A 70,332-nucleotide genomic window follows, 5' to 3' on the forward strand; every position below is an offset into this window, starting at 1 on the left:
AAACTGAAGGAGAACAGATTTAGATTGGACATAAGGAAGAAATTATTTACGGTAAGGATTGCCAAAATATAGAATGGGCTTCCAAGGGAGGTGGTGCTTTCCCCTACCCTGGAGGTATTCCAAGAGGAGATTAGGCAGGCACCTGGCTGGGGTTACTTAACCCCAGCGCTCTATCCTGCCTGAAGCAGGGGGTCGGACCCGATGATCTACCAGGTCCCTTCCAACTCTAGAAATCTATGAAATCTAAGTACTTAACTTCCCTTGAATTTAGTTTCACAACAGCATAGTGAAGAAGAGAAGCATCAAGATCTAATTGTACAGAAAGGAAACTAATGGCCCAAGCATTGGAGGCAGAAGTTTTTAAAAAGTCCGAAGGGGAAAATGCAAAAATCTAGATCTCTTAGTTCAGAGATGATACCTTTTATTAGACCAACTAGGAAATCGCAAAAAAAAAAATCTTTTTTCTGCAAGTTTTTGGTCTCAAATGCCCGTCACCAGGCTCAGGGAAAATTAAAGATGGTAAAAAGTCCCCACAGGTAGGAAATAAACTTCATTTTTGCACAGAGGAAGCTGGAGATGGAAACCTGTCCATCTGGGTCCATGAGAGTGTCTTTGTGAGCTGTTCTGAGTTGTTCTTTGTTGTGCAGATCAGGTAGGATTCTTTCCCTGGAGGTGTCAGATGGCAAGCTGGGAGGTGTAGAAATATTTCTTGTTGTTCAGCAATGAAGTTTAAAATCCAAAATCAGCTAAAATGTGGCATCTGCCATGTTTCAGGGATGTATTTGGTAGCCGAGTTGGTCTGAGACAAAAAGACATGCAAAAATCTAGAACTCCTAGTTCAGAGATGACACCTTAATCTAACTCACAGGAAGCCTGTGGCAGTTAGGAACAAAGCTCTTATCTTCTGACTTCAGTACCATATTCTAGTCATCTCATGACACTGCTTCCCCATTTAATTGGTGAGTTAATTATTGGGTTGCAGAGACCAGGTGAACACATGTAGGAATCCTCAATAACTTACACGTGATCACGTGCAATAATGGAGTGCAATAATGGAGTGAAGAAAGGCTAGTACAACAGTAACAGCATTGCTAACATCTAAGTATTAAATGCCATGTAGTTCCTGTATTACTGGCCCTGGTACAGCATTTGTGCATAAAATTATATCTGGATGAATAATTTTGCAGATTCACTAGGCTATTCATTTCAGAACACCCATTCTTCTCCAGTATGTCTTAGTGTTCTCCCCACTCCCTATGCAGGGAGCATGTCCTTTAAGCAAGGAACAGAAGTAATTTTGCATTGGTGTCAGAAAAATGGAGCAATGTTTATGTGCTTGCCTCTGCTAGGAATGATTACAAAAGTCTGCCAGCCATCTTCCCACAATACTTTGCTCCCTGGCTACTAGCAGGTCTATTTACCTGTGTGGCCACCTCTCCTCCAGGGTCATGGAAAGCAGATGGCACCTCTTTGTTTAAATCCTGGCATACAACCAGACTCTGCCTCTTTGCACATGCACAAGGAATCACCATCTTAGTCGCACTCCTGCAGGTTTCAAATATTAATTCTTGTGCCATTCTTTCTTGTCACACTTACCATTGGACCCATGCAGAATCCTGAACCTTCTCTGATGACAGGGAGAGGCAAAGGTGCAAGGAGCTGTCCAGAAGAGGCAGAAAAATCAGGAGGTTTATAAAGCCATCCCTACAGCCCTGGCTGCACAGGGCTAGCAGTGGGATGTAGCAAGATAAAGATGGGTCAAGGACTGAAACAACACCCCCAGGAGTGCTCCATCTACCTATCCTAACTAAAGAGATTTGGACAGCATTTTGACATGAGAAACCAGCAAAAAACATTATTTCATATCAGATATGGCTTATGAAGCACAGGACCCCAAGGGCCAGTAGGACTGAGGATGCCTTCTGAGAAGATTCACCTGACAGCCAGGAACTGTTTACCTTGCAGGAGTCTGACAGAGAGCTGACACCAACTGACCCCAGACCTAGATCCTAACCTTCATTGTCAACCAGCCTGCTGCCCCTGCGAGTACCAGTGGAGAGGAGGGCAATAGGAAGCATGCCCTCCTTCATGCTAAAAATTGTCAAGATATAAAATTGGCAGTTGTTTTAATTCCAGTGCCACCTCTGTGGGTTGATGTGAATCATTTTGTTGACTGCTGCGCCTTCTGTGTTACAGCCTCACTCCATGGTGCCCAAAATAGTCAGCAAAAATGCCCCTTCTCCTCATACTCTCTCTCATTCTCCTGATCATAACAAACCCCTCTCTCTGCCACATGTCCAACACTGCAATCTTGCTGCAGTTGGCCACTTAGCTGGCTGTCCTTCCCACCTGAGTGGTGTGCCTCATTCTCCGCCCCACCTGCCATATCATATGCACAACTGATGACTGCACTAGGCTCAAAAAATTGCTTAGATCACACTTGTTTATTGAGAACCAAGCCTTGCATGGCTATAGTACTATTTCATATGAGTAGCTGGCCCACAGAGACAAATTCACCTGGCATAAAATCCCTTCTGTGGTGGATGTCATCCATTCAACTTCACCCAAATCCTACGTCATCCATTCTTTTAATTAAAAATCCTTTCTAACTTATTCAAATAAAATTAGGAAAGTAGCTACTGAACATGCTATGCAAAATGCTAGATAGCAGTCTCATCTAAAACATGTCTCATTGATTCTGTTAAATCAAACAATCTGGTTAGTGGTCTCCATAAAATCATAGATTCACTCACAATCTTTTTACTTATTGAAGAGTTAAGAAGGAAAGCCCTTATCTAGCAAAGCCATTAAGCACTTAAGATTTCAATATGACTAGTCACAAGTTTCTATTCTATTCTTCCCTGATTCTTATATTCACCATCATGTCTGAGTAGCTATGTAATGTCAAGAATGTGCACAGATGGAGAGCTCTCCTGGGGTAGCTTCATGCAATAGGAGGCTATTATGACACTCATCAGTAGGTGGCAGGGACCAGATAACAACCTGTTTGCCTTTGGCAATCAGCTACATTTGGATAGATGTAGACAGATGAAACCAAACACAGCTCACATTGCACTGGATTGGGAAAAGTTACCCTCGTATGAGAGTTTACATCATTTATTCGTTCCTCTTTTTCACTGGTGTAGACTGATTGCACTGTTGTAAATGTGTCATCTGTTCAGGCCTTCAGTGTCACAATCTCCTACTCAAATAGCTATTCCCCTTTGAGAAGAGAAATACCCAGTACTGGTACAAGCACTTTGAAACAGAGATAAGCACATCAGCACTGGGGATAAATATTTCAGGAAACAATTGCAATTCTTACTGAAATAATAATTATACTGTTACTAAATATATCTATGGAAGAGGATTAATATGACACTTTTCTTCCTGCTCTGAATACCACTGGTAATCAATCTTTTATCCTACATCTTAAAAAAATGTAGAAAATACCCTAAAAATTAGAGTTTAATATTTAGAGTAAAGATCGTTCAAAGTTCACAACACTTTTTGTAAGGTTGATGTAGCTAGAAACTACAGAATAAGCCCATTAGGCATGCCATAGACAGACATTTACTACTGGGAACTGTCTTTATTGGTCTTCATCTGGAACAATCACAGACAAAATAGGATCTTCATCCACTTTCCCTTCACTTGTCTTCAAGGCCATATGGAGTTTAAGCCAAAAGAGTGGAATCTTTTCCTTCTCCTGGGGCCATGCAAGGTATGTTTTTTTCTTTATCAGCTTTCTCATCCTATGGTAGGGTGATAGATAACCAGCAGGAATGTCTTCCAGGAAAATCAGGACCAGGACATCCTCATGTTCATCAAAGAGGCGAAAGCTGGCTACCTGAATCTCCTTAGAGCACCATTCACTTTCAAGGTAGTGGCGGGTTATGACACAGATAGTTTTCCTGCTCCCATAGATACTATCCACAATGTTGTCCAGGATAGCTCTTCCTGGTTCAAAGTCCCGGTGGTGCAGACACAGCTTCCAGTGGTACTCATCTTCCAGCTTGGGAAGGAGGTCATTGATCACCCATTTCTCATCCTCTGTGTTGTAGGAGACAAATGCATCATAGTCGTATTTCTTATGCTGCCTTTTTCTTTTGTGCCTGTTGTCATAAATATAAGCAAGTAATAGATGGTAGGCATAAATCCCCTGCCACCTCCAGTGATAAAAGAGGCAGACAATCATCAGCAAAATAACTAGGGTTGAATTAGTTATAAACAAGATGAAGTCGAGATTAGCAGTGCAGGAGGAGAAATCAAAGGTCCACAGCTTGTCTCCTTTACTGCTGGGTGGGAAAGCACAAGTGTACTCATACAAATAGATCACCTGGGTTTTTAAGCTATTAAGGGACCAATTGAGGAATGCTTTGTTATTGCAAGAGCAGGTAAAAGGATTGTATCTGAGATCCAGGAAAGTAAGAAATGGCAAAGCTGCAATGTGGTTTGGTTTAATAACATCAAGCTCATTTGTAGCTACTCTGAGCACTGCCAGTTTAGAGAAGTTGGCATGAAGAACAAAATTGAGTGACTGGAGACCTATTTTATTGAGGTGTAATTCTGTCAGGTTTGCTACAGGCTGGAAAAGGTCCAGGTTAATAGGACTGATCGGATTGTTGCTCAAATCCAGTTCTTGGAGCCCAGGGGTGTAACTAAAAGTGTCTGGGTGCAAGGAGCTGATGTCCAAGTTGCCAGCATGGATTGACACTATTGATTCCAGACCTTGCAAGAAGTTAGATGGGAAATTCTGAAGCCCTAGATGACGTTGGCTGTTCAGAGTAAGTTTCTTTAAAGACTTCAGGAGAATGAAGGGAGGGTTGTCAAGTTTTCCAGCTGACTCATAAGAGATGTAATTGTTAAAAAGCTGAAGCTCTACTATTGAGCTTGCCCCTTCGAAAATGCCCTTCTGCAAAGTGTTCCCGGTGATCCTGTTGCTGCCAAGAAGCAATGTTTGCAGGCTGCTCAGCCCTTCAAAGGCTCCTGGTTCTATTGTGCTAATCTGGTTGTCCACCAGATTGAGAAACTGCAGGGAAGTCAGATTCCTAAAAGTGCCTTTCTTGATGGAGTTCATCTTATTTCTTCTGAGGTTTATTTTTTCCAGCTTCCATAAACTATCTGAGAGAGGCTGTGAGATTTCCAAAAGGATGTTCATTCCCAAATTTAACTCCAACAAATTATCCAAATCCTGAAATAATTCTGAATTGATTTTAGTGATCTGGTTTCCAGTTAGATTGAGAAACTGCAGATTCTTCAGACCAGCAAAGTCACTTGGGGTAATTTTCTGAATCTGGTTAAAGCTGAGATCCAAACTTTTTAGTGATGTTATATTTGAAGTCACAATAGGTACTTCACTGAACTTATTGTTTGCCAGGAACAAAAATTCTAAAGCATTCAGGAACTGAAAAGATGTAGACAGTATCACTTGTAACTTGTTGTGTGTCATATCCAAGTACTTCAGCTGAGTGCAGTTTTCAAAGACAGTTGCTCTAATGTTTTTTAATTTATTGCCTTGTAAATTCAGAGCTTTGACATGTTGCTGCCAAAGGCAGACCTCCTCTATAAGATTGTCAGAATCAGTCAAGTTCAAATCATTTAGGTGGATATCCTCTAGCAAAGAGCAGCTCAGCTTTTGGAAAACAGTTGATATGTCTCCTGGTGTCATAAATATTCCTCCTAAATATAAATTCTTTAGCCCTTTCAGGAGACATGGATCTTGTATAAGCCATGTAACATGGTTATGTTTGCCAGAGAAGGATAAGTCCAATGAAACAAGACTGTGCAAAGCATCAGTTGTAACATCAATGAAAGAGATCGGATTATGCGATGCATCCAGTTTGTGAAGCCTCATGGGCACATAAACAATATCTTTGGTTGTAAAATTTGTTATGTTGTTCTCGCTAATTTGCAGGATCTCCAAAGACTTCACCTTAAACATAGCATCCAAAGCTTTCACAAAATGTAACTTATTTGAAGTTAAATCAATTACCTTTAACTTTATCAGGTGGTCAAAAGTCGACAGCTCAATCCTGTCAATGTTGTTTTTCCTGAGTAGCAAGACAGTAAGATTCACTAATCCATCAAATGTAGAGCTGGAAAGACTCCTCAGCTGGTTTGAAGTGAAGTTCAGGAATTCCAGGCTGCCTGTGTGAATGAACGTGCCTTCTTCAATGACATTTATTTGGTTCTGAGAAACATTTAACATTTGCAACAGGCTCATGTTCTTGAAATCATTCTGCCTTAGGCGTGCAATCCTATTCTCACACAGGTCCAAGCTTTTTATGTTGCTAGGAAGATGAGCTGGGACTTGAGACAAGTTTCTCTGATAGCATAGCATTTTCATCCTTCTCCCCAAGTTTCCATGGACTAAGCAGTTCTCAAACGAGTATGGAGCTACTTGAAGATCTTGGCTGAAGAAAAGCAAGACAGGCAGAAGTCCCAACAAAAACATCTCTCAAACTCCTATGTGCTCCTTGTGTTGCTGTAGGAGAAAGACAAAAAAGGAACTAGTGACCTTGTGTAATCAGGATGAGTATTCAAAACAAGAAAAAAATGCTGGCATCGCGAGTTGTTACTGCTTAAACTTCGAGACTTTTGCTTTTAGAAGTGGAGTTAGTTAACTTAAGCCTGAAACATTAAAACATTTGATTGTCTGGTGAAGACTGAAATATCTCAGGTCAAATGTTCAAGTGAAGTGCAGTGGGCATGTGAGCACTGATTTGATTATGGTATTACATGTGAATCTCAGCTTTCATATTTTACATGAGTTTCTATTTCTCATACTGGGACACAACTGAAAAAATTGGGGGGGGGGGGTTGTTTAAAATTTGTGATTTTTAAACCTAGCTCACAGTCTTCCTGCTGTGGCCAATGCCTTGTCCTCTTCCAGAAACATATTTTTCAGCCCAGTTTCCAGGCCCCACAAGCCCAAACTCCCAAGGTAACCACTGTCTACTTTTCCCTCCTCAGCTAGCTCCCAGCCTGCTGTCTTCAGCTAGCACTAATGATTACAGAGCCCTTACCTGGCTAGATGTTGAACTAGGTAGAAACAGTGCCCTAGTAATGCACTGACTAGCCAGTTCTTTGCAGCGCTGTCAGTAGGTAGTATACAATGGAATACATGCTCATTGGGCATGGCAGGCACCCGAGGGGTAGCTGATACCACACAATGTCTCCATTTCTATGGCAATAGATCAAAAAAAGTTGTTTCAATATACCAGGTCACATTCACTGCAGCTGTAAATGAGTGCACTCCATTGACTTGCAGGTAGTTCCACCTAACATATTTGCAAAAGCCCAAAATCTGCCCCACTTTCTTCCCCATTCACTTTATTGTTGTTTTATTCATGACTCCATATACATCAGCAGGCATCTCTCGTTACCAGCACAGGAGGAAAAGATAGTTAGTGGGGAAAATATGCTGCTTTCTGGAGATGAGTCAATGCCTTATTTTATTGCACCATTCTGGTTGCCCTGAGCCACTGCTTACCCAGCATATTTTTATCTCCAAACAGGAAACAGTTCTTGAATGGTGGAGTCTGAAATGCATTTTCCATATTTGCTGCAGTTTAACAAAGAGAAAGAAGTCTGGGGCCTTTTGTTTTGAATGTCTGTGTGTTACTATAGAGGGAAACAAAAGCAGCAAATATGTAAGCAGTTTGTATTCCATACGCAATGGTTCCCTGCAAGTCACAACCAGCTGCTTGTTTCTTCTATGGCCAACAGGAGGATATTATACCATACTGGGCTGCTCTGAAGATCCCTGTTGGTAGGTTAGCAAAAACCACACATGCCCCCATACACCATTGTCATGAAGATATGTGGCCTAGTCTGAGCTGGGCACTTGCCTGTCCCCTTTGAAAACATGTGGATGGATAGAATCCTACAGCACGTCCTCAGTCAGAGCAATCAATGCCTCTCAGCAACAGGACTGATTCCCTGTTCTTCTCCATTGAACTGAGTTTTTCATGCTGTATGAGAGCCAGTGCTTACTAAAATCAAAAGAACACAGGCTGAAAGATGCTTTTTGATTAAGGTTGAGTTTTTCTTCCTCAAAAGTTGTAGCAAGCCTCAGTTCATTAGTGATTATAAAGGGCTGTGGGTGGAAAGAGCTAGATAAGGGGAAAGGGTTATTATTGTGTGTGATGGTTGCCACACAGTCAGGTAAATATAACCATCAAATCAATCTCACTCTTGATGTGCAGAGCCCTGTCTCCTTGTGAACAGCAGTCACAATGCACAAAGCCCTCTTCATAGTTCTAGCATCTAAGTGAGTGGATTAAAGGGATGTGAGCTGCCTTGCTTTGATGTTTTTCAAACCAAGATTTTTTAAGGGTTCCTTTATAGTTGTATTTCCAATGAGTTTTTGTGCTGAACAGTCCCTGTCTGCAGATTTTGCTAGCAAGGTTGACAGCTGCAATGACAATTTGGTGATGTGGACACTTCTCCACTAGTTACTGAACTGAGGCCAACAGTTTCCACTGTGATCAAGGGCAACTGAGAAAATGCTGGATACCTTTTCTCTATTGTTTTTGTATCTGACCCCGCTGCTGCAGAGCAGAAAGCTCTCTTTTTTTTTAGTTTCTTTCTGTAATTATCCTATTTCCTTTGTTGCTACGTGTAGCCACCATGCTGATCGACTCATGATAGATAAAAATGCCAGTATCGGGACATTATGGCTATAATTGTCCAGTTTCTGATCCAAAGCCCAGTAAGGAGTTTGGAATAGATTAAATCAATATATAATCTTGAGATGTGATGACTCCTGTACCAGTCCTCCCAAACCAACTGTCTGCTCTGCTCTCTTGAGATCTCTGTGCATTTTAGTTCCTTCTAAATTCAGAAGATTTCTAGAATTCCTAGCAAATTAAATGAATTCAATTGCTGAGTAGTCTTCCTCCACAGCAAACCACCTGTATCTTGTATACCAATGGAAGGAACAAAAGCACACAGAATTGCTCAGCATCTTCTTCACTGAAACAAGTGATTAACATTACTCTAAAGGGATTCTCACTAGCACAGGATGGTTGCCTGCCATGGAGGAAGAACGGAAAAGCTCAGGAGTCAAAAAAGAAGTAAACACTTGGCATTCATTGGTCTAGAAGGATACACCTGGAAGCAGCTCCTGACATTGCTCTTGACTTGTCAGGTTTCCATCTTCCTTTTGCCTGATGTTGAACTGGCTAAAATGTTGGACTGTGCATTTCCAGGAGTGTACATAATGCATGCAGAGCAAGAGTTCCCTTGCGAAGAGAACTGAATGCAATGTAGGGACACTGACATTTAAAAGTCTAATTTCCACAGGGTCACTTCCTCAACTTGGGACAAATACTGAATACAAGCTGAGCATCTCTCTTAAACAGCTGAGTTGAGGTGCACCTTACATGTAACATGTGGATTCAGAATGTCTCTGAATAGCATTACTGGTGCTTCTCCAAGGTGATTTCAGATGGAAGGTTGTGCCCTTTGATTTGTAAAGGTGGTTTTCCCAAAAGTCAGAGAGGACACTTCACTAATGCCAAACAATTTCAGAGAGTTAAATGCACTTTTTGATTTATTTGTTCAGTGCTTTGAGTATATTACTTTGTGTAAGTGCTGTTAATTACAATTTTAAAATATTATAGTTAATTCTGAAAGCGTTGTTCTCAGAATGACATTTCCCCTATGTCCCTCTTGTGCTCCTCCCAAATAGCATTAAGAAAGATAGGGCTGGATCTTGACTTGGGGTAAATCAGCTTCATTCCATTGCAACTAATGGTGCTACATCTGTTTATATAATCTGATAATCTGGTATATAGTATGAAGTCACTGGCAAGGGCTATGGCTCCTCTCTGTGTAGTCAGTGTGAGTTTCACCTGAATGGAACCAGTATAGAACTGGATATTTGTGTTTTCATATTTTGAATTCAAATTTTCCTCCACTAGTGCATCTGAAAGAAAATGATATGCTTAGATTTTCATGGGTGTGTTTCACTCATGGCTATAAACAGATACAAGGCATTGCCCTATCAGAGACTCCTGCTCCTTTCCTGGTGTAAGCTGATAAAGCAATCATATAGTACCCAGATACTAAGACAAATACCTGGAGGTGCAGGATTGGTAACATACTAATAATAAAAACATCCTAGCCAAAGAATGTGCACACAAGCCCTTAATTTATTCTATGCTTAAGAACAGTTTTGCAAGCAGCTGCTAATTCTCCAGTACATAATGAAATTCATGTTAATGGTGACTAGTTTGTACGATATCTGCCTTTGTGAGATGGTCTCTGTGCTTGAAAAGGGAACAGGAAATAGCAGAGAGAGCAACTCCCTTCTGTTATGGATAAAGCATATTTCAAGGAAAGTAATCAACCAGTACTTTAAACAATGGCAAAATGGAACAGATCTGCCAGGTCACCTTGAGGCACATCCAAGTTCTACAAAGTCTATTGGAGTTTTACTACTGAGTGCAGTCAAAGCAGGACTGGACCCCCCAGTGAGAAATGACCTAACTGCAGAAATTATGTAACCAAAAAAGCCGATGTTTTCCCTATATAAGAAGCCACACAAAGCGGAACGGTATGAAATGCTCATCAGGAAGACCTTACCGTTCCAAGGCCTGCTTTTTTCCAGGCCCTATCTCCAAATTATCTGACCTTCACCTCCCAATAACAGGTTAGTCAAGATGGTGGTGTTGAGAAAAATGTTGACCATCTTATACCACCTGCCAAGACTAATCCAGCTTCATTCAAATACATGGGCTGAATACCATACAAGATGTGGGGGAAAAAATAGCTCTCCTCTTTGGAATTCACAGAAAAAATGCTGATGTCATTTTCAAGTAGCACTTTATGCTGAAAAACAGCTTTTTGCTAGATCCTTCTGACCCATCACATACAAACACAAACCCTTAAATTGGCAATATGGCTAGAGATTCACTTTGGGAACCTCCTTATTTTAGTTATTGATAAGAATAGCTTGAAAGTAGGAGGCAGTTAAGAATTTCAGAGGATTTGCGTGCCTGGAGCATAGTGCCCCAAAGATTACTTACTGAAGTAACAGCAAACTGTTGTGACCTTCACATTAGCTACTGTGACCTTCACAATGGCATAACTGTGTGTCATCTCCCAGTTTCTATGAGGTCTCCCCACAAGTAATCAGCAGGCCAAATCCTAGGAGGTACTGAGCACTGGGAGTTCTCAATCTGTGTGTGCCCCACCAAACTGTGACTGCAAAAATGATGGGCTGTTCTTCATTAGTGCTGGGATGCCCACACAACACTGCAGTGGTGTGCTCCCCAAAACTGACCACAGGGCACTCCTTAAAAGGAAATGGAACATGTCAACCATACTCATTTTCATGTTCACTTTGCAATCCAGTGCAGTGAGAAGTCTGGCATGGTTCAGCCTCCCAATTGCAATGCATTTTAAAAGAGCCACAGAATTCTGCATAGACCCACAGTTTCACTCCTCCGAGCTCCATGCTGTGAATTCCAGGACAGGATTCAATGATCAACTTAGCTGCTGAAAACCTTCTGTTGAATGAAGGAATAAAGTTCACCTGCTCTGATGATTTGGCAGGATCACGCTCTTACCCATATGAGCATCAGAATGTTAGCCTTAGTTGTAGTATAGGGCAATTTGACTGAAGAAGTGAAGCTTCCTCCACATGGATTAATAATCTAGGTTCCTTTTGTAATGATATGGCCATCTCAGTTGGCGATGGCCATGTATAAATGCTATGGACAGAACGGATTACCAGAAAATGTTGCAGGCCGAGAAGAAAGTGATATCAGAGCCTGTGAAGCTTGCACGTTGACCGTGTATCCTATGCTTAGCTGTAGCCAGCATGAGTGTCTCCGTGCTGGGAGCCCTGACATGCCCTGGGAAGGATGTGTCCTGTATCTTGTTAAGAAATGTGGAACATATGAGAATTCATGGATCTGTTTTAATTTTTTGACTAGCAAGAAAGCCAAAGGATGACCCTTTTCAAGGCAGGTAACCTTTTTGCTTTCTGGCAACAGCTGATAAGTTTAGGGTAACTGCCAAAATGGAAAAACAACAACAACAAAAAATGTCTTGGAAAAAAACAGTCCATATTGCATCAGCATCAGTGAAAATGTTGACTGACCAGCTTGTGCCCCAACTGGTTTAGCAGCTTTGTTTTGATGTGCTCCTTTACCCAACCAAGGAGAGCAGAGTTCAGATCCTACAACGAAGGTGAAATCAGAGGCTGGTTTCAGGCAACTATCTTCAGAATAGCAGTCAGCTATGGACTGAGTGTTAAATTCATTTTGGTTCAGAAACATACTGTGCTGCTGAGCTGCCAGGATCAGAAGGATGCTGTAGAGGAGAGATACCAAAGGGGAGGAGCTCCACTAAAGTAAGTGTCTCTGCTTATCTACCCGCACCCTCGACCAGATCCATAAAGCAACTGCTCCGTAGTGTCACTCAGTGACTGATCATGCATGTTGGACTGCTTAGTGGTACCGTGGCAGAGATCCAAGGATGGTGTGGTATTACACAGTGGGTGTGTCATGCAAGGACGGGGTGGTAGAGTACAGGAGGGAATAGCTCTGTGACCCAATATGTTGAATATGTATAAGATGGATCCACAACTGCAGAGCAACACAAAACCAGGCTGAAAGAGGAAAATATAAATTAACATGCAGAGGGTCATGTATATCTTTAAAACTCTTCTTCCCAGCTGCCACTTTTTCTTGGCTGTAAAATCAGACAGGCCTATTAAATTTAATCTTGTTGATTAGAAATTTAAATTCAGGACAAAGTACTGAAAATGGACATCCTGATCATCTTTTCCTCCTAGTTATCTTATTTAGAATAAATGTTTAACCCCTAACAGTCCCCAGAATTTTGGAATTTACAGTAGTTTAGAGAAGTTATTGTCAGCCTATTGTGGGTACATTTACACAAGACATTTACTGTGGAGTTACCTAATTAGAACTGCAGTAAACATCTCTGCATCTACACATGCAGTGCCATTAGGATGGAGCAAACTAAATGATTAGGATGAAGCATGCTGACAGGGCTGGCTGGGGCATGAAGGTGCTTTAGTGTGGGGGCTGCCTGCCAACTAGCCCCACACTGGAGCACCCTCATGCCCCAGCCAGCCCCTCCGCAGCATGTTGAGCTGGGTTGGAGCAGCCCCGGGCTGGCAGGCTGACCTCTTGGGTGCCCTGCCAGCCAGGGCTGCTCCAACTTGGCTCAGCATGCTATGGTTCTGGGCACACATTCAAATGTGGCATCTGGGAGCAACAAACTTTGGCACAATATGTGCCAGAGTTTATTGCTGTACATTAATTGTGCATGTAGATGTGGCCATGACAGGGATTTGCCTGGCAAGGGGTTCCCAGGCCATTTGTGTATTGTGTGGGTATTATCTTCTGTTGCCTCCACAGCCAAAGTGAGACAGTGATGATCCCCAGTAAGACTGGGCATTTGCCCTTCTCTGCTGAATGTACTTGCATAATGAGAAGGACTTTCCTCTTTATGGGTTTGATAATGCTGGCAACTGAGCTTATCACTGTCAAACAATGTAAAATAGCGCCCTTAGTGCGCAAAGCAGGGAGCTGCAGCTAATTTTGTTTCTGTGGAATGTGTGGGGGAGGCATTGACAGCATTTGCACACCCATGTTCATTTCCATTCGTCCTCATGGAGTCATGGGAAACAGCAGTAATAGCTCATGTGGGAAATGGTGCTAGGAGAGAGGTGTTTCCCTGTGTTGTTTTCTGCATCAAGAAAAATGATGGCTTGGGACCACCTGACTAAGCAGCAGCTATGTAGAAAAGGACCTGGGGGTTACAGTGGACAGTAAGCTGGATATGAGTCAGCAGTGTGTCCTTGTTGCCAAGAAGGCTAACTGCATACTGGGTTGCATTAATAGGGATGTTGCTGGAAGATCAGGGAAAATGATTCTTCTCCTCTATTCTACACTGATGAGGCCACATCTGGAGTATTGTGCCCAGTTTTGTGCTCCCCACTACGGAAAGGATGTGAACAAGTTGAAGAGAGTCCAGTGGAGGGCAGTGAAAATGTTTAGGAGGCTGGGGCACATGACTTCTGAGGAGAGGCTGAGGGAACTGGTTTTATTTAGTCTGCAGAAGAGAAGGTGGAGGGGAGATTTGATAGCAGCCTTCAACTACCTGAAGGGGGTTCCAGAGATGATGGAGCTGAACTGTTCTCAGTGGTGGCAGATGACATAACAAGAAGCAACGGTCTCAAGTTGCAGCAAAGGAAGTTTAAACTGGATATTAGGAAAAATTCTCTCACTAGGCAGGTGGCGAGGCACTGGAATGGGTTACCTTGAGAAGTGATGGAATCTCTACCCTTGGAGGTTTTTAAGGCCCGCTTGACAAAGTTGTGGCTGGGGTGATCTAGTTGTGGCTGGTCCTGTTTTGAGCAGGAAGTTGGACTAAATGACCTCCTGAAGTCCCTTTCAACCCTAATTTTCTATGATTCAATGAAAAAGCTCACAAAGCTGACCACAGATTGTCAGTCCAAACAAAGGAACTATGCCTCAAGGCAAAGAGACAGAAGGGACACTGGAGAAGTTGAGGAAAAGGCCCCTACAGCATATAGGCAAGAAGGGAAACATAAACCATTGCAGTAAGCCATAATGAAATCAGATGGGTTTCTGGCCCTGACATCACGGGCTTAAGACATGACATTTCTTCATCCCTCTTGCTGTTGAGACTCATTTTACATCACTATTATTTATGTTATGAGAACAGAGGAGAGAGGCAACACCAGGAAAGCCAAAAAAGAAGGAAGAGGAGTGAGGAAAGTGTCTCTAGTGGGTTATGGAATAGAGAAAATCCCACACAATTTACTGATTCGTTTTGATGCACTGGCTGGGGGAGTAGTTAGCTGATTGCACGATTTCACAATGATTACACACTTAATTTATACAACACAATTTTATTTTAAAACTCTTTGCTACGTATATAACACTGCTTAGCTTTAAGAAACACCACAAACATTAAAAACACAATAATTACATATATCAGAAACAATGCTCCGAATGCACTTCCTTCCCAAACAATGCTATAAGAATTAGTGTTACAAAAACAACTACAATTACAACTAAAAGTTAAATTTGAATCAATACTGTTATTTTTCATAATATACTTACAATCCTAGAATTCCGAGAAGCCAAATACCAAAATATGGTTTCATTCCTCAGTAGTACGATTTAATGGGTTGGCCTCAGTAGTACGGTTCAGGCTTGATTAGGTGATCAATCTAATCCGACCTTATACTTGCGATTCTTCCTTCGTTGTTCTGCAAGTGAAGTCACCTCCAAATTGGGACAGTAAGTTACAGGTTTTTATTGAGTGAGCTGCCGTCATTGGGCTCCTCCTACTCAGTTTATCATACCTCCCAAATTTGGGCTCGGATCTTACTCAACAGAAATTACCTTTGTTGAGCATTTTAAATTATTCTTGGGGAGACTTCCATATCACTGTAAATACTCTTTTCTTAGCAATTTGGTTAAAAGGCCTTAGGCTTTGATGTCTCGGAATTTAGGACATTTGTTTTCTTTGTAAAAAACTTCTAAAGATACAATTTAAATTAAGACTTTAAGTGAAGTCAGGACATTTCGCACGTAGCTCCAAAACAATGAGCTAGATAAGGAGATAAATCCTATCTTCTTCCTGAAACTGGCTAATGGGCAATCTTTACAAACATTCAAACTATTTCATTCAATATGACAGAAAGATCAGGCCCTGTGGGTGCTGTGACACATGTTGCTCCTGCCCTGCTCTGGCTCCTTGGGTATCCTCCCTTTCTTCCCACCTGCCACACCTGGATGGAATTATGTGATTATGAAAAGGGAGGCTGTCCCTTGTCTATAATCAGTCAGTGGATCCCTCCTGAACTCAGCTGATCTCTGTCCTACCCCTCAGACATTAGGTGTGGCTCTCCTGGCCCATCTGTGCTCTGGTGCACCAGTTGCCTTAAGGGCTATTTGTGGCCTCCTTTCACCCATGCCTCACAGATATTACCAATTATCACTTAAGTGGGGCACGTTCCGCCCCCCCCCATACAAGTTCAGGCCTCCTCATATTTCCATGCCTTTGCTGGGACCTGGGCCTTCCCAGCTTCTGCCCCTTTTCTCTAGCTGGGTTCCTTATCCTAGGCCCATTGCACCAGGCCTCATTTATGGACACCAGCCCCTATCTCACTCTTCACAGGCTTCCAGCCCCTGGCCCTGGGCCTCTTGCCATTGTTCTGCCTCGCTCGGGCTCTGGCCTCAGCCCTGGTTTCACTCATCTCAGGCTCTGGGCTCCTGGCCCTGGTTTCACCCCTCTCGGGCTCTGGCCCTAGTCCTCCCAACTTTAGGCCACTGCTGTCACCTTTCCTGTCTCAGACTTCAACCCTCTTGGCTTCTGCCTGCCTATGTTTTGTGTCCCTGACCCTGGCAGGGCTCAAGACCTCACTGTGCCTCTCAGGAATCCCCTGTGGCCTCCTCATTTAGCCACACCTGGCCCATTGGTATAACTTGAACACAAAAGGCAAACAACCACTTAAGAAAACCTTCCCTCCCTGCTTGGGGTTTGTGACAGAGTGGGCCCCGAAGAAGGGTCTGCCTGGTGCTGCTATGAGGCAGAGCCCAAGGCTAGCAGCAGAGGTTTGGCACAGAGGAGCCCCGCAAAGATAGGGCTCCAGACAGACTTATCTGCAGGGTTGCAGCAGACGGACAGAGAGCTGTGAACTCCCCCATGGCAGCGTTTTGTAAGCACTTGTGTCATCCGGCTGGGCGGTTGCCCAGCGGATGACGTAAAAGGGTTGCGATGGGCCTGAAAGTTTAAAGAAAAGACGGACCCGGCAGAAGGTGGGGAGAGCTGGACATGGAGATGCTGGAAGGAGTCTGGTAGGCCAGTGTTTATCCCTGGGAAGTGGCCCCAGGGGGAAAAGCCGGGGCGAAGAAGGGACAGGGAGCCCTAGCTGAGCCAGGGAATCAAGGGGTCTGTAGAGAAGACCCTGAATATGAAGGGAGGCAGGCTCAGTATGCCAGACCAGCCTGTCTGGAGGTAAGGCCAGAAGGAATCATTAGGACTAGGAGGACTTGGGGTGCAGCCTCAGACCAAGAGGCATTGGATGCCTAAAAGTGGTTGAGCGTGAGAAAACGGGCAACCCAGTTTGTCCTTAGGGATACTTATTATTTTGGGATGATTACTTGTTTTGATTGTTTCCTAGGCTGGGCTCCTGACAGGTGATATCCTGCTGATAATATTCAAGCAGTAGAATCCTGACATCACTAATCAAGAGAACCACAAGTACCTGGCAACAGTGCGGCTGGTGTGTGGATGGGGTGTAGGGGAGGCAGAGCCCCAGATCACCGGGACCTCACACCATGATTAACCCCATGGGACACCCCAGATTACATAATTGATTCGTCCTTGTCCTCATTATAACAACTAAGGTGTGGCAGGAGAGCAGGAGGTGTCCCTCCCATGGAAAGGTAGACCCTTCACAGAGGTCTATCTCCGTGACAGGGTTAAACAAATATTTGTCAGCCATCCTCCTACAGGGTTCTCTCCTTGCTGCCTCCAGAGGGTTTAGTACCTGCCAGGGTCTCTCAGGCAGCTCCTCCCTGCTGAGAGCTCCCTCCTCTGTAGAATACCAGTCCCCTCTTCTTCCTCTCTCCCGGTGCTGGCTTTTAAGCTCCTCCAAACATGGCTCCTCTTGGGTCAGGTGACTCTCTCCAGTCCCAGCACAGCCATCCCACTTTAACTGTAATGGACAGCTTATGGCTGCTACTCTGGTTGCCATAGCTGTGCCCTTGCTGCTCAAGTAGGACTCTTGCCCGCCATCCTATGGCTGGGCAGTTAGCCTACAATAGGTGCTCTTAGCCTGTGGGTTCCTGGCTGCCTACTTCCCTGCAGCCATCCCATAATGAGCTGTTTTCTCCCACCTGTGGACCTCCCTGCTTCTCTGTTAAAGTAATGGGAGCCCCTGGCTCCCTTTACATGTCCTCCCTTCTTTTTAAAACTTATTCAGAGAGGGTCAGTTCTTTGTGGCCTTTTAATTTTTTCCCCTAACACTACTGACTCATTTTACCGGTCTTAAATTCCCATTGTCACACAGTTACTGGCTCCCATGAGCTCCTCCTGTCTAGTTCAGGACCAGCCTCCCATCTGTACCCTCTATAACAAGTACAGTCCTTTATTTCTTCCCATATGCTGTTCCCCCTATTTCTGGGTCTCTCCTCTCTCAGTGATAGGCTCCCACTGGATGCATACCCTACTGCAAAATTCCAAAAGTCCCAGGGCAGTTTTGGCACCCCATAGATCTCTGTTTGTCAGTTTCTGTAAGAAACTCTCTTTCTGTCCAGCTTTACTCTCATACGTCTGCCAGACAATAACTGGCCATCAAACATTGTCCTTGCTGAGTGGCTTCACTGGGATGTTTGATGCTAACTGTTTCCATGCCTCAGTTTTTCCCCTTCTTGTTCTTTCAAATCTTGGCATACCTTACAGTTCCTATGATTGCTCACAAACATGGTGGACCTGAGGCTGTCAGCCCTCCAATTTGGCTCACCCTTGGGCAAGATATTCAGAAATGTTCCCACAAGTGGTTCAGGGCATCTCTGGTAGGGGTTCACCCTGCGTCCCTTCACTGGCTCGCTCAGTTGCCCTTTAAACAACAGCTACTTTGAGCCACATTGGAGATTATTAACCAGCAGTCTTTTACTTCTCCAAGTCTTCTTTTCTGTAACCATCCCCACATACTTTTTACCTTTCATGCTGTTGTTGTTACCTTCCTGGGCTGCGGTTGTAGATGTTATCACCATCATCTCATCTGGTCCCAGCTCCTGTTCCAGTAGAGTCTGAGGAAGGCCATTCCCAGTGTCTGGTTTCTTTTCTGTCATTCTTGGGGACTTTCCTGTCCCTGCTTCTAGTTTTCATGTATTACCAGGCCTGATGGATGTTCTGTCTACAGTCTCCTTTGGTAGTTCCTGCTCTGATCTACTTGTCCCCATAATGACCTTCAGGACCTCGTCTGTACCCTGAAGCTCCCCCACACCTGTACGTGCCAGCAAGGTTTGCTCCCCTCTTTCTCTACCTCTAGGATATTTTCCTCTCAAACAGCCTCTTAGCCCCTGTCCTGGGAGCACTATCCTTCTTTTCACCCTTAGCAGGATACCTCCCCAAATCAGAGGCTCATTGTTATTAGTCCATGGGTAACTACATGCCCACTGCCCATAAACCCCACCAGAAAGACAGCCACCCCATGCCATTTCACATGGCATACCTGGTCTTCCTTGGGTTGGCCTGTCCACTTTCTAGTGGGCCTCACTTCTCCCATGATCTGGGTCCTTACTCTTTGATTTCAGCTTGGACTTTCTTTGTGCTCAAATAAATGGACCTCGTTCCTCCTTTGGGACCTTTGTTGTCTTCCTTGGAGTTTCTTTCCCATGTCCCAACCTTACATCTCTCATTTTGGGTGTCTTAGCATGTCGTTTGTGGCAAACACTGTCATTGCTCCTTCTTCTTCTGACCACCATTCTCACTGAGGCTGCAACTGTGTGGCTTCTATGACACTCATGTCCCCATTAGTTACCTCCAGAAGTACTACTCTTGTAGCCAGACCCCCTTGGTGGGCAACCTTCACCACAGTCTTTTTGGCTTTCTGCAACCTTCCTTTTAGGTGTGGTTTTGTTGAAGATCTTCTTTCTTCAGGTCCTGTCTTGGGTCTTGGACTTCTACCTGCTCAGTGTCCCTCCTGCCTCCCTTAGGAGGACTCTGTGTCTCTTCCTGCAGTTGTGGAGCCATGGCTGACCTCACCTTGGCCCCTTCCAACTCTGCCTCTAACTGCAGGATTTGGCTTCTCAAGGCCACCACCTCCATCTCTTTTTGCTTGTGATGGTGGTGTTCAGCATCTGCCTGCTCTAATACTGTATGTCTCTCCTGAGAGGCCTCATGCTGGCTGGCGAGTTTTGCCAGGTCTCTACTCAGTCCTTCTGTCTTTTGATTAACTGCAGCATCTAGCTCAGGAGCAGGCAATTATTTTGGGCGGAGGGCCACTTACCCAGTTTTGGCAAGCTATTGAGGGCCACATGGGTAGCCCCGCCCCCAGTCACCATCTTGGGACCAGTATCTCAGGGTCAGCACCAGTGGGGCCCAGAGCAGGGTACAGGTTGGCAGAGGTCTGTGGAGGCAGGCTGGGCTGCAACAGCAGGGAGAGGGGGGATCTGGCCTGGCTCCATAGAGCCTCTACTGGCCGGGATCCCTGTACTCCTGCCGCCCTGCTCTGGGCCCTGCCGGCACTGGCCCCAGGACACTGGTGTGGGCCCCATGCATCTGCTCACTCCCAGTGACACCAGCCCCATGGTACAGGCTGGGGGCAGTGTGCAGCCCTGACCCCCTGCTCCATGGCAGGGAATGAGCTGGTACTGAGAGCGGGGAAAAAGCAGCCCCTCCTCCGCTCTGTGGCCGGCACTCCTTGCTGCAGCTGATTGCAGCCTGCAAGGAGGAGATGTCCTAAGCAGGCACAGGCAGCCCCACACAGGCTGCAAGTGGCTGCTGCAGCATGGGGTGCTGGCCATGGGGCGGGGGAGGGGCCACTTTTCCCCGTGCTCCTTCCCTGCCCTTACCCACCCCGCTTACCTGAGTTTCTGGCGTGGTGCAGCCACATGGTCGCAGGCCAGAAGCCCCTGCTGGGGCTTCCAGCTGGTGGAGGCGGGGCCGGGCAGGCCCTGCTGTTGTGGCTACCCCTGGGTCATACTCCCCCTGGTTCCTGTCATTTTTGACAGGAACCTAAGACAGATGAACATTAATTTTCTAAATTTTTTACGGACCCCCTGGGCCAGATAGAATGGCCTCATGGGCCGGATCTGGCTCGCGGGCCGTATTTTGCCCAACCCTGATCTAGCTCCTCCAACGTTAGATCAAGACATTCTCTCTCTTGTTTGTGCCTCCCCATCAGCTGGTTGATCTTAGCCCTGCACCTCTGGAGCTCAAGGTCCAATTATCTGTTCAGGTTTTGAACCTCCTTAGTTGACTGGACTTCTGTTTTTGCTGTCTTCAGCTCTTCCTGGGATTCAGATAAAAGTTGCCTCAATACCTCGACTTGCTTTGTGTAGTCCTGCCATTCTGAACTGGCAGTCTCCAAGTGCTGCTTCATCTGTGCTTCTAGAAGAGTGATATATTTCTTTAGTCAGTCTGCGTTTTGCAGCTCTACTCTCAACTTCTCCACAACCACTTCAGAGATTGCACTTAGACTTGGAACTTTTCAAGTTCCTCTTCAGATACTGTTAGTATTGCTTTCCACACCTGCTCCTCCTCTTCCATATTCTTCAGTCGGGCCTAGAGCATTCCTCCTGTCTCAGCAAGAGTAGTTCTGTATTGTTCACATTGTGCTTGTAATCGAGTTTCTTCTGCCTCTGCTAACTTAAGTGCCAAATCATGTAATTCTGTCTCTGCCATCTGCCATCTGCTGCTTCAGCATTTCCAGTGTCTTCCCCTTAAACACTTCTGCAGACACTTGTAAGCCTGCTGTGAGGAGACAGCGACCTCTGGGAAAACAGAAAGCAATGTCTGTTGTCTGAGGGCACTTGTACAGTTGATGATCGGCACCATGTACACATGACAAAAATTTCCTTTGTGTGGCTTAACAGTGTCACACATTAAACGTGCACAAGGTTTGGGGGATTCAAATGAGTTTGCAATATTGCAAACTAAACCACATCCCGCATAGTTTAGTTTGCAACGTTGCTACTTGTAATGCTGCAGCCTTTAATCTGACAGCTTGTACCCCCCACCCCACCCCGCGCGGCCACAGGAGAGGTGGGAAGGCTCTGCCAAAAGAAAGGATTGGGACCCTCACTGCTTCTCCCTTCAGCAGGTGCCTGGTGGCCACAGGTGCCTGCTGAAGGCAGAAGTGGTGAGGAGCCCAATCCTTTTTTTTTCATGGAGCCTGTCTGCCTCTCCTGCAGCTGGGAGATGGGCTGCCAGTGGGCCAAGTGGCCCCTGAGCTGCAGGGAGCCCCGGTACTTTGGCAGGAGGTGGCAGGAGGGAGGCTGGGTGTGTTGGTAGCTGGAGAAGGTGGCAAGAACAGTGCATGGGGTGCTGGAAGCCCGGGTGGGCTCAGGGAAGCTCAGGCTTAGCAGTCTTCTAGCACCCCATGCACCATCCCCACCACCTTCTCCAGCCACCAGCACACTCAGCCACCCTTCTGCCACCTCCCCATACTACCCCAGGGGCAAGACAGCTCATTCCTGGCTGGCCCCAGGCAGTGGGAAGGCATCAGGGACAGTGCATGGGGCACTGGAAGCCCCAGCGGGCTCAGGGAAGAGTTGGATCTGGCTAGGTGCTGCCTCAGAGCTGGGGCAGCACCCGGCCCACTAGCAGCCTGACCAGACAGGCCTGGGAGGCGCCACTGCAATGGAGGGAAGGACCAGGGATCCCCCACAGCTCAGGGACTGCTCGGCCTGCTGGCAGCTTGCCTCTTGGCAGCAGGCAGGCTCTGCCGGAAAAAAAAAGAAAAGGATCAGGCCTCTCACCATAACAGTGACAGAAACCTTTAAATTGAAATGGTGGTTTTCAATTAAAAACTCACTGTTTCAATTTTGGGGCATAGAATAAAACCCTGAAGACTAAATCCTCATCATGTGTACAAGCACCCTGAGACCCTGAATTGCTCCAAGCAGCTGATCTGGTTCTTCCTTTGCTTTGGCAGCAAGAAGCAGTTTTTCTTCACAGGCTCTCTCAGCTGCAGCCAACATTTCCATTGCTTTCTGGTTCTGCTCTCAAACATGGCCTAGTTTAAGTTGGCATAGTTAAGTCGCCTTATTTTAAGTCACTTTATTTTAAATTGGCTTAGTATGTGCGTGTACATAAAGGTCCTTGCTTTCTGTTTTCAGTTGTTCAACTATCTCTTTTAGTTCCATGGCTTCCTTCTTGAACAAGGAGACTAGGTCAACTTTTTCCTAGAGTCTTAACTGAAGCTGGCTCACTTTTGCTCAATCAGCTGTCTCCCTTGCCAGGCCTGCTTCCAGGAGGGCTTCCCTGGATTTGATTATTTCCATGAGCTATGCACTTGCAGCACTGGCCTCCAGCAGTTTTGTTTTCAGTCCATCATGCTCTTCAGATTTACATTTTTCCTCTGTTTCAGAGGAGAGCAGCTTGTCTTGAAGGTCAGCAAGGCTCTACTGCTGCTCTTTTGCCTTTTTTGTGCCAGTCAGTAGGCTCTTGTAGCTGATCTGGATTTTGTATAGCTCTTTAACCAGGGTTTGGGTTTCATAGGTTCATAGTTGTTCGGGTCGAAAGGGACCTCAATAGATCATCAAGTCTGACCCCCTGACCTGGGAAAGAGCGCTGGGGTCATATGACCCCAGCCAGGTATTTGTCCAGTCTCTTCTTAAAGACCCCCAAGGTAAGGGAGAGCACTACCTCCCTTGGAAGCCATTACAGATTCTGGCAACCCTTACCGTAAAGGTCTTCCTGATGTCCAACCTAAATCTGCTCTCTGTCTGTTTGTGACCATTGTTCCTGGTTATTCCAAAGGGTGCCCTGGTAAACAGAGCATCTCCAATTTCTTGCTCCCCCCCAAGCCCCTGATGAATTTGTATACAGCCACAAGATCCTCTCACAGCCTTCTCTTGTGGAGACTGAAGAGATGCAGGGCCCTCAGTCTCTCTTCTTAGGGCCTTACCTACAGGCCCTTAACCATATGAGTGACCCTTCTCTGGATCTTCTCAAGGTTGTCCATATCCTTCTTGAAGTGTGACACCCAGAACTGGACATAGTACTCCAACTGTGGCCTGAACAATGCCGCATAGAGGGGAAATATCACCTACCTGGACCTGTTCATGATGCACCTGCTAATGCATGATAGATGCTAGCTTTACTGATTACTTCATCACATTGATGGCTCATATTCATCTTCGAGTCAACTATGACTCTGAGATCCCTTTCTGCTGCTGTGCTGTTGAGAAGATTATCCCCTAGCCCAGGGGCAGGCAAAATATGGCCCGTGGGCTGGATCTGGCCCACCAGGCCATTCTATCTGGCCCGCAGAGCCCCTAAAAAAAATTTAGTAAATTAATATTTATTTGCCCCAGCTCCCTGTTAAAGCTGGCTGGAGCCAGGGGCAGTAGGACCCAGAGAGAGCCCTCAGCAGGCTTGCAGGATTAAGCAGCTCAGCCCTGCCCACCCCCAGCCAGTTCCCTGCTTTCCTGTCCCAGCCCTGCTCCAGCACCACATGGCTGTGGCTCCTGGCTGCACCCCCAGACTGCGGAGCATGGGAACGCACTGGTAGGGGTATGTACATGTGCATGCGTTCGTGCGTGTGGGCAGGCACAGAGCAGAGTATGTGCGTGTCTGAGGGCATGGGGCAGAGTGTGTGTGTGAGTGCTCAAACAGCCATGCCAGTGGCTCTGCAATGACACTGGCCAATTTCTTCAGCACTCTTGGATGAATATCATCCAGGCCTTCTGGGTTAAACACATTCAGCCCCTCCAAGTGGCCCTTTACTAGGTCGATACTGACAGTTGGTGGGCTGGTGTTCCTCCTGTGCTTGTCTATAATGCAATTGGGAGATTTGTCTTGATCCATGTTTTAGTGCGCTCTCGCCATAGTTTTTTTGTGGCATCTTCTAGCTGCAAGTACTTCCTCTGCCAAGTTTTCACTTCCTCATAGAACTTTTTCTTTTACTCCTGGGAACTCATAGATTCATAGAAGCTAGGGTCGGAAGGAACCTCAACAGATCATTGAGTCCAACCCCCTGCCTAGGCAGGAAAGAGCGCTGGGGTCAGATGACCCCGACCAGATGCCTATCCAGCCTTCTCTTAAAGACCCCCAAGGTAGGGGAGAGCACCACCTCCCTTGGAAGCCCGTTCCAAATTTTGGCCACCCTTACCGTGAAGCAGTTTTTCCTGATATCTAGCCTAAATCTGCTCTCTGTCAGTTTGTGACCATTGTTCCCTGTTATCCCAAGAGGCGCCCTGGTGAACAGAGCATCTCCAATCCCCTGCTGCGTCACGCTAATGAATTTGTAGGTGGCCACAAGATCACCTCTCAGCCTTCTCTTGTGGAGGCTGAAGAGGTCCAGGTCCCTCAGTCTCTCCTCGTAGGGCTTGTCCTGTAAGCCCCTAACCATACGAGTGGCCCTCCTCTGGACCCTCTCGAGTCTATCAACATCCTTCTTGAAGTATGGTGCCCAAAACTGGACGCAGTACTCCAACTGTGGTCTGACCAATGCCACATAGACGGGAAGTATCACCTCCTTGGATCTATTTGTCATGCACCTGCTGATGCATGAAGACCACCTGCACCCCCGTCTTCCTAAGCCCGGTCCCCAGAGCCCTGTAGTCACTCATGATATGGTCTGGACTATTCCTGGCCATATCATTTGTTCCCACATGAATGAGGACCACGGGATAGTTGTCAGAGGGCCGGATGAGGCCAGGAATTCTCACTGTGACATCCCTGATCCTGGCTCCAGGCAAGCAGCAGAGCTCATGCACCATGGGATCCGGATGACAGATGGGTCCCTCTGTTCGTCTGAGCAAGGAGTTGCCCACAACAATGATGTCATGTCTCTTCTCCTACTTACCTGGCCGGCCCTCAGCTCACTCGATAATGGCGGCAGGCCCCTCCAGTGCACTTTGCCCCACTGCACACTCCTCCAGTGCAACCAGGGCCTCACATTTGTTGCCCAACTGCACTGGGGAGCTGTCTGTGCGGCGAGAGGTCTGGCCCCTGAGACGACTGTCCTCCACTCACCAGCATCTGTTTCAGGGCATTCCCTCGCAGCTTCTCCACCAGCAGTCTTGTCCTGCAGAAAATGAAAGTAGCCATCAATCTTGTTTTCAATTACCCTTATCCCCTGCAGCCTGCTCACCTCTGCCTGGAGTTCCTTCACCTGGCCCTCCAGGGCCTCAATCTGAGCACGTGTGGGACAGGCAAGAGAACCCCCAGCCCCCACGTTACCCCCAAATCTGAGAGGTCCCACCAACTAACCCCCGCAGACAGGGTCCAGGACACTGCCAATCCATTCAAGGGGCCTGTCTGCATGGAGGTTTCACAGGAGCTCCAGGTCAGAGGCAGCAGCAGGGCAGGGTCCCTGGCTGCACTCTGTGTCACGACCCCCATAGTAGCCCCGCTCCTTGTTCACTTACCTGAAGTCTATGTCAGAAGCTCCCATGTATTCCTACACAGTGTGTACTCCTGCCTGCAAATTGCTCCCCTGTTGGCAATCCCTGTTCACTGGCTGCCTGGTCACCTGGGGAATCTCCTTTTATACCCTTCTGGGCCTGGGCTGATTCAGGCCCAGGCAGCAATCATGCAGCAGTCAGCAATCCTATAGCAATCAACAGGCACTCAGCACTCACTCCCAGCTTCTCAGAGCCCACATCCACCAAACAAACAGACAGACAGCTAAACCAAAGGTACAGGCAGCTGGATCACTTACTTTTCCTGGGCAGGATCTAGTGCCAGGCCTGGCTTCTTTTCTCCTTCCTCCCTCTTCTTGCCTCCAGAAGCTGCCTGCAAACTGATCTCCTATTGGCAGTCCCTGTTCTCTGGCTTCCTGGTCATCTGTCTCTCTAGTGGTTTTTTGGTTGCTTTCTGTTCCTCCACTGGTTTGGAGTAGCTTGGAACCTCATCTGTCTTGGCCATGCCTTTCTTTGCAATTCAGGAAGCCATGGCAATAACCTCTGTCTGAAGCATTTGAGACTTTTCCTCATGTTTCTGACTATTCTCTGCCTCTGATGTAAGGAGCTGCTTCCAATCCTTATTTCTTTCAGCTTCTGCTGCAATCAATTGCCTTACTTCCTTGGTTTTTGCTTCCCTTTCTACAGACACTGTTTTAAAGAAGCCACTTCTGCTTCAGCCTGTTTGCATCTGCGCCTGTCTACCGCGACCTCCCACTGCAAACAGCTTGCTCACTCTGCAATCTCATCGGAGAACAGCTGTGGGTCTAGTATCTGGCATTTCAGTTCCTCTGTTGTGTCAGCCTTCACCGTGGTTCCCCCATTGCCCCTGTTATAGGCCCTCCTGTGTCGGCCTTTGCTGTGTGTTCCTAGTTCTCTTTATCTCTGCCTCACTGCTGGGTTAGAAGCTTTGCCTGTTCTCTACCTATTCCTACCCTTGCTTGGCTGAAGGGTCCTCTTTTCTCCACCAGGGAAACTGAGTCCCCCTGTACACGTAGCATTTCCCAGCCAATGCACCACTGTGACAGGATTGGGGTCCAGGAGTACCCTCCCTTGCCTCTCACCTGCCATGCCTTGATGGAATTATTTGATTATGAAAAGGGAGGCTGCCCCAGGGTCTCAGAGTGAGCCCTTGTCTATAATCAATCAGTGGGTCCCTCCTGAACCCAGTTGATGTCTGCCCTGCCCCTAAGGCATTAGGCGGAGACCTCCCAGCTCACCTGTGCTGTAGCGCACCAGTTGCCTTGAGGGCTATTCGTGGCCTCCTTCCGCCCCTACAGCCATGCTCATGTCTTGCATATTTTACCGATTATCACTTCAGTGGGGCACCTTGCCGCCCAGTACAAGGTCAGACCTCCTTGGGCCTTTGTTGGGTACTTCATTTTCCCAGCTTCCACCCCTTTTCTCTAACTGGGCTCCTTAGCCTAGGCCCACTACACCAGGCCTCACTTATGGGCTCCAGCTCCTGTCTTAGCCCTTCTGGGCCTTGGGCCTCTGGCCCTGGTTTCACTCCTCTCAGGGTCTGGGCCTTAGCCCTGGTTTAGACCCTCTTGAGCTCTGGGCCTAGCCCTCCTGGCTTTAGGCCACTGCTATCACCTTTTCTGTCTCAGGCTTTAACCCTCCTGGCTTCTGCTTGACTGTGTTTTAAGCCCCTACCTCTGGCAGGGCTCAAGACCTCTCTGTGATTCTCAGGCACTCCCTGTCACCCCTTTTATCTACACCTGGCCCATTGGTATAACCTAAACACAAAAGGCAAGCAACTGCTTAACAAAACCTTCCCTCGCTACTTGGGGTTAAACAAATATTTGGCCAGACATCCTCCTCTGGGGCTCTCTCCTTGCTGCCTTCATAGTGTTTAGCCTGGGTCTCTCAAGCAGCTCCACCCTGCAGAGAGCTCCATCCCCTGTAGCACACCAGCCCTCTCTTCTTCATCTCTCCAGGTGCTGGCTTTTAAGTTCCTTTGTACACAGCTCCTCTTGGGTCAGGTGACTCTCTCCAGCTGCGGCACAGCCATCCCATATTGATTCTAATGGGCAGCTTACAGCTGCTACTCTGGCTGCCATAGCAGTGCCCTTGCTGCTCCAGCAGGACTTTCCCCTACCATCCTATGGCTGGGCAGCTAGCCCGCAATAAGGCTAAGTACAGACAGTCAAAAAGCCTGAGGCTGAATTGATTCAGTCTTTGCAGGTTAGTCTAAGTTGTATAGATTGAACTAATATGCAAGTGACCAGACATTCACTTTTGATTCTGGAAATGCAGCCACATGCCTGCAGTGGCTCAGGCCAGAAGCCAGGGGTACTAGAACAAAAAAGTTTGGGCAAGGGTAGCCCATCCACCTTGAGAGGCAGGGTTTGCAGTGCAGGTGCAAATCATCCTGGGATGCTGAGGGGCTGAATTAACTTGAATCTGGAGGGGATCTGGGACAAAAGCTCAATAAGCCAATTTAACCTAAATCCATTAAGTTGGATACTATATTCATCCGGGTTTATCTTAAACCAGTTTTGGCCATTTTAAAAGTAGTTTATGTGGACTGAACTTCTGTTGTATTACAGATGTGAACTAGTTTCCAATGACTTATTCCAGTTTATGTGTAATTTCTATCCCTAGTCTAGATGTTCCAAGCCTATGGCTCCCTGGCTGCTTCCTGTCCATAATGAACAGTCTTCTCTCCACCTGTGGACCTCCCTCTGGCTGCTTCTCCCTCAAAGTAATGGGATCCCCTGGCTCCCTGTTACAAGGAGGCAAGGATGAAGAGGAAAAACTAAACTGAGTGTAAACAAGGAGAAACACTGCCCTTTCATTGGATGGAGAGTCCCTTCTCATTCTATGACAGGATGGAAATAGGGTCTCCAGAGAACCTGATTCAAGCAGGGAAACCTGGCAGGGTGAATTCACTTATCCAAGCGAAGGGAAAGGGAACTGGGAAGTAGTCAGGTAGGGTTAACAGCAGCTGTCTCTGCACTGGGAACAACTAACCAATGTTTTAACTGAGCTTTATGCTCTTTTTCAAAGCATGAAGGGGAGGAGGGTTGGGAGAGAAATCACACACTGAGATGAGCTCAAATTGAGTAGGCTGTACTCAAATTAGAGGGGAGATTGTCTAGATTATTGCAAAGTTATGTTCTGCTGCATTTAAGTCTGATCACCAAAGAGACCATTATCCTGTATAAAAAGGGAATGTGTCAGAGCAGACAAGCCTGATACAAGTTTGCAGCCCACACATAAACCCCTCAGAACTAACAAGCTGACATCTAATGCATTTTATTTGGAACACATCCTCTCCACTAATTTGCACTATCTGCTCCCTCTCTTCTCTCCTGTCACTGACACTGTGGCCTAATAGAAATTACACATTAATGACCAGCTTAATTCACTTCAATGGAGTTACAACAATTTTACACCTTCTGAAGATCAGACCCTCAGTCATAGGCATGTAAGAATTCAGAGCCACAATTTTCAAACAGTTTAGGCATACAAATGTGCATGAAGTTGTGTGCACATAATGGGTACTGCTACCACACACACACACGCGCGCACACACACACACACACACACACACACACACGTCCGAGCAACCCCACAGATGAGATAAATTAAGGGGATATGATCATATACCTAAGGGCATATTATGAAGCAAGTGAAATTACCATCTCCTTCACAATATTCCCTAGGAGTCAGTCATATTGATGAAAAATGACAGAAACTTTTGATAGATCAAAACAGTAAAATGTGTGGGGTAGTATAAGTATTCTCCACAGCAGTGGCTGAAACACAAAAACACAGAATGACTGCTTAACCCCAAATCATTCTCAGCAGTTTGTCACTAAAGAAGCTGATGTTGTTTTCAAGCCCTACTATCCTACTATCCTTCAAGCCCTACTATTGGACTGATGATACAATTCATTTGTTTGAAGAAGATGGCAGGTTTTTCAAATCCTGCAGCCAATTTTGTTTTGAATTCCTCCAAACTGGGACATTTTCCCTCCACAGAATCATTCAATATTTAAAAAAAGAAACCCAAACAATTCTTCCACCTGTTAGGCTAGGCGTGTTTAGCCTTTTCAAGATCACATTTTGCCAACTGCATCTTTTGATACCTCTTTGTCAGTTGATACTCTTTAAAATTCCTCTGTCCAGGAGGGATAGAAAAGAAGAGGCATCTTTCTATTCTAGGTTTTTGTGCTTTTTAAAGGTCTCATTCTCTTGCCCTTGCTCATGATGAGCAAGCAGCCTTCTCCAAAATGGGTCCCCTGGTACTTTTGTGGCCTATACCACATTAAAGCAGCACAATTCACGCTAGTGGATCGATTCTAAATTGCATCTGATGATCTGGTTCCCTGTATTTTTAGTTCACTGGCATTTTGCTCTCCTCACTTTCTTCCCTCCTGTTTCTGTCTTGGCCAATACCAAGAACAATTACCAGCGGCATAGTGGTGGAGGTGGTGGTTTCACTTCACTTCTAGCGTTAAACAGCACCATACCTAAAACCCTGTCTTTTGAGCACTCCTGAATACAATAGACAGTCTATGCAGGTCCCCTACGTGTCCTGTGGCAGCGAGTGATACGTTTTTCCTGCTAACCTGCAAATCTCTTGCTGCTTCTGACATTATTATTGGAATGCCCAGTTTGCCCCAAAGCCCAGTGGTGTCACTGAAAGCCTTTCCAGTGCCTTCTCTGGGCTTTGGATCTGGCCAAGTAGGGGATGGACGCCCTAGACAGGAGCTTTGATTCCTTGATCCTCTCTCCCTGGAAAAAAATACCGAGAAAGGAAAACTTGAGAAAACAGCCTAGCCCTTGAAGGGTGCTAGCAACTCACAATAAAGCAGTGCAGCAGCACTTGTGCAATGTGAGCCAGAGGTAACAGTCTGTCTAGTCCCTGTGATCCTAGTAGTTACGCTTGTCCTAGCAGGCATGCTCTTCTGTTTTGTTAGAAAAAATAGCTGTGAGAGAACAATAGGAGTAGCTAGTTCAGGCTTCATGGCTTGCTAAACCTCGCTGTTAAGCCCTGCAAGGGTGAAGGGGATTGGGGTGGTGGGAAACTTAATTCCCCCAGGAGCTGACTGGAGTCTTACCAGATCTTTCTCTGGATGGCTGAACTGGTGGCAGGCACAGGTCTCGTTCCTAAACAGAGCTAACTCTGCAGCCTGGCTGCAAAGCAACTAGGGTGTGGTGCAGCTCAGGAGCAGTCTGGAAAAGGTTTGAATTGTGTAAACAGCAGGAAGAGAGGGAGGAGAGCTGCTTAATTAAAGGTGGGGGGAGCTTTAGTGACAGGAAAAATTACAGTGAGACACACTAGGCAATAAATACTCCTAAGAAAATGGCAGGAGCCACATTACATGGTGTTTTTAAAAGCACTAAAAGATTTGCAAGAGGGAACACCCGGGCACTGACCCTCAGTAGGCAGAGGGCTGACCTAGCATTCCTGTCTGCCTCTCACAACTGTGACTATTATTCAAGCTATGGGTGGGCGAAGCCTGCCCAGCAAAGGCCCCCAGCTCCATATTCCAATGCACAGGGAACTGTTGGTGCTGCTGCATGATATATGATGAAATACAAGATTTTGATGTAAACAATGGCAAAACCTAAGCTCCAGCACTGTCAGCAACACAGGGTTAATAGGAAATCTCTACACCAACTGAACCAAAACAGTACAAGCCAGCATCCACCAAGGAGAGGGAGGGGACTGGTGAAAACACCTGCCAAATGAAACAAATGAAGGAGCCAGGCTGTCCCCACACAGCAGTAAATCCTGCCCGAAAGCAAAAGTGATATAAGTCTCAGGCCAGTGGCATGGAGGGAACTGCCCCCAGTGCATCAAGAGTTCAAGGGCTGTCATGATGCATATCTTCTTAGGTCATTTGCCTGATGACTGTATTTATTGTTCCTTGTTTCCATTTGCTCTGAATAGCTTGGGCTACATCACCTGTCCTGTGGTATCTAGGATCATCCTGATTGCCTGGGGTGACTCCATGCTCATGCCCCTTGAAATAAGCAGTGCTAAAAAGGGAGCCAGAATAAAGATATATCATTATGATAAGGTAACACTGTGAGGGCTATGGCATCAGGACAGCCCAGAGCACAGGATGTAAAGGAAAGCATTTGTAGGAGCACCAGAAAGTCAGTCTGTGTATACATGGCTGAAATGCTAGCCGGCATCGCAATGTCTCTATAAATAGTTCTCTTAATAAAGGACCAGTTTAATTTTAGAAACATGGAGTCTTCTCATATAGTACTCAACACTGTGTATGAAACATTATTCATGTATTTGTGTGTATGAAATATTATTCATGTATTTGGGCTGGATAAATGAACACCTGTTTGTGGGTCACTTGCACAACATATATACAAAAAGGCAGTAAAGACCTGTTAGATCACCTAGTCCTACAGTTGCACTGAGGATAGACAGTTCCCAGTGCAGTACCTAACTGAATGGCCACTCGACATCATTGTTGCTAGTTATGGTTGACTACAGGGTCCTGTCAGATAAAATGAGAAGGAAAGAGACCCCACTGGGAACCAGTCCAGGCCCGCATTTCCTATTTTTACTTTACCCTCATTCTTCTGTCACTGCTCTTCAGTGATCACTGGTACCCCTTGTCATCTAGTCTTGGGCTTACCCACATGACTGCTAATAAACCTCAGATCTGGTCAACAGAGGCCCCTGCCACATTTATATCTGTGAAATTTTGCTAACGTGGTGGTAAGAACCAGAAATGGACCAACCAAAAGCTCCCTGGCTGTGTAATATTCCTGACCTTAGGAAAGATTTGGCCCTTGAGTCAGGTTTGAAGTTTCTGATGTAGGTCCACTGTTAACAAGATGACTGGGTGTTTGTTTAATTTACTTTGTGTCCCTCTCCTTGTGTCACCTTGTTGATACTGAGGGATGGTCTGGCATGCTAGCACAATCAAAGTTGCCACAGTCATGTGAGTGAGGTGAGGACTATGCCTGGAATTAGCTGAGGAAGTCTTACACATTGTTTGTAAATCAGGTTACTTTTTTTTTAATAGCCCTCTATAACTCACTTATAAAAAGATGGAAACAAAATAAGCAACAAGTAAATATTGGAAAGCCTGTTGAATCCCTAACCCTAACCTCAGCCATCACAATAACCCACTTCCTCCGATGGTTTTCTTCACTTCACTTTGGAATTATTTTAGCACAAAACCTTTTTCATCATCAAGAGCTCAGAGCAGTCTCAGAAGAGGGTGGATGTGCCTGGCACTCAGGTCTGTAGTAGGCCTGAGATCCAGCTATATTATACCTTATACCTTTGGGGTTATTTTTTGAGAAAACTATTTGTTCTGTGGCTGTCGCACAGAACTGCTTGTTCTTGAAAAGTAAGTGAAGCACCAGCTGCCAGTAGTGAGGAGTATGGGGGTGGGGAAATCACTGTGTTGGTGACAGAAATATTGTGGAAAGAGATATCACTAGTGGAGGCTGATGAAGGGCTCCTAGTTAGTGTCAAGCTACTAATACACAAACCTTTTCTGATAAGGCTATACAGAGATGCATTGGACCACCTGAAACCTCAGGGTTGGATTCGATATTTCATCTAGGCAAGAGCCACATACCCTGGATACCGCGTGCTGCACTTGGCGCAGTGCTGGTTCTCAGCAAATAAACAGTCAAGGGCCAGGAAGACATTAAAATTGTGTTGTGAGACACTGTGGTAAAGGTACCCTGATGAGAGATGGTTAGACAGATAGATAGATGGGCAGACAGATAGGAGTGCCCAGAGCTGTGAACTGACAGGGGTTGTATTAAGCCACAGCTGGGCCATCGCCTTAGGAGCCAGCTGTTTCTGCATCCCATAGTATCTGACATTCCCTGCTCCCTGGGCTTTAGGTTTCACCTGTGTTATTCCTACAGCCACAGCCTTTCTCCTTGCCTCCCTATCAGGTTTGGTTGGCTTTCCAGGCAGGAAGTAACCTGCTTTCATCAGCAATCTCCCCAGCTGGCCGGCTGTCAGAGCATTCATTGCTTTGACTGCGTTTGCCTGCACAGGGAGAGCACAGCTTGACTTCTGTGCTGACTCCATTGGACTGTCTCTTGCTGCTGCAGTCATTCGGGGGAGAATGACAGTGACCGAGAAGAGCTGTGCCTGGCTCACGAGCACACACGCAGCTGAGTGGGCTGGTCCTTCCTGCCCGGGCTGGCTGTGCCAATGCAGCTGAGACACAGTAGTTTATCATTAACTCCAACAGAGGCAGCAGGAAACGCAACAGCAACAGCAGCACCCAGAGAAGCTCCAAGAGCAAAATCCCTGATTAATCAGCAGGTAAGAATAAAGAGACAAGCAAAGCCCAACCTGGCAATTGCTTCACTACACCTGGAGCTATGTCAGAGATGTGGTTGGGCCTGGGAGTGTGCAGGAGCATACTGGAGGGGCCAGTCTTTAATTAGGAGCTGCTGTCTCCTGTACAGGAGGGTTATGTGTCCAGCCCAGAGTCTGTGCGTGCCCAGGCCAGCCTCTTGAGGGAAAAGATAAGGTACTTCTGAGAGTGGGAGAAATGCAGGCACATGATGACTGTGGGGTGGAGAGGAGAGAGGGCATCTTAAGTATAGAGCCAACCCATCTGTGCTCCTACGGCTGCATCACACCAGGCATGCTAATAATGTTTTCCGCATCTAGGGGAGCTTTCACGTGATCAGCTCACTCACTGCACAGAGGTAAGTCAGGATTGTGTTATCTCCATTTTATGTGGAGGGAAATGGAGGCACAGAAGGGGATGGTGACCTCCTCAAAGGACAGGGGCAGAGCTGAGAATCGAAATTCCATCTCCCTGTTCTAGCTGCTAGGCATGCTGCCTGCCTGTAGTGTAGGAGCTTATCATGTGGTTGCTATAAATATGATTTATGATTTATTGCACACTGGCAATGAACTGAGGAGGAACATCCTGACAGTGGCAAGGACTAGCCTGCAGGATCTCCACACTGAAGGACTAGGTGTAGTCTCCGTCAGTTGGACTTTCTAATTGGAACTAGACAAAGCAGTGAAGGGGTGTCATTTGGACAATCTTTTTTGTGGGGGGAAGGACTGGATGAAGATCCCACCAATCCACCATGTTGGATACTTTCTAGCCACAGAACCAGTCACAGACAGAACCTTTCAGCCTTATCTAATGTGCTGGGTGATGGTGTTACCAGCCTCAGGTGGGGCAGGAATTTCAGAGCAGATGTTGGGAGATGCCTGAAAGAAGCATGATTACAGATGGGTTTGAAGCAGCCTACTCTGGCAGCTACACACTTGCATAGCAGTTGAGTCCCATGGGCTAAGTACAGATAGTCAAAAAGCCCGAGGCTGAATCGGTTCAGTCTTCACAGATTAGTCTAAACTGTATAGATTGAACCAAAAATCAAATGAACAGACATTTACTTCTGATTCTGAAAATACAGCCACATGCCGGCAGTGGCCCAGGCCAAAAGGTATGGGGTGCCAGAGCATGCCTCCCTGCTCTCCTGGAGCAGACAGCTTGGGCTAAGTCTAGCCCACCTAACCTGGGCGGAGGGAGTGTAAAGTACCCTGGGATGCTGGAGGACTGAGAGTTAACCTGAATCTGGAGGAGATCTGTGACAGAAGTTCAATAAACCAATTTAAATTAAATCAGTTAAGTCTGATACTACATCCATCCAGATTTATCTTAAACTGGTTTGGGCCATTTTGAAAGCGGTTTATGTGCATTGAATGTATGTTGTGTTACAGATTTGAACCGGTCTCTGATCACTTATACTGGTGTATGTGCAATATCTGTCCCTAGCCGTGGAGCTGGAATGGCAGCTGCTTCTCTGGGTAACAATTCTGCCTGCTGGAACAGTGCAGATGGGGTACACCAGCAGCAGTAATAAGTCACTCCATGGCCCTGTGGTGTGATGTGATGCAAGGAAAGTTGCGGGGAACCAGGTGATCTGGAGATGAGGAAATTAAGGGAGCATTTTATAAGTCTTTAAGTGAAAAAAAGGTTGTTACAAAGAAGAGGATGATGATCAGCTGTTCCCCTGTTGCAGCAACAGCCCTGATGTAGTGGGGAACTGGCAAAGGAAGGGATATCAAACACTGATTAGACAGATGAGTTAAAAAAAATCTTCTGCAGTCACATCCAAATGGAGCACAAATAAGAACCCCCAACAAAAAAGAAAGTGTACCTTTAAAAATGGGAAGAGTAACTGAGAGTACTGAGGACTTACTGTTCTTTTAGTTTAATTTTTCTTCTTCTCCCAAACACAGGCTGTTATCAGGGCTGCATTTCTTTTCAAGCAGTTGGGTAGGACTTGAAGTGGCAGCAAGCTGAATTATTCAGCTCTGGAGCCTCTTTGAGTTGAGTGCATTGAAAACACCCCTGAGGAGCGCATTGCATCACAGCAGTAGCAATTTCAGTTTCCACAGCACCTCTGTTATCCTGCCCAGACATCTCCGCCCTGCCCTCATTCTTCCCCTCCTGTTCTGGAGGAGGATCACCTGGCAGGTGCCCCTCCCCTTTGGCTCCCATGCCTTGTTGGTTGTTTGAAAGCTCTTTAGGAGTCTGGGCTAGGACAAGCTGTTCTCTGCAGCAGATTGGGCCAGACGCAGGCAGCCCCCTGCTTATCCTATTCAAGGTTCCCACCCAGCAGAGAATTGGAGTGTTTTGTCTTTGCCAGGCTGATTGCTGTTTCTTCCTCCTCAGCTTCCGAATGAGCTAAGCATAGGAAGGAAACTGCATGAGCTAACTTTATTTATTCTTGCTCTCTGCAGGCAGGAAGGAAACCAAGCAGGCACATCCATGTAAAAGGCATGTACCTGGCTAATGACAATACTTCTCTTTCTAGTTTCTGTAACAAACCAACCTGATACCCATGCCACAGCATGGCCTGTGCTAGCGTCTGATCCAAAGGTCCTTGCAGTCAATGGAAAGAATGCTAATAAGCTTGGATAAGGCTATGGAGCAGCAGGCAGGATTCCAGCTGATTAAAGTGGAATTAGAAGCTGTGTTAATAACGACCCTGATCCAAAAGGAATGTACACAAAGGCAGCAAGGTGGAAGAGCAGCCCGATCACCTGTGTCACTGATGGGCGTCATCCTAGATTCCTGGGCCCAATTTTGAAAGCAGCTTTGGCACTTGTTTGCAAACAAATACCCTAATTCAGTGGAGGCCAACATTTTTGGCTGGTGAGCCACAAATGTTAGTCCCGCCTATTTCCCCAAATCTCTGATCCCTTTCCTGTGCCCAAGCTGCTGCTCTGCTTTCTGCTCCCAGCCCTGTGCTCTCTGCCTGATCTGCTACTCTGCATTATGCTTCCTTTCCTATGCTCCCTGCCCTATGTATGGCTTTGCTTCCTGATTCCTGCCCTCATCTGCTCCTGTGCTGCCTGTTCCCTTCTTGATCTACTGTGTGCCACACTCAGAGGCTGCCCGTGCCACTGGTGGCACTTGTGCGACATGTTGGCCACCCCGAGCTAATTTTTTCATACACAATTACTGCTGTTGCTCCTGCAGGTTAGATCATTGTGCTTGTGCATACAGCCAATAAGTATACAGCACATGTGAGTGCATTTACCATCTTTATGCAAGCAGACATCATAACTGTGTGCCTAGCTGTGTGCCTGGCCTGTACAGCTTGTGTGCCTAGCACAACTGAAAACCTGGCCCTAGAGATCAATAAAATTCATATTTTAGGACTGCAACTGTTCCTAAGTCCTTTTACATGCCTCTTTTCTATGCTTATTTGCTGCAACTAACAATATTTTTTTCTCCTTATTCTTCTCCCAGCTTTGCCAAGAATCCTGAAAAGATAAATCCTTGTTTATACATCATATTGGAATGTGGAGTATCATGATATCACCCGAAGAATGATCCAAGCATTATCTCTACACTAGACTGAGACTGCACTCGACTGACACCCAAACTGGGTTGTTGGACTTCTGGTTACTGCCAGTCTCGGCTAGATGCAGAGTGGGTCCCACTGAATCAAAGAGCCTTCCCTCAGTGAAGTCTTGCCTAAACCTGCTGAGATGACTCAGTTGGAGAACTGCTCTAACCCTGCCCCCCTCCATCTCCCTTAGAGCCTCCTGCTGACATGGCAAGCTCCGGCAGCGATGAGCCTCCAGCTTCAGAGACAGAGCCAGAGATACCAGGGGCTGAATGCTCCATCTATGAAGAGGTGATATGGCTTGATAAAACAGAGCAGAACCAAAGACTGGCAGTGGAAGAGCTGATCAAGACAGAGGCCAGCTATGTCCACACCATCCAGCTGTGTGTGTCGGATATACGGGCCCACCTCCAGCAAAAGCAGGTGAGACATCAGCTAAACTCTCCCAGCAGAGAGGCCAGATAACGATCAGGAAATGTTCTGCTGGTGTCAAAGCGAAGTGATGTCTGCCAGTCACCACAGTCTGTTTCACTAGTTCCATGAAATCATGGAGATGCTAAATGACCAGGGCACAGACCTATCACATAACACAAGGGTTGTCAACTGGGGTACGCGTACCCCCAGGGGTACTTAGAAAGGTTGTAGGGGGTATGCGTGGGCAGGCAGGGACAAACTGGCACAAGGTAGCAGCATCTCCCCTGGGGAGGGAGGAGGGACATGCAGGGTGCCACTGGCACCATGCTCTTTCCTGCCCCCCACCCCAGCTCACTTTCCTGATTGGCCACTACAGGCAGAGGAAGAAAAAAATTTGAGGCGGGGGCGCTGAGCGCGTGTGTCCCCCCCAGCAGGTAAGTCTGCGGGGAGAGAGGAAAGGAGGGCCAGGGCGGGGGATCGGGATGGGCCTGGCGCAGGGGCAGGCGCTGCCCAGTCGGGGTGGGGTGAGGTAGGCTGGGGTGCAGGAAGGAATTGTGGCTTGTCCAGGGAGCCGGGGAGTGGGGGTGGCTCCGACCACTGCACATGCCCCGGGAGGGCATGGGAGGCATGTGCTGCTGGATTTGCACAGGGCAGGGCAGTCTGCTTTTGCAGGCTGGGGCAGCGACAGACTCTTCCCAGCGGGTGCTGGGCTGGGCTGTGCTGTGCTCTGGACGAGTGGCAGCGTCACTAGGGGACAGGGTTGGGGGCCTGTGGTGAATTCTGAGGTGGCTGCAGCCCCCCACTCCCAGCACCGCCACCACCTGCCCCAAGCACAGCTCGGTCCAGCCCCACCTCGCTGGGAAGAGCCCAGTGCCACTCCAGCCCCAGCTCGCAGCAACAGCCTGCCCTGCCCTGTGCAGATCTGGTAGCACACGCCCCCCCGCCATGCCCTACTGGGGTGCGTGTAGCAGCAGGAGCTGCACCCCCCCAGACGAGCTGCTCATGGCTCAGTCCCGCGCCCCCCCCACCCCAGCTGGGCAGTCCCTGCCCCTCCCCTAGCCCCAGCCCCAGCCCCACTCCCTCCCTCATTGCTGCACCCACTCTCCTCCCCGTCTCTGGTGCAGCTGCCAGAAGCCCATGGCCAGGCTGCCTTGCAGCCCTACCTCTGTCCCACATTTTGGGGGGGCTAAGCCCCGTTAGCCCCCCTCCACCTTCCACTGCCTATGAAGGGGTATGCTTGTTAAAAAAGGTTGAAAACCCCTGACATAACACACACAAAGGCCCTTTAAGCAGCCTCTTCCACAGCAGACAAGGCAGACATGTGCCCAACCAGTTCTGAAAGATTGATGTCCAAGCCCAAAAGAACCCACCCCCTTCCTAAACGTGTGCCCTTGGTTGGCCTAAAACCCTTCCAAGCCAGATGCACAAAGAATGAAAGTCATCCCAGTAGAGTTTTGCCCCATTAAATTATGCTACAACACCAAGGGACAAATCTCCCCAAACTATCTCCTAAAGTTACCCTGGCTGCTGTCATGAGCACAGACATTCGGTGATGTGCACACAACACACATCTGTGTGCAAACTGTGAATGAGCATGTGTGGCTTTGATTCCTGGCTCTGCAGCTGTGGTGCCTGGATATAGGTAAGGGAAAGCCATGGAGACAGTGTGCTCAGGCTAGAATATTTTTAACAAAACCTGCTATCTTCTCTGAATCAAGTAGTTGTGTAAAAATGTATTGGCTTTGCCCACAAAAATCTTTGCCTCTCAGATCAATGTCTTTCATTGGACCAACGGCATGGTTGGGATGGACTTACACAGGCATTTGAATTCAAGGCATCCTTCTCCAGGTCACTTGCCTTGGCTGTGATGGCAACTTTGTTCCTACAGCAGAACAATGAGAGAGAGAAGGATTCTCAACAACCTGGCACAGGGGCATATCATGGGATGTGGGAGGCTCCATTTCAAGTCTCTGCCTCACAGCTGGTGGAGCTTGTGGACTGACATTCTCTGGTTGTTGCAAGGCCCCATTTTTATTCCTTAGGAGAAGAGGGCTCGGTTTTGATACTCTGGGATGCCAAATCACTGTTTTCCATCCATCCAGTCCTATGTGCAGCCCGAGAGGCTATCCTGAAGGGCACTCACCCCACCTGCCTGTCAGCTCCAGACTACACTCCCTTTTTAGGAATGAGTTCATTCTGATGACTCATTTTCCTTTCAGCTGCCTGATCTGGACCTGGAAGGGCTTTTCTCAAACATTGATGATGTCCTGCATGTCTCCAGACGTTTCCTGAAAAGGCTGGAGGCTGCAGTCAGCCACACTGAGCAGCTGAACCAGATCAGTAAGTGTGAAGGTGGCAGTGACATCTCATGTGCCATGCTGAGACTAAACAGACACCCCAGGTCCCAACAGGAGCAGCAGGGGGAAAAGGCTGGTTTCATCCAAGCAGCCACAGTCCATCTCCTGACACACACATGCTTTCCTCAGCACTCTTGCTCCTCAACATTAAGTGTGGCAGAGCTAATGTGATTCTGGCAGCCTCCACCAACAGCGTGTCCCTCTGGAGCAAGCTCCATGCCACTCACCAGAGTCCACCTGCTTCTCCCTGAAATCCAGAGCCAGATGGGAAGGGATTGCTGGGTCCTGTGTATTAACCACCACCATCTGTTCAACTGACTCCATGAAATCGTGGGGACACTAGTCCTGCAGGGCACAAACCACATCACATAGGAGATCAGCCCTACCCTAGCCATGGAAATGAGGAAAAAACAGAGTAAGAAGTGACATTGCCCAGTCAGAAAGGGCCTGAGGGGCAGTGATGTCTGTTGTTGGGTGATACTTGGCAAGTGGCAGGCCTAGTGCCATTTTGTCTTGTTTGCTCAGGTCCCCATAACCTAATTTCCAGCTGGTTGGGGGAGGAGGGGAGGGCTTTCTGAACTCCCTCCATTACTCTTTTAGAGAATGAGGAGACCTCCAGCCCTCTCCAAGTTCAAAGGCACTGTGTGCTTTCTGTATACTGTCCCTGGCTGGTGGGCCTAAATTTCAGCTGAGAGCTGAGAGATTACCTTGGTCACCAGGTCCACTCAGTCTTTCCCTTCTCTTTGACTCTGCCCACAAGGAGGCTGATTATTACATGGCACCATGTGTGCTGAGGGAATCCATCCCCCATGAGAGGGACCAGCTTTCCACCACTACTCTCTCTCTTTGCACCAGGTGCCTTGTTTCAGGAGTTCAAGGAAAAGATGGAGAGTGTCTATAAGGTCTACTGTGCCAGCTACGAGCAGGCCCTGTTGCTTGTGGAAAGTTACAGGAAAGACCCACGGTTGCAGCAGGAGATCCTAGACACCCTGAATACAATGGTGTAAGTACTTGTTCCTGAGAAGGCTCAGTGCTGTGCACTGGTGGTCCATGATGGACAGAACATGGAAGCACGCTGCTTTCATGCAGCTAGCTGGATGTCCCTGTCCTCTTAACAGAAGGTCCCTGAAGAAGCTGGGGGTGGGTGATGCCTTCAACCAGCTGGATCGTATAGCATGAAATGAGGGTTAGCAACCACCTTCATGCCATGACCTCATTTAGCCCCTTGATGTCCTGCTCCAAGTCCCAGAATCCTGGATGCTAGTTGCTGTGGGGCTCAGTAGGAGGCATAGTAGGGACTGGTTAGTGATTTATGGGGCATTCCCAGCACCTGCAGAAGACCTTGCTGAATGAGATCAAATCAGACATTCTGCTTCAGTAGGTGAGCTGAGATAAGAGGCGGAGATGGCTTGTGGCCACCTCAGGCAGCTGTTGAGGCTGCCGTGGGAGGCAGTGACCTAGACCTTGAGGAGCACGGCCCCTGAAACTAGCAGAGATGAACCAGAGCAGAGACTGATTTTGGGTTCCTCTCAGGGGAGCTGGCTGCTCATACCTGGGGTTGAGAGCGGAGGTTGGAACTTCTTTCCTGTCCGTGGTTGTGGGGAGCAGTGAAGGTCAAGAGGCAGAGCAGACACCCCAGTAATTCACCTCCCTGCCAGGTCGGGTAGGACCAGCAGACAACCTGCCCAGGGGCTGAAGAGGCAAAACCAAGGTGTGAGGGGTGGCCCTATGGCTCTGCACTGCCCTGGGGCACACAGCTCTCCTCTGCACATCAAGCCCGGCCTGATGGACAGCTGAGCTCCTGAGTCGGGGGCAACAGAATCTCTCCTCACTTGGCACACCCCCCACCCACGGCTGAGTAGGGAGCAGCAGTGACAGGCTCCAGAGGGAGACGTACCTTACCCCTGCTGGGCAGGAAGGGACCCTAGAATAAAAGAGGGAGAAGGAGTCCTTGGAGGGGGGTGTATGGGCTTTTAGGGGCTATCCCTCTTCCCTCCAGCATGTGTGCAGGATGCAGGGTGTTAATTTGCCAGGAAGGAAGGGTCAGAAACACATACCCTTGCATCATGCTGCACTTGCCCTGGACTGGAGCTTGGTCCTCGTGTTAGATCCTCAACTCAACTGTCTAGACTTGGAGCATTGTAAAGGCTGATGACTGACAGCATCCACAGCCCACACCTGCTCCCTGCTTCTGGCTGGCCAACAGGAAAGCATCACTCACAGGCATAATGGATGGGAAGGTACCTCCCCGTCCCCTGTATGTCCTGAGGACAGGAGTGGATTGCTGTGGACCTGCCAGCTTCTATCAGCTAGGTCAAAAATGGGTCCTGATGCTTAGGAGTGCAGTGGGGGGATGAGGAGGAGCTGTGTGAGTTCTTACGCCTCTTGGAGTGCAACAGGCAAGGCATGTCCTGATTGAAGAGTGCCCACCATGCTGCAGGGGGAACCTGGACACTGTCAACCTGCTACCGCCTTCGTACTGCTAACAGCAACTAGTCACAGACTGCCGGTCTCTCTGTCCCAAGACAAAAATCAATCCTGGGGCCTATGAGTTAAACAAGTGTGGCACTGTTCAATGAGGCAAGGATGTCAGGCCGTGACTGGCAGTGTCCTTTGGGTTGCTTGCTCTCTGCAGCTGGCAGAGAGTCATCTCAGTGTTTTAGCATAGGGTGACAGCTGACGTCCTCTGCCTGCAGCCCCGTGGAAAGCTGAAGTCAGGGCTTCATAGCTGAGAAATCCCCAGCATGGGAAAACAACCTCCCCCAAACAGGAGGAAAGCTACAAAGCCCCACTGTTGTCAGTGAGCTAGAGAGAGGAAGAGGTGCCGATTTACAGCAGCTGGGGATCTGGCTGTGGATTTGCAAAGCAATGGGGAACAAGGGCAGCCTGCTTATGATGTCTATGGAGGAACATGACCTCCCTGCAAGGGGATCATTCAGGATGGAGGGGGGTGGGGGACATAATCCACATTCTGTATTGATTTGGGGGGGGATGTCTCATTTAATCCTGTGTCTGAGGCCACTTTGCCTGCTGGACCCTCTTCATGACTCTCCATGTTAGAACTCTCTCACTCAGCAGTGGAAAGGCAGGAAGGCTCAGAGCCCTCCCATGGCTAAACACACTGTTCACCTCACCTGCAGACCTCACACTGGTGCTTCGGACCTGAGCTTCTTCCTGGTAATGCCAGTCCAGCGGGTCACCAAGTATGCGCTGTTGCTGCAGAAAATCCTGGAGAACACATCACCCAGTGATGGTGCCTACCCTGCCCTGCAGAGCGCAACCAATGCCATGCTGGAGGTCAGCGCCAACATCAATGAGTACAAAAGGCGCAAGGAAGTAGGTGAGTGAGAATCAGTACAATGGAGGCATAGCCAGGGTGACTGTGGGTCTTAAAGCCTGAGATAAGTAGAATCACCTTCGTTTGCTCTCTTATAAGCCCTGCAGAAACCATTTTTGAGTTTGGCTTTAATTCAAAGTGAACTAATCCTTCCTTTCAACCTTCATCTTGTGTGTCTAGTTAAGAGTGCAGGAGTCCTCTCTCTTACAATACAGCCACATAGTGCCCAGCACAATGGGGCCTTGATCTCAGCTAGAGCTTGTAGGCACTGCTGTTGCACTATTACTATTACTACTACTAATTGAAAGAAGTTCTGCAGTGTAGTGCTGGTGGGTGAGAATCAGAAAGCAAAACCAATGGGCATGTTTCATTCTCAGAGCTTAGAGGTGACACAGGCAAAAGGAACCGGTGATTTTCAACAAGACAAAATAAATCAGACTTTCAAAAATCCCATTTTAAAATAATTTTTATTCAGCTAAGAAATTAACCTTCATGTGTTTCAGCAGTGCCCAGCCCTCTCCTATCAGTATCAGTTCTAGTTTTGGTCAAGACGCAGCTTTTAAACAATTGGCCTTTTATGCCTGCCTTTGCTACTCTATTAACGGCTTAAGTTTTCTCACCCTTTCTGCTAATGAAGCAGATGTGGGTAAGGCGCTAAAGTGCTTCCATGCTTCCGGCAGTGGTTTTGTTTTTATGTTGCTTATTACTATTCTAAGCCTTCTTTAGCATTATTTATATCACAGTAGTACTGAGGAACCCCTTGAAGAATCAGGGTCCCATGGATCTAGGCAGTGCATAAGCACTTGGGAACAGAGCTCATGGTCTAATTAAAATGAGACCAAAGTAGTGCAGGTGATTAAGCACAGGAGGAAAGGAGACTCAGGCAGGTGCACAATGGAGTGAGCAATTAGGTGACCAGCATCTTCAGCTGTGCTCCTCCATGCATATGAGGTAGCAGCGCCACATTTGCCCGCCCCCCACAAGGACTAGAGAAGCTGTGGAGCCTTGGGGAAAGCAGAGACTTCTTGACCTGTTTATATCCCTCCCTTCTGTCCTGTTCACCGGAGGCAGCTTTCAAATACAACAAGGCTGAGCAGCTGACACTACGGGAGCGCCTCGCTCGGCTCAACACACACTCCATCGCCAAGAAGACCACACGTCTGAGCCGGCTCTTCATGCATGAAGCCGGCATTGTGCCCAAGGTGAGGGCCTCACTCAGGACCAGCTGCCAGGAACAGGACTGTATGTCCGTGTAGGTGATTTCAGATCCTCACAGCAGGAGACGTGGGGACCACTTTCTGAAAGCATCTTTTCCACATCTGAAATTTCTGTAGCCTACAAGGCTTAACATTGACCACAGATATATTTGTAAATAGCACATGCAAAACCTGGGTGACTGTAGCAGGGCCAGGACCCAGGGGTGACCCCTGATAGTCAAGTGACCACTGCCTCAGCCTGATTCTAGGTGCCCTCCCCTTTGCTCTTTCCTGCCACACCTTGATGGAATTGTTAGACTATGAAAGGGAAGCTGCCTGTTACTTCTAGAACCAGTCCTTGTCCTTCCTTCACCAGCAGATCCTCTCCTGGACCCCACTAGCCTAAACCCAGTCTGTCCATAGTCGGGCCCACCCAGCCTGTATGTGCCTCAAGGCACCTATTGCTCTAGGTGCTTATTAGGTGGCTCCAACCACCTTTTACACCACACCCATGCCTCACAGATGATACCGCATATCCTCACCTCTCATGAGCTATAAGTTCGCTGGTCCCTCTTGGTGTCCAGCTGTGACCCCCAGTTTTTAGCCCCTCTCTCTGGCCCTGGGCCTGCTCCTAGGATAGTTGAGACTCCTGGGGTCCCCTGGCCTCATCAGTCTACAACTATAGCCCTTCTGAACTTTTGGCCCATCTCTGGGCCCTGGCTCCACTCCTGGGCCAGTGAGACCTTCAGGCTCCCTGGCTCTGCTAACACTTGCCCCCTCCTGGGCTATAAATCCCCAGACTCTCTAGCCCAGAGCTTTCCAAACTTTTCATGTTGGTGACACACTTTTTAGACATGCATCATTTCGCGACACAGTAATTCAGTTCTGGGGGAGGGGCCAAGGGAAGCAGACGCGAGTAAGGGAGCTCCGCGGTGCCCTTCTGCAAAATTTTCTGCATTTCGCGCGACACACCTACACACTGCCGCCGACACACTAATGTGTCGCGGCACACAGTTTGGAAAGCTCTGCTCTAGCCCCTCTCTCCTTTCTGGGAGAGCTGAGACCTTCTTGCCTCCCCTTAGTCCCTTCTGCAAACCACCTGTGTTGCTTTCCCCAGCTCAGAGGTTACCCTGGCAACTTGCTGCCAGGAGCTCCTCTTCTTGTGGCTCTCAGGGCTAGACTCTGGACCAGCTCAGGCCCTGGGTTTATATGCTTCAAGCCCCACCCCTTTCTGGCCAGGTGACTCTAACTGGCTCCTGCCATACCTGCAGGCAGCTTCTCCCACTGCCTGCCTTCTCTTAAAGTGACAGGCATGCTAAGCGCCTTGTCACAGTGACCCATGCTGAGATCATATGATCAACACTGACATATCCTGAGTATTAGTCTGGGAAGGTATTGTCACTGAAGCAGGGGGTTGGACTGGATGACTTCTGAGGTCTTTTCCAACCTTACAATTCTAGGCGAAACACAAAAAGAGTTGTTTAAAGAGGGTGGTGATCAACTGTCCTCCATGTCCCCAGGAGACAGGGCCTGAAGTAATGGGCTTAGCTTGCAACAAAAGAAATTTAGGTTGGATATTTGGAAGGATTTTCTAACTTTGAGGGTGGTGAAGCAGTGAAACAGACTGCCTAGAGGGGTTGTGAAAGCTCTATCATGGGAAGTGTTTGAGGAGAGGTTAGGCAAACATTCATCTGGGACAGTTTAGAAATAGAGGCTCCTGCCTTGAGCAAGGGGTTGGACTAGGTGATTTCCTGAGGGGTCTTCTAGCTCTGTGTTTCTATGATTCCATGACATGTGCTCTATATTATCATATGAGCCACGACACAGCCTCTGTGTGGCTCCCTGTGGTCATTAGTCCCCAATGAGAGGAATACCTGGTGATCTGAGCTGAGCATTAAGCTCACTTCTGTGATCCATTGGTCAGTGAGGAAATGGAGCATGGTGGAGCCAACACCTTCAATCTTTGAGGACACAATTCTTCTAGTAGGCAGCTACTGATACATTCTTCCAAGGCTGTGGAAGGCCCTCCCATGCTCCAGCTCTACCCTACTGTCATCATCCCTGTATACTCAGGGTGAAACTGTGGACCTTTTGAAGTCCCATGGCTTACAATAGGACCAGGATGTCCATCTCCAAGAACTGCCCACTAGCATCAGGCAGGCATTCACTCCATTTTGTGTTGGAATACAGTCCCTCCCATGCAGTCCATCCCCCAAACCTGCTCAGATTATTCAGTAGACTAATCTCCCCTCCAAGGGCCCCTAATGTAACTTTCTGCTGTTGCCTTGCAGACAGAAGACAAAGAGTATGATGATCTGGAAGAAAAATTCCAGTGCCTGGCCTCCGGTGTGACCATGTTGAAGGAGAACATGGGCTCTTACCTGAACAATTTAGCGGTAAAATCTACATGTACCATAATGCCTAGGGTTAGAAACCCACAGGAGCAGCTTAGGCACAGCCATTTTGGTTCCCTGTAGATCTTGGAAGGGTTTAAAACCCACAGAAAGGAAGGAATTCCTTACTGGACTGGGAGAAATTAGATGAAATTAATAAGAGGAAAACAACCTAAATATCTAGAAACATTCCCCATCAGTGAGACATGACATAGTTTCCTGGGCAGATGTGAAGGCCCATCCCTTGAGATTGGCAAAAACCCTGCATTGGCCCCAGAGGGGTGAGATGGGAGACTTCACCAGCAGCCAGGTAATGGACTGAGCACCCAAGACACTAAGGGTATTTACAGATGTGCTCTGGGAGGTGGTGGGGGTGCTTTGATTAGCGAGCTGCACTAATTAAATGCGCCCGAGCATCATGTGTATCAGCTTCCCCACGCTGAAAAAATGGTGGCGGGGCACCTTGAACTAAAGCTCCTTCAACATTTTTCAGTGTGGGGACACTGATACACATGATGCTGGAGCCTGCTGGAAAACATTAATTCCTGTGCTCCAGCAGACTCAATTCATGTAGTCTGCTCTGGCGCACTGGATTTATAGCATGTCGATGCAGCCTCCATGCATGTGTGTAAGTGCCCTAGGCTCTGGCAGGGACATAGGCAGATGAGTGCAGGGATCAGATGCAGTTTCCCAGGAACCTGTAGAATCATCTGAGGAAAGAGCAGAGGGTCATGTCTCCCCACCTCCGCCCAAGTAAAATCCTCTTGTACATGTAAATGAAAGCAAGGGACAATGTGATTCCTATGGCAGCAGTGACCCAGACTTCCAATGCACCATTTGGCAGGCTGGCCACTCCTTGATCCCTTTGGTCTGAACACCTGCTTGTATTATACCTGGGTGACCAGCAGAGAGCTAAATCTCTGTTTGTACCATCCTAGCAGGGCAGCAGCATTTGCGTAGGAGTTTCCCCAGGCCTCAAAAAGCAGTACACATGTCTCCAATAGAACTGCCCTATGATTTAGAGGCCAAAGATGCTTCCCCCTTCCACCTTCTTTGTTGCTGGCTCTGACCTTTTCAACAGCAACAAGAGTGTGATTCATCCCCTGGGATGTGAAGCCAGGAGCAGACAGAAGGAGCTTACATGCAATACTGTAGTCCTCAGCTCAGTCTGAGCCAGACTGGCGTTGAAATGTGATAGAGGGCTGCAGCACTGCGGGGGGGAGACTGCCCTTCGTGGGAAAGGTGGAATCAAATCCACTTTGAGCTCGGTTGTTCCCAGTAACTGTCCAGCTTCTCTCCCCTCCCACTGGTCACAGGTGCCCTGCCCTGGCAGGGATCCTAGGACAACTCTGTAGTGAGGGAAGACTCCGACAACTACACTGCCACAGCTCCAGACACAGCACTCCAGACAGTGTCAAAGCATCTCCCATTGCACTGGGAAAGGGGAAGATGCTATAGCACTAGAAACTTGGCAGCAGGGTCTCAAAGTAGGAGGGAGGCTCTGGTTCTGGCTAGGCTGCTGGCAAGCACTGGACTGCGTACACTCATGTGTCTTGGTGGGAGGTGGTTCTGCACACTGCTTTGTGCACTTGGGAGAAAGGAGGTTTGGGCAGTGACTCCTGAGCATATGCCAGCTTTCTGTCATGTCCCAAGGCAATATTGTGGGATTACTTGGTGCTGCCAGGCTCAGCACATTGGTATGTTTTCCTAGGGAACACTAGCCTGAGTGCCCTGGGCAGTTGTTATGAGGGTTGGACAGCTGTTGTAGCTTTTAGCTTACAACCAGAGAGGACTGAAGGTTTGGGTGACCCATACCAAATGGATCGGATTTGCAAGTGGTCTCATTCTGCCCTCTGTCCTGGAAGTGACCCCTTTGCAAGCATTTCTGTGGCCCTTGTCCTTCCAACCAGGTGGCTTTCAGGTTGCTCAGGAGAGGCTAATATGGCTCTGGGGATGTCCCAGGTTTGGGCGCACACGTACAATTTCTCAGCTCCATTTCTTGTCCACTTTAGGTGTTCCTCATTTCCAAACCACATGAGTGTGAGCTAGAAATTGAAGAGGGAGCTGTCCAGCAATATCGCCGCCTTGCAGGAAACCTGCACCTCACCATCTTCCCAGAGTTTGTGAGTATGTTTCACTTGCCCAGGTATTGTGACATAGAGCTGTTTTTACCAGCTCACAGTGAGCAGTGAAGTCCAGGACTCTGTCAGAATGTAAGATTGTGGGAAAACCTGGCTATCTGATTTGCATCCCCAAAAGCATTGCCCATTTTGTGCCTCAGCTTTTGGCAGACATGGGGATTTCCCTTGTCTCACAGCTGCCTCCTGTGCAGGAGAAAGAAGCTCAGCTGCTGTAAGACTTGACAGACCTGAAGAGCAGAGGGTGCCCCCCCAGGTTATTCTAGATGCTCAGGCTGGTACACTGGGTTGCCTCTTGAGGATTTCACAGCAGTGCCTTTGGGTTCTTGTCCCACAGAGGAGACGGCTGAACCGGGTGGTCTATCAGCCACTCTGCAGCCTGACAGATGCTCTAAAGGGGCCACAACAGCTGATCAAGAAGCGCCTAGACAAGCTGCTTGACTATGAGGAGATCCAGGAGCGGAAGAGTGAGACAGGCAGTGTGACTTATGATGAAGAAGCTGCTATGAACACCTACCTTGCCATCAATGCCCTGCTCATGTCTGAGCTCCCCAGGTTTAATCAGGTGGCCCTGCAGTTGCTGGGGCAGATACTGAACTCACTTGTAGCCCTTCAAAGGGAGTGGGCCAAGAAGGTGCTGGAAGAGACTACAAGGGAGTTGGCGCAGGTAATGGACATTCTCCAGCTGTGTAGAGCTGGCACGCAAGCATGTTGTTCCCATGGCTGGCCTTAGTGTACAGCTGCCTCACCCAGGCTTGCATGATGCAAGGCACCAGCTAGTTTCTTTCTAGGTAGTGGGGTGCCTCCCTGTCTCCCAGTCTCTATAGCCCAAGGCACAGAGGATCACTTTATTTGCACAGTTTTGTCTTCCCTCTTTCCTGGGAGGTCTAGAATGGTGACCTCATTACTGCTCAGGGTAACCCTGCCACCTCATGTGCAGTTCCACAGAGCCACTCAGGAGAAGCATTATTTCTACTGTGGTGAGGCTTGGGGGTCTCAGTGATGGACCAGTCCTCACTGCTGGTGGGTGCTGTGCAAAAAGAACAAGAAGACAGCTCCCACCCTGATGAGTTCACCTGAGCAAACCAGAATGTCATTCATTCCAAAAAAGCTCTGGCAGGACAGGTGCTCCTGTAAGGTCCTAGAGTATCTCACACTCTCAGACACTGAAAGTCTGAGAAGAGATACAGTTCATGGATAGAGGTTCTTTCAGGGCCTGTTCTTCTAAGACCCATTCTCTCCTGCTTCCTTCTCCCTTTCCTTCTTCCCTCTTCATTTACACTCTTTCGGTGTGTTTCTTTCTGTGTGTTCTTTCCCCATTGCTGCTCTCTCTCACCCCAGGGTCTCTTTCCACAGCTGCCGCACAGCCACCTTCCCCTCCCTACTTTCTGGAAGATGGTGGAAGACACATTACGCCAGTCTGGCACCCAGCTTCATGCCTTCTGCCAGAAGTTCGAGACAGTCATGCCAAGCCCTCTGGTACAGGTAGGAGCTTGGAAAAAGGCCTCCCCCTGCCTCCCTTTCCCCTTCACCTCATCACATAGCTGATGAGATCGGATGTCTGAGTAGATACTCAGTGGTTCACAAGTTCACATGAACCACCCCTATTGGAAAGGAAGTGAAGCCAGAGACAGCTGGTTGCAGTTCCTTTGCATTAGCTGTGATAGTGGCTTTGACTCCTTGACAATGTAGTCAAAGTTGAATCAGAAAACTTCCACCAAAAAAAAGCCTGGTGTCTCTAGCTCTGCAGACCTGGCTTGGTACCCTGAGGCAGATCAGAAGTTTAACAGCAGCCCGCAGGAGTTCCTACCCTGACCACTCACAGTGATGTAATAATACCACAGATGGGGAAAAATACCCAGGGAGGTGTGATCTCAAGCTGAGGAAGGCGTTTCTGACTAAGTTCTGCTTGTATCTCATTCTCTATTAGTCTCTGAGCCCTGCGGAGGAGCGGAGGGTCCTTTCACTTGTGAGCAAACACAGTCCAGACAAGCTCTACCAAGTGATAAGCAACATCAGTGGCAGCAAAGACCTGGACCTGACCCTGCAGAGGGGACAGATTGTGGCTCTCTTGCATGGCATGGACACTAAGGGCAACACTAACAGATGGCTGGTGGATGCTGGAGGTATGTGAGGACTGCAGGGACCTCCTTCCCTGGGACATTGAGAGCCCCTCCCCACCCTAGGTCAGTTTTGAACAACAAGCAGGAGACCTGTGTTCTACCAATGGTCAGTGTTACGGGTGGATTAAATGTCCCAACAGAGCTTCTGTCCATGGGGACATGGGAAAGCAGGTGCTGCTCTGGGTCTGTGATGCATTTCTTTTCTCAGTGGGGCAACCCTTCTTCTCTGGGTGTTTGCCCTGCATCCCACTCTGGCATATCACTCTGTGTCTGCGTCAACTGAGAGCTCCCTCATAATAATAAGCAACCCTAAGGTTAAGAGAAGTTGGCCTGAGGGTGTGTGTGTGTGTATGCTGGGTGGTTTGCTTGAAAGCATTGCTGCTGAAGCTCACTGGGCAGATCCCAAGGTGTTGAAGGAGAGAGCAGATGGGTGCAGCTTCAAGCTGTGTGCATCTCTCTCTTCCTGGACTTTGTGGATGAAACAAGAATGAGCAGTGACTCTCCCCTGCTTTTGCCAGACCCAAACCCACTCCTGGTTTTTCCCAGCAGTACTAGGTCTGCAACTAAATGACCCTGTATGTGATGCTTAGCTTTTCCCCACTAGTATTTGTGATGCACCATGACCTGGGAAGAAGGGTTCTACCTGGCAACAGAATCTCTGGACCTCCTGGTGCTTCATGGGTGTCTTCCAGGGAGCAAGTTAAGCTTGTGTGCAATGACTCAAAGATGCAGGTCAGGGCAGAGGTGCATTGGCAGAGCTGTGTTATGCCAGGCCATGGCCAGCTACCCTTTTCTTGCTTCCCTAACCACACCCACAAAAGAGAAGTGTTTCATCAGTAGCAAGTAGCCTATGCTTCCCCTATGATCTGGACCTATGGTGGTTTTCTTTCTGATGTAGTTCGTGTGCCCTGCAGGTCCCCGAGGATACGTCCCTGCTGGAAAACTCCAACCCTATCACCTGGACCAAAGCCAAAAGCCCAGGATGCAGATGCTGGCCCCAGATGACAGGGCTGAGAGAAGACGACACTCTTACACCTTCCCCGAAGCTCCCAGGCCTCCAGTTCCCATTGTCACACCGGCTTCCCAGGTGGGTGTGGGAAACATAGCAGCAGCCTGTTTATTCATTAATAGATTCATAGTCTCTGTTTCTGTGCATGTATCTGCCCAAGTGCACATGCAAGCACACACAGCATGTACAACTATACACCAATACCTATGCATATGTGCCTGTGCATTACAGCTTCCAGAGGAGCTGAGATCTGATAACAGATTGGCTCAAGGCCCAGCTACTTGGTATTCTCTTTCTGTCAGTAGTCACTGCCTGATGCTGCAGAAGAAAGGACTCTTTTTATCTCCTCCACTGATGTACACATACTTCTACATGCAGCTCTCTCACCTGGTGTAAAGAAAGGAAAGGCCCTATGGGGAGCACAGAATGCTCAAAAGGATGAGATGTGGTTAATCCTTTGCAAGTATGACCACAAATACTCTGTCTGTAATGTTACACTACACCTGGGTACAGCACTGAGCACCAAGCTCTTGGCTCACAGCAGACATGCTCATGTCCCAGGTACAGCATTTATCTCCCTGAAATTATCTGGCCTAGAGGGGTGAGGTTCTTGCAGGCTTACATAGCAGTTGTTCTCCCCTTCCCCTCAGGCATGGCACGTTCCACCCTTTGAGCCTTCTTTTCACTGAGGGCTTTCTATCTGTATCTTCTTGTCCTGTCCAGGTGGTCGCCGGTTTCTCGTTCGCAGCCAGGAGCCCCCAGGAGGTCAGCCTCCAGGCAGGGCAGCCGGTGGCAGTGCTGGAACCTCATGATAAGAAGGGCAGTAAGGACTGGAGCCTGGTGGAAGTTAATGGACAGAGGGGCTATGTTCCTTCCAGTTACCTGGTGATGGTTCCTCCCTGGGAGCCACTGGGGTGGAGCTTGCCTGCTTGGTCTCCACCAACTCAGCAAACATAAAGCCCATAGGGATGCTCAGATTCAGAACTGAGCTGTTCATCCCCCTGCTGACCTGGTTCCCCCCAGTGAGGCTTGCTGTGCAGGGAGGGGACCCAGGGAGTGATATGGCAGGGGGACGGGAAGGGAAAGGACAAGAGCGGCTGCCATAGCATTTTGCACAGTGACTTTGTGAGCGTGAATGTGTATGGGTGGGTGTGAGGATGTCTTGTATGTTGTTGCCTATGAGGGCCTGAGTGGGGGTGTGTGAAGTTGCATTGTTGTGTGTGTCCTCATGTTTTCTTAGAAGCCATGAAGGGATGTTAAGAAATTGGATATTAGGAAAAACTTTCTCACTAGGAGGGTGGTGAAGCACTGAAACAGGTTACCCAGAGAAGCGGTGGAATCTCCATATTTGGAGGTTTTTGAGGCCCAGCTTGATCTAGTTGGGGCTGGTCCTGCTTTGAGCAGGGGGTTGGAGTAGATGTGACCTCCTGAGGTCCTTTCCAACCCTAATTTCCTATGATTCTTTGGGAGGGGGAAAGGGGGAGGGTAGCAGTAGGAGAGGGGTCATGTGGACTTCTGTCATACTGGGACTTACTGAAATGAATTACAAGGAGAAAAGCGTAACACAGGAAAAGGAGACAGAATCAAGCCAGAAGGCAGATGAGCTTCAAACAAGGGTGATTTACCTGACAGAGTGAGGCCTCCGAATTGAAAGAAAATCTGTTTGTCCTCACTGAAAGGTGTCTGTGAGGTTAGAGCATGACCGAGAGACCAAAGAACACCTCCTCAAAGCATCACCACAACTGGCTGTAGCTCATGCTCTTATGGCCACCTTAACAGAGAGACCAAGGATCAAGCAAGCCATGGAGGTGCACACAGAGCTGAGACTGGAGCTGGGCCAGGGGAAATCTGCCCAGCAGCTGCCTTTGCAGTCCTTGCTCAATCTCCAGCACTCCAGAGCCAACTCCTTTGACTAGCACTTTAAATAGACAACACAGCAGCACCTGAATCTTTCTAAAGAGTATTAGCAGTGTGATCTAATGGACTGAGCACTGGCCTGGGACTCAAAAGACATTTTGGATTTATTCCCAGCCCATCTTGTGACCTTGGGCATAACAGATCCCCCATCTGTGTCTCAGTTTCCCCATCTTTAAAACAGTGATAATGCTACTGACCTCCTTAGTAAAGCACTTTTGGATTTATGGATGAAGAGTGCTGTATAAGAGCAGGGTATTACTGTTATTAATATTTAACATGGAATGATATCTTATGTGTCATCTATATAAATATACTCACAGAACAAACTCACTTGATCCATGGGGAATAAACTATCATAAAAGCCATTCAGGCAGTGTTGTTTTTAAAGTGCTCTTGGTAATGCTGAACAGAACACGCTCTAGAACAACAAAGCCTTAGTAGTACTCTGGAGAAAGGGGGCATGCCATGCTTTTGACTCCAGCACTGGGTCGGGGTGTGTGCATATGGGGGTGGAGGTAAGTTGTCATACTGCTAGCACAGCACAGACACTGCCAGTGAAGTATATCATCATCACCTTCCTAGTGGATTGACTACCTAGGGTTCCTGAGGCTATGCTATCCTATTGCTTCTGTCCAGCAGGGACTATTCAGCCTATTGGCTTTGCTCCTTCATAAGTTCTCTTTGCAGCTCATTATACTTCCTCTAATCACAGAAGGTAAGAAACACTGATGCTCTGATGTAAAAGGGCTGTGAGATTCTTGCTTTCAGTAGCTGGAAGCAGGAATTCCTGAGTGTCCCATGTCAGCAGTGAATCCAGTGCAAAGCTTTGTTATACATGCACAGGATGGCCACTAGATGGCAAAACTGCACTGTCTGTCTGCTGACCTGCAGTGCCTGTGATGCAAAAAGTTTGGCATGACAGTCACTTGGGAAGGTTGGCTGTTGGACAGGAGGCTCTGGCATCCCTTGTTCCCTGCTGCCTGCAGCAGCACAAAGAACAAGCCAGCCAGAGAGTTTCAGCGCTCCTTCTGCCTGCATCTTAGTCTGGCTGATCTCAGTATGCAGGTATGGGAAAAGTCAGGATTTGAATGGGAGACACATGAGGGAATCCTAAGGCGCTGCAGTGACCTCCTGTGCTAGGAGTACTGGGTGATGCCAAAGGACACTGTGCTCTGGATGGATGTAGGTGAATTCAGAGGCTGAGATGCTGGGAGATCCCACAGCTCAACAATTAATCCTATGCCTAATTCAGGCCCTTTCAGCTGTTGGGGAAGCTCGGCTTCTCAAATTACATGGCGAGCCCCAGCCAGATTCCCTCTAGGATTACTACACATAGCCTCTCTAAAACCCTCCCTAGCAAATTTTTCTGTCTTCTAGATTGGTTTTCGCTACTTGAGCCAAACTGGTATCTAGGGTGACTGGGCTCTGCTAAACACCTCCATCTCAGAGCTGGTCACATTTCCCTGCTGGGTGAATGGATCTTTGCAAAGAGCTCTTATTGATGTGGGAGATGAGTATTTCCATCTTCAGGGTCTTTCTCTCCCTGCTCTGGCAGGACTAGAGGCAGGCTGGGGACAGTGGAGGCAACCTGCTCAACCATTATTGCAGGGATGGGGAGGGAAAAGAGTGTTACTCAGCCATTACATACTCTGCATAACCAAAGAGCCAGGGCACGTGGCTCAGAAGGGGAGAAGTGGCAGATCTCCCACCCTGTTGTGAGCCCTAAAGGTGAGATCTGTGCGGTCCTTCGCTGGAGACATCACTGCTGCTTGCTTCCCCTGGGACCAGTACTAAGAACCCACAGACTTCATAGCAGCATCAGCACTTCCACCCTGAGAAAATCGTCATGCAGCAGAGAGCTAGGGACTGTGACATGTAGCACATGGGGGTGATGGGCTTGGGGAAACACTCTGAATGTGAACAGGAAGGCTGGTAAGAAAGATTTGCCCTGCAGACAAGCCTGGGAGCTGGTGACTTCTATTTTCTAATCCCAGCTCTGACCCTCCCTCCCTCAGCAGCTTCCAGGCTTCTCTTCTCACCTCCATTTACCTCTGGGAGAGGGGCAAACGGGGCTTGAAGAATAACTCAGACCAATGTATATGAAGCCCAGAAGGTGCAGTTTTATTATTACTTGATAACAGAGCCCCCTGAGGCCCCAACCCTGCACAGCAAAGGAGAGCAAAGCTGAATAATGCATCAGGATGAACAGACCCCATGGGAGGAGGAGGGGCAGATCCTGGGCCAGTACTCAAGCAGAGAGCAAGGGCAGCAGGAGGGGCACAACACACTCCAGCAGCTCTGAACATGCCATTTCTATTGAAAGGAGCTGCATTGGAAAAATCGATGGCAAGTTATTTATTATAAATGCTGAGAGCCTTTGCTCTTGTCCCGTGCATGAAATAGGTTGAGGTCACTGTACAAAGCAAATGCGCAGAATGCACACCCTACCCAACTCTCTCTGCCACTGCCAACTGCCCTGGCACTTCAGCTTCCTGCTAAAGGAGGAGCAAAGGCACTGAGGACAGAAGGTAGCACTAGCTCTGGGGAAGCTAGCACATGGCGAGCTGGGCTGCCTGCCAGGCACACACATGTTCCTGTGTACAGAGAAGTGGCAATGTGGGCCACCAGGGTACATGCACCAGGGTTGGGCATAGTTGGATGTTCTCCAGGGGCACCCATTGCATGAGGGTTCTGAGGGCACGGGGGCACGGAGCAGAGAACGCTCTGTGCCCACCAGCTGCTGCCTCTGCCCCCAGGGGAAGGTGGTAAGTCCTTCAGTGCTGGATCCATTTAGAGCCTTGCCTGAAAACTTCTCACACATCCTTTTCCAACAGGACAAGGGCATAGCTCAGTGGGCTGCCCCAGTGCAGTGGCTGCTTCAAAAGTAAATTCTGAGTGTCCCCAGCATAGCCTTGGGGCTGCTGTCAGTGCTGTTACATCTGTGTGCATGCTGGGGGAGTGCACTGCACTGGGACCACAGTCCATCCCCTGATCTCCAGCAGGCCATGGAGAAGAGAAGGTAGTGCTTTGCAGAGCACCTAGTCTCTGTTTCTCCTCCCTGTACATGGTCACAGGCAGGCTTTCCAGAGATAGTGTGAGAAGGGGGACTTCTGCAGGGTATTTGTGCATGTGCAGCACATTACCTACCCTTCTTTCCATGAGCTACAAAGCTGACTCCTGAGCACCTCCCAAAACCAGAGCCTCTGTAGCAATTTTAGGAAGATCATGCACATTGGTTCCTGTGTCCCAGCCACATCCTAACCTAGGGCATGGGTTATTTTGCCCTCTGCAAGTTCACCCCACCAGTGCATTTCAGGGAGGTGCTTTCCTTTCTTCCCACCCTGACTGACCGTGTAGTGTGGCAGCATACTAGTAAATACCTATTGCATTCCACACCAGGCATGGCTGCATTGGGGGGGGGATGCTGTCACCTGACTAGATGCTGTATTTACAGAGTCAGTCAAGACATCCCTTTAGGCCAGCCAGACTGAATGCAGTCTGCTGGTAGAGCCCTATTAACATCTGTATTCACAGCTGGAATCATCATCCCCTCATTAGGGGCAGATTGGTGCCTGGGTTTCACCCTCCTCTGTCAATAAAGTTTCTTTCATCTTCAGGAGCAGTGGGCCGGCTGTGTATCTGTTGGGAGGGCCTCTTGCTGCTATCTTTGTCCCTCATCATCAAGGCATCTCATTAGCACTTTAAAGGCCTTTGCAAGTCCTCCCCTTCAAGTCCAGCGTGTCTGCCCCTCCTTTCAGTACACAGGCCTGTTGCTTAAGCAGCAATTGTCTCCCTTGAAGTTAGCCATTGTTGGGCCAGCATTGTGAAGCACTCTGGCATTTGTCTGTGGTCTCTCTCCACTGTCAGGCTCTGGGTCAGGGAGGTGCCTATGTGTCCAGGAGTTGGTAATGGGGTTGAGTGTGTGGCTCTGGGTATATGTGGGATATAGAAGGCCACAGGTGCCTTCTAGGAGTAGAGCTGAGCCTTGAGGGGATGAGTGAGCACTGATTTGTGAGGAAGCCTGCCAGGACCTGAGTGCGTGAGGCACGCGCATGAGGGTAGAAGCATTTGTGTACGAGAACTCTCTTTGTCTCCTCCACTGACAAGGAAAAGCTGGGCATTTGGGGGAGGGAAGAGGAAGAGGATGAGTACTCTGCTTCCCCTGTACTTGCTGGGAGAGCAAGAGTGTATAAATTTAGAGAGTTACCTGCTGAGAGCAGGCACGGTACTGCCCAAGGACAGGGCCCCATCCAAGCAACAGACAGGTCCTGATCCTGCCATCCTCTAGCCCAGGCCTTGTTTCCAAGCTCTGCTACCCCAATACATCTCTACGTGATGGTGGCCACAGCCAGCCTCATGGTGCACCTAGCCATGCCCCTACATTGCCTTGCCTCAGAGCAGTGCCACCCACTGCTCATGCACCAAGGCAGCGCAGCCCAGACCTTCAGAATGCCACTGATGGCTCCTCTGGATCCTTCTGCTTCTAATCAAATCAAATCAAGTCAGATTTCCCTCCTGAGCAAACCTTCCTGCCAACTCAGCAGGGGCTCAAACACAATCAGCCAAGCCACCAACCCATGCAATTATAAAAAGCGCCAGTGCCAACAAGCCCTGCTCCTCTGCAACTCGGACACCTGCGAATCCTGGAGAAAATGGTTCCAGGCCTTTTGGGCCTGCTGAGGGAATGCTCCTGACTCACTGAGGTGAATGCAGGGGAGACCATGGGGCCTTGTCAGAGGGCTATGGCATGCTTTGCTCTCTCAGTCTTTACAAGACCTGCCCTTTCAGGTGTTCAACCATCTGCCTTGCTCCAGCCCAGAAGTGCCTGTATTTTATTACTGGGTAAAATGATTCTTGCATCCAGCTTATAGAACAAGTGCAGGTCTTTTGGGCTGGTAGTCACATTTTTTCACACCCAGGAGTCTGACAGGTTCTCCCAGGAACAATGTTTGCAACTGGTCTTTCAGGCCAGTATAGAGGGGACGGCACTAACTCACTGCAAATCCCAGTGAGATGCTCACACTGGCCATGTGATGAGCTGTGATTTGGGAGAAGCTGGGTCCCCAGAACTATGCAGGGTAAGAAGAGCCTTGGAAATGTGCTTTCCTTGCAGAGCATGGCTATTGCTGACTGTGGTGTACACATACACTTAGGGCACATCTACACGTTGCCCTACGGCAACATAGCAACATGTTACATCACCGTACGGTGCACTACAATGACATAGCAATCATGTGTGTCTACACATGATCACCAGCTCTGTCACTGTAGTGGCGATGTAGCAGTGAAATTTAACTGTGAGCAGCATGCACAATGCAGTAACCACCTGTACTGCTCCGTGCTTTAGTTCTTCCAAAAGGAAGGACTAAAGCACGGCATTGTAGCAATGTCACCATATGGTGACATGTAGATGTGCCCATAGAGTGGGATTTCCCCTGCTTCTCCAGCAGAGATTCACACAACAACATGGCTCTTCAAGGGCAGGATACATATTCAAGGGTCTGTCTACATATTTACCTATACCAGGTAAAAAAAACAGTGTCCCAGTGAGTCTGTGAGTGTCTGGGAACCTGGAAGTGACACCCCGAAGAGCTGATTGCTTCACTTAGGCCTGCAGATGCTCCAGGGGCTGAGGCTCTGTGTGGTATGTCCTAGGCTGGTGGGGTAATTACTGTAGGGCTGGCAAAGCTGCATGACTGGGACACGACATCTCAGGAATCAGAGGTGGAAAGACCCACTGGATCACAGAATCCATCTCCCTGCAAGGAAAGGATCAAGCCCCCCACTATACAGGACTTGTCTTGAATGCACTGTATGGCTTTGTTGCCCATTCCTGCAGTGCCCCTAGTGTGGAGGGAGCGGGGGTTCTCACTATTATACTACACGGTTTGGGGAAACAGGACCTTGAAGGCAAATGAGCTCAAAGAACCAGCAAGCAAATGACTATGGCAGGCCCCTTCCTCCCAGTTTGGCACTATCGCACCCAACACTACCCTGACCCTGAAATGGCTTCCTCTGAGCCAGGCATATGGTGCAGGCCTCTTGCAGCCTAAACATGCAGAAGAATAAAGGGCAGCGCGTGTGCCTTGAAATAGCCTGGCAAGGACATACCCTTTCAGCAGGCATGCTCTGGCTGGGCCAAGGGAACATGTTGTTTGTGGATGGGAGTGAAGAAGGGGGAGGGCTCCTCCCAGCCAGTTGGTTCAACATCGTGCAGTGAGGTCAAGGTTAGGCTTCTCTTCCTTCACAGTTTGCTGCCTCTGTTGAGGCTTCAGCTCTGGGAACTTCTCCATCTCTCTCTCACATGCAAAGTCCCTCCATGGGTTGGGGGATGAGGTGAGGCACGGGAGTGCCTGGCAAGAAGGGGTGCACTGGGGATGCAGGGTGTCCTGCTGCACTCGTTGGTGGGGAGAGGGGTAACTATTCCTCAGGGTAAGGAGAGACTATGTGTCTCCTGCTGACCTGTGGCCACTATTACTGCTCCAGGCTAGACCGGCCAACTCCTCTATTGCACCTGTGTCTTGATAGGCAGCCTGCATTCCTGGCTGTTTCAGCCCTGTTTCTCTTTAAAGCTCGGGCGCTAATGAGGGAAGCAAGGAACATAGAGCCATACCCACACACTGCTGGCTCTTCCCTCCCTCCCGCATCGCTCCTTGGGCTTCCCTACAGGAGGTCTCCTCCTGCACTGGGGAGAATTCCTGTGGGTGCCATGAGAGACCTGGGGTATACACAAGCAGGAGGATGTGCCAGTGACCATGCGAGTGATGGCCGAGGCTCTCCCAGGGTGCATGCCTGTCTATGCACCTCCCAAAGCAATAACATCACAGAAACAGAGTGTCTGGCCTTCTCCCTTTTCAGTGCCCCTGGGGCCTGGGCAGTCCCTTAGCCCCCTCCTGCACAGCTGCAGCAGCTGATGGACCCCTGCAGGACCTGACAGCTGGCAGCACGGACCACAACTCAGGGAGAGAAGTGCTCATCTGCCCCGGGCTAGGATGCCCAGTCCTGCAGCTCCTGCCAGTAGGCACTAGGGGGAGTGAAGACAAGGAGAAGCGAACCAGGCGATGCTGGGTTAGCAGGTGTTCAGATTCTTTTCCGTGACCCCTCTACAGCCCCCTGCTTCCCATCCACAGATCCTGTACCCATGATGCCATGGGGCTGGCTAGTAGGTCTTCATCTTTACAACCTACCTTGGCAGCACCACAGCACTGCCCAGCCAGTCAGTCCCCATCAGAAATGCTTATAAGCCCACAGCCTGATGTCAATCTGAGACAGGAAGGATTGCTCTTTGGGCACTGCCCTGGTGCCACGGGCTCAGAGGGCAGGCCTCCCTCCATGCCTCGCAGGCAGAATAGGTCATTCCATACTCCCCTCGGCCATGCTGCTGTCACTCTTGCTGCACCAGGCTGCAGGGCAGCAAGCCTGGGAGCACGTCTGTGGGCCAGTGGCACAGCTAGGTAATGATGGCATTGGGATGCAGGGGGAGCATCTGGCTCCCAGCACAAGCAGAAGATGCTGATATGCTGGCCCACAGCCAGGCAGCATATTAACTCACCATTCCCAGCTGATTTGTAAACCACTGGCTCCCATTCCACCCCCCTCCCCCCGCCCTCCATCCCCATGGTACACACATGTTCCTCCAGCTCCTCTTCCTCTTGTAATGAACCCAGGGTGCCAAGAGGGAGAAAGCCAGGCAGTGTGTGATGTGAGAAGGCATCCCTAAGTTGTGGAGCAGTCATGCTGCAGATCACGGCTCCTGCCACACAGAGAAACCACCTGCCCCAGCTCCCCCTCAGCTTGGCATTTAGTAAAGGGGTGGCACGTGCCATTGGAGACCTCAGTGAGCATGAAACTAGAGCCACAGATCTGTGGGAAATGCTTTGACCTACCTCATCTTCAAAGCACTTAACAAAGCACTCATTAACCCAGCAAACCCCATGAGTAATAAATATCCTTGTGCCTATTCCACAGGACAGAGAAGCAGAGAGAGGTGACAGTTCTCATCTCAGGAGAAAGAGCCCAGTAGGAATTCCTGGCTCCCAGTCCTGTGCTTGGGGCACTAAGGCCTCTCCATCTCTCCAGTCAAGCTGTTGTCACTATGGTATACCACTACAGTAGTGCCCAGGTCTCAACTCAGCATGAGGTCCCACTGGGTACTTTCTAGACATGCAACAAAAGGGAGCTCCTGCCCCAAGCAGCTTACCCTCTAACCAGTGCTGGGAATGGAAGGCAAAGGGATGTGACTTGGCTGGGTCACACACAAGGATTCAGTGGCAGATAGCACTTGATTCCCAGCCCATCGCTCCATCTGCCAGGCCACCATGCCTCCCCTTCACCCCCATCTGCTAGGAAGGGCAAAATCCTACCCATCACCTCCTCCTGAATATGGAAAGAGAGACAGACAGAGGAAGAACTTCTCACCCCTGCCAGGATTCAACCTCACTTCCTCAGAGCAGCCGTTGGAACCTGGGATCTCTAATTTGCATGGGTAAATAGCTGTGTCTCTGGAAAATCAATCTGAGCTCTCACTGTGCAGACTGCCTTGTCTTCCTCCCACTGTGTGCTGGTCCTAGGGGCAGAGCCACAAAGCAGGAGCAGAGTGGATCCAGGGCCCTGAAAAATTGCATCTTCAAATAGAAAAGGCCCCTTGAATTCACTGTATGTCAGCTATGGGCTGGCTTGATCCCCTGGTTCTGATCTGTCCAGCTGCCTCAGGTCAGGGTATCCAGGCAGCCAGGAGGTGTTGACAAGAGACCACTGCAGCATCATTCCTCCTCTGCCCATGCTCAGACAGCCTTCAGGCACTGACTCAGTGAAAAGAGAAGGAAAATGCATTTTTCAAGAAAATCTCAAGCCTGGCTTCTTTCACTCAGCCATGCTTTCTCCATGGGAAGCTGGCAGCCCCTACTTAATGTCATCCAGGGGTCAGAGAGGGATGAAAGAGTGACAGGACTTTACCCCAATCCCACTCACAATCTCTTAAGAGCTAGCTATTCTCTTAAAGTACTGAGCAAGGATGTAAAGAATGCTGGCCTGTAGCCTGCCATCATTAGCCTTCAGAGTCAATACCCCCAGTGAGATGAGTCACGGCAGCAGATGCCTGCTCCCAGCATCTCATTCCCCTTCACATTAAGGAGGCTCTCCTCTAACAAGGGCTGGCACCTTCATATCTTTATGAAATACAAGTTCACATTATGGAGAAACTGATGGAGCTGTCAAAAAAAGGTGCTGATGCCACATTATCCCCGAAAGCTGCTTGGATCTGAGCCCTGGGTTCTTTGGAATAATAACACAGTCCAGATCACAAGAAGCCTCACTGAGGATGGTGTGGCTGGGGGTGAGGCCCATATTCTTGGCAAAGGGGGTGGCATGGGCTGTTCTGTTGCTGAGAGTGATCATGGGTGGTGCTTTCAGTCCAGTTGCTGCTGATGGCAATGGTGGCATTTAGGTGAAGACAGTGTCCTTGTGGCCATGCTGGTGGTGGGTTTGCAGTGGCTTTGGTGTGGCTGAGGATGGTGCTAGCCGGTGAGTTTCTTCTCTGCTGCTGGGGTTGTGGAAATCTGGTAATGGTTCATTAGCAGTTCATGGCAGTGAGGGTTAAACACGGGCAGGAGGTTGTCTGAGAGTTTATATGAGCCAGGCTGGTATCCAGAAAGTGGTGGGTATGGGCCAAGGGGTGTTGTTATTTTCAATGGCAACACCCCTGATGATGATGCTTCAGAGAGAGGGACATCATGCATCTCCCCAGACTCTGCAGGGCTCCACCATGCTTCCCAGAGCTAGGGGCAGCCTCTGGGAACAGCCATGATAACCTAGACAGTGGTCCCTTCCTGCTGGACCACTCAGTGTAGCAACTGCAACATAAAAGATTATTTGTGCCTCTTGGTTGTTGGTGACTGGAGGGCCTGAGCCAGGCCCTGCTCAGAACCGCAGAGCCTGCTCCCTCAGGGAGGAGGGGAGGGAGCCAGGATCACTCACTCAGGATTTGAGCAATTGACACCTGAATTGGCTAATAAAGTGTGAAATTGCCTTCATGCTCCACTACCTTTTTGGAGAGGCACCGTCATTATGGCCTCCCCCCGCTGCCTCCCCGGTCTGTGATCCGCTGCTGCTGACGTCCCTTCTGCTGTCACGGCGCCTGCCAGAGGAGGAGGTCAGGCTGGCACGTGTGTGCTCAGGCTCTGCTGACGGCATGACAGGCTGCTCAGCAAACACTGCTGGGAGCCGGGCAGTGCTGAGCCCTCACTCGTCAGCATCTTTTTAACTGAGTTGGTGCAGTGGAGCCAAGCACTGTTCCTCCCCCCCACTGCATCTGCAGGGGTTGCACCTGATACAGGGACTGTGGTCACATGGGGATGCTTGATGCCACTCGGCACATCTGTCCGTCTTTACCCAGAATGCCTGGCAGCTTCCAGAGGCTTCACATGTTTTGGACCACAGGTAGCACGTGGTAGCTTTGGGCTTCATTCAGTGTGGCTGTGGGGCTGAGTGTGGATGTCAAACGCAGGGAACATACCACCTTCCTCAGGGCAGGCCTGCCTGGTCCTGGCTAGAGGCATGGGGCAGGGGCAGGGGCAGGAAGGGGACACATGTTGCCTTTTCTACACCTCAGTCCTATTCCTGCTTTCCAGCAGTTAAATCAACAGGATCATCACTGGAGGCTAGGCTGGAAAGCTACTGTTCTGGCCCCCTCTCATATAAAGCTGCTCTGCCCAGGGGGTGCAGAGGCTGATAGCTGGCTGGTACTGGACCTTCCACCATTGCATCCACCAAGCATCCTGGCCAGAAAGTCTAACATGGCCTTGCCTGCGCAGGAAGCATTGTTCTGGAGCCATGCCCAGATACACTGGAAGGAGAGGAGAACAAGACAAGCTCACTGAGGGTGACTCTTCCATGGACAGTATCTCTTGAAGAGGGTGGAAGGGTGGATCACAAGCAGGTATAGGCTAGGTTCTGCTTTTCTGAAGGTGATTGGCTTCAGATGGGGGGTGGGGGTGGGGGCTTGCTGAGTGCCCAGTCCAAGGTCCTCACCCTACCCTGACATAGTGGTTACATCTGCTTAGGCTACATCTGCCTCTTGTAGTTTTCCACATCTAGGGCTTCTGCCTCCTGTTCAGGCTCTGGGGCTGGAAACTATCTACCATCAACCCCACCTGATTCTAGTTAGTTTGAGGGCTAACAGAGATACTCCCAAGGAAGTAGAATCAGACTAGCCAAAGAGCTCCAGACTGAAGGGCAGCTCAGTATGGAGCACTGTGCCCTACAATCTACCCTTTGAGCAGCACTGCTGCCAAGCCTGGCCACTGCCAGAGCATTAGTGCCAAGTGCAGTGCCAATCAGATAGCTTTGTTTGGTTTGGAACAGGATATGAAGGTTACATTCAAGTGCGTGCTGAGAATGCCTAGAGCCATGTCGCTCCTTGGAGAAAATGGGAGAGGAAAGTAGGTGCCTTGGGGCATCTTCTCATTTGAGGTCCTGCACAAGCTTCCTGCTTCACAGGCCACCACGGGCAGGATCTCCATGACCTGGCCTGTGGAGTTGGAAACACATCTACCAGCTCAAAAGGGGGAGGAGTCACATATTTACCTATGCCAGGACTGGAGGAATGCATAATAATCCCTGAGAAGACTGGGTGTGCTCTGGAGCCATTCACTGAGGTTAATAACAGCAATCAGTCATTCTAGGCATCTCTCCAGCACTTTCCATTCATGGTTCTTTGAGTGTGTTAACAACCAGGGGGGTGGTGTTGTCACCCCGCCATGACCCTTGGGTACAGAGAGGTGAAGGGAGTCCTCCAAGGGAGCAGGTGATAGAAGCAGGCTTAGAACCTACAAGTCCTGACTCCGAGGCTGAAGTCCTGCCGACTGGATTGTGTTGCTCTGTCTGTGGGGAGCTGTGAGCAGAGTCATCCTGGCATAACACCTCCTGAGCTAGCCCTGTGCTGCTTCATGCCCACTGCTGCATGCTCCAGACTCATGCACCATAAGGAGCCTGGGCATGAGAAAATCAGGGATTTGCCTGTGTATGTGGCCAGTTGGATGCTTAAATGATCGTATGCTGGAACTAATTCCTGATTAGCACAAGCACAGGGGGTATTTTTGCCCCTCAGCTAGATGCACACATGCCACATCAACACTCTGACCTTCAGTCTCCCCACCTTCAAGGCCATGGTCCAGGGGTATTATCACACCAACCACTGCAGAACAGAGGAGGCAGGGAAATGTAGCCATGGAAGAATCAATGCTGATGATTTCTAAGAAAGGATTTCTGTTGGGATTCCAGGGCAATGCCAAGCAGGAGATACTTTGCCCCTGGGGAGTGGTTTTGTGTTTTTCCAACCACTGATAAAGTTAAACCCTTGATCTGGTTAAAGATTCAGTCCACAAGGCATGTTTTGCCAGGATGACAATGCCATTAGTGCTGCATAGTTGAGCACATTTGTGCAGGCAGAAGTTGCTGGCTACTGGCACCTGATCACAGTGCCAGAGAGATTTTGCAGGGGGAAGAGGGGTTGTTTGCATCTGATCAGAGGATGGAGAAACACCTCACAATGGAGGCCTCTTTGGGACTTTTCCAACCATCCTGGGCTGCATCCCTTGCACTGAGCAGAAGCAGCAGAAAGTGTTTGGAATAAGAAACTTCCTATGAGAACACTGAGGTCCAAATGGACAGCAGCACCTTCCCTATCCACAGGGGCCTCTGGGCTGGGGACAGCCCCACGCAAACCCTAACACCATCAGGAGGTGGGGAGCATATCTCAAAGGGGGCAGGTGCTGCAGACACTTTGCATTCTTCTTGACAGAAGCAAAGACAACCCCTGCCCTGCTGCCTGCTGGCAGTTCTCTTGGAAGCCAGCAGAGCAGCTACAGTGCCCTGCTACAGGCTGCAGAAGCCTTTGCTCTGGATTCACTCCAAAGCCTGCCCCATTGGTCCCACTGTGAATGGGCACCTGGACTGGAGATTCAAAGGGAGCCAGATGTGATGCCAGCCACATCACTCCTTTGTATTGTGGGCTACAGGAACAGACATGCCTTAGCCATGAGAGTCCAACAAGCCGCTAGCTTTGAATGGGCCTTTGGCTTGTTGGAGTTAGTCATTTCCCAAAGCATCTGCAGCCCCTCCTGTATAGCCACTTCACAGCCTTTGAGGCAGCGCTGGCTGGATGCGGGCATCAACTGTGGCCTTAGCGGCGCTCTCTGTTCATGCCAGAGAAAGGAGGCGTTTCCCTGGCTGTCTCTGTATCTCCAAGAACAACAAAATCAGCACAAACCCAGCCAGACGAGAGTGGAGAGCCCAGCGGGGCAAGGTGACTTTGTGGAATAAGGAAACAGAAACTAGAGCAGTGGACAGGGTGGGAAGCAACGACTAAATCAGCCCAGCCTAGCCCTTTTAAACAAATACCTGGCACAGCATGTAGCAAGTCTGAAGCCAGGATTGGCCACATCCAAGCACCGGGCAGTGATAACACGGACCTGGTGGACCTGCATCTCACCAAGGGAGCACAGGGCACAGCCCTGCCTCATCTGATCAGCACCCTGGCCCACTAGGCAAGTCCTCGGCAGGGAGGACATCCACCAGCATGGTGGGGAGAGGCACAATGGTGTTAAGGCCTCCGGCTGACACATTGGGAGTACTTGTGAGAGGCCAAAGAGAGTGAGGGGGGTTGTCTCTGCTGCTCCAGCTCATGAGGAACAGTCAGCCTTGCAAGGTGTGCCTCCTTTGCCTTTTCCCGGGTATGGCAGCTCCCACAGTTCCCCTGTGGGACATGAGTGGAGCAGGCAGGCCTGGCTACCCAGTCACTGGTAGATCAGGAGCCTGCCCAGCTTTTACAGCCCTTTGCAGTGAGCACTGAACTACTCTACTTGGTGTCCTGGCTGGAGTTTAGCAGGGTCCCTGGGGAGCCCCCAGCAGAGGATGGAGCAGTGGTGGGAAGCAGCACGGTTGGCTGGACTGCACAGGAGGACAGGGCATCCCTTCAGCCAGGGTTTGAATTATGGAGGAGCTTGAGGGGAGCAAAGCCCCCCCATAAGAGATGAAAGCCCCCCTGTAAGATTTGAGAACCATAACCTGGGGGGGGTCTCTGATTTTATTAGGGCGTTGTAATGGGCAGCCCAATTTTTTTTGCAGACTCCCTCAAGAGTCAAAGTGTAATTCAAACCCTGCCCTCAGCAGCTCCTGCCAGCCCTCAGAAGCCTCAAGGAGGAAAAAGCAAACCATTATGGGCCATCAGGGACTGGTCAGAGCAGAGAGGGTGACCAGTATGTCAGCCCTGAACCCAACTGAGTAGCTCTGGCCCAGTACAGTAGGAACGGGGCCAGAACTACTTGGCCTCCCCAGCCCTGTTCAGGGGGATCTGGCCCAGCCCGTGAGTTGTGCCACTGGTTTGGAGGCAGAGGTGCAGTTCAGGCTGTCCCTGACTAGGCCTGTGTCGGCTCCAAGCCCAGGAGAGCATCAGCAAACCACTAATGAGTAGTCTCCCCAGCCTCTGCACAAAGAGACAGGGAAGAGAAAGCAGGGGAGAGTGGAAAAGGCACAAAACAGGTGCTGTCAGTCATGAATCTTTTATTGGGCTCCAGAGCAGGAGCTCCTTTGTTTATGCCAGGCTTCCCCATGTCCCAGGTTTCTCCAGGTCCTCATGCTGCCCTCTTGCTTCTGCCCACGCTCCGTGCCACCTCCCATCTGCACATTCACATTTCCAGTCACACGTCCACCCCGGCCCCCTGCAGCTCAGCTTTCAGGGTGATGGACGTTTTCCCTTTGGGCCTTTTCTGCTTTGTGCAATGAGGTGCTTCATCTACCTGGCAGCTAAAGGCAAATCCCTCAGTGTCATTCCCTCCCCAAGGTCACTCGCTGGGGCTTTCAGCTCCCAGGGGCTTTTGAGAGATCACATGAGAGTTAAAGAAAAAAGGGAGGAGGCAGAGAGAGAAAGCAGAGCTAAACAGAGTCCTACTTTTCAGAGGTCTGTTTCTGCTGCAGTCACTGTTTCCCTGCTGTCTAGGCTGTTACACAGGCTAGCAAGCCCAAGCCACTTAAACACACACAATGGTTCAGCAACTTGCGCACGCTTCTGCATACCTAAATTACATCACAGTTCCCAGGACTGCCTGCACAAAACAAGGCAAGATATACAGACAGATGGGCAACTGGATGTATTTGTAGCCATAGTTGCCAAGAGTGTGCATCCAGTCACACTAACTGTGCATGCAAATGGCTAGGCAAGACATGCACAAGTTGCTGAACCATTGTGTGTCTAAGCGGCTTGAGAATCTGGCCCCTGCTGCAGAGGTAATGGCTCCGTGATTACTAGCCTGCACAAAGTAACCATGTTTTAAAATGCTTTCAAGGCCTGGGTGTTTGCTACCCCTCCTACAGTGCGGTTTGTGGTCATGGTTACAAATTGTGTCTGCTGCTAGCCGAGGCCTTGCTGTAGGAGTATGTA

The 70,332-nt window shown here is 48.9% G+C and overlaps 2 protein-coding genes and 1 pseudogene across 17 annotated transcripts; 1 reads left to right on the plus strand and 2 right to left on the minus strand.

Annotated features, from left to right (window-relative positions):
• Positions 1–3,450: 3,450 nt before the first annotated feature.
• Positions 3,451–36,890, minus strand: LOC102378124 (toll-like receptor 13). Of its 7 annotated transcripts, none has more exons than XM_025200868.1 (3): positions 36,354–36,890; positions 25,738–25,789; positions 3,451–6,487 (listed from the first exon to the last, which is right to left on the minus strand). In XM_025200868.1, exon 3 carries the CDS (start codon positions 6,455–6,457, stop codon positions 3,593–3,595), a length of 2,865 nt encoding a protein of 954 aa, XP_025056653.1. In that variant the 5' UTR covers positions 6,458–6,487; positions 25,738–25,789; positions 36,354–36,890; the 3' UTR covers positions 3,451–3,592. The 7 variants fall into 7 exon arrangements, with proteins under 7 accessions (XP_025056653.1, XP_025056654.1, XP_025056657.1 ...); XM_025200869.1 differs by having other exon boundaries at positions 25,568–25,789; XM_025200872.1 differs by lacking the exon at positions 36,354–36,890 and adding an exon at positions 31,238–31,317.
• On the minus strand, positions 20,723–26,158 carry LOC112549848 (annotated as a pseudogene).
• On the plus strand, positions 34,148–54,054 carry ARHGEF37 (Rho guanine nucleotide exchange factor 37). Of its 10 annotated transcripts, none has more exons than XM_025200876.1 (16): positions 34,149–34,446; positions 34,593–34,657; positions 34,801–34,838; positions 37,913–38,095; positions 38,206–38,435; positions 40,646–40,766; positions 41,639–41,786; positions 43,924–44,123; positions 45,192–45,322; positions 47,608–47,712; positions 49,722–49,832; positions 50,185–50,514; positions 51,204–51,332; positions 51,778–51,973; positions 52,885–53,057; positions 53,703–54,054. In XM_025200876.1, exons 4-16 carry the CDS (start codon positions 38,089–38,091, stop codon positions 53,934–53,936), a joined length of 2,115 nt encoding a protein of 704 aa, XP_025056661.1. In that variant the 5' UTR covers positions 34,149–34,446; positions 34,593–34,657; positions 34,801–34,838; positions 37,913–38,088; the 3' UTR covers positions 53,937–54,054. The 10 variants fall into 10 exon arrangements, with proteins under 10 accessions (XP_025056667.1, XP_025056661.1, XP_025056662.1 ...); XM_025200877.1 differs by lacking the exon at positions 34,593–34,657 and adding an exon at positions 36,972–37,312; XM_025200875.1 differs by lacking the exon at positions 34,593–34,657.
• The last annotated feature ends 16,278 nt before the right edge of the window (positions 54,055–70,332 follow it).

This window comes from Alligator sinensis, unplaced genomic scaffold (assembly GCF_000455745.1).
Source record: "Alligator sinensis unplaced genomic scaffold, ASM45574v1 scaffold360_3, whole genome shotgun sequence".
NCBI classification, from domain to species: Eukaryota; Metazoa; Chordata; order Crocodylia; family Alligatoridae; genus Alligator; species Alligator sinensis.

Bases quoted from the DNA above. Each gene is read 5' to 3' on its own strand.
- LOC102378124 (XM_025200868.1), bottom strand. From the start codon at position 6,457: ATGTTTTTGTTGGGACTTCTGCCTGTCTTGCTTTTCTTCAGCCAAGAT.
- ARHGEF37 (XM_025200882.1), top strand. From the start codon at position 34,333: ATGCAGCTGAGACACAGTAGTTTATCATTAACTCCAACAGAGGCAGCA. The intron at 45,323-47,607 runs GTGAGGGCCTCA...GTTGCCTTGCAG, and splicing joins AAGCCGGCATTGTGCCCAAG to ACAGAAGACAAAGAGTATGA. The intron at 51,333-51,777 runs GTAGGAGCTTGG...ATTCTCTATTAG, and splicing joins TGCCAAGCCCTCTGGTACAG to TCTCTGAGCCCTGCGGAGGA.